General features: G+C 34.5%; 4 protein-coding genes across 7 annotated transcripts in view; all 4 read right to left on the bottom strand.

The window, feature by feature from the left end:
• LOC142636113 (uncharacterized) overlaps positions 1-1,594 on the bottom strand; it is a 6,049-nt gene extending 4,455 nt beyond the window's left edge. For 2 of the 3 annotated variants that reach the window (XM_075810194.1, XM_075810192.1), the window contains exons 1-2: positions 1,371-1,509; positions 1,157-1,270 (exon numbers count right to left, since the gene is read on the bottom strand). Coding sequence is in view for 2 of the 3 variants with exons in the window: in XM_075810192.1 (XP_075666307.1) it covers positions 1,157-1,161 (5 nt within the window). In the remaining variant the exon portion in view is untranslated. Of the gene's footprint in view, positions 1-1,156; positions 1,271-1,370 lie in introns of all 3 variants that reach the window. The other variant, XM_075810193.1, reaches the window with a different exon arrangement.
• Positions 1,595-20,889: 19,295 nt separating this feature from the next.
• Positions 20,890-21,827, bottom strand: LOC142634270 (uncharacterized). The gene is made up of 2 exons (XM_075808564.1): positions 21,426-21,827; positions 20,890-21,329 (listed from the first exon to the last, which is right to left on the bottom strand). Exons 1-2 carry the CDS (start codon positions 21,589-21,591, stop codon positions 21,085-21,087), a joined length of 411 nt encoding a protein of 136 aa, XP_075664679.1. The 5' UTR covers positions 21,592-21,827; the 3' UTR covers positions 20,890-21,084.
• Positions 21,828-48,802: 26,975 nt separating this feature from the next.
• On the bottom strand, positions 48,803-53,443 carry LOC142636879 (phospholipase D alpha 1). Of its 2 annotated transcripts, XM_075811169.1 has the most exons (5): positions 53,308-53,443; positions 53,071-53,170; positions 49,775-51,668; positions 49,082-49,517; positions 48,803-48,972 (listed from the first exon to the last, which is right to left on the bottom strand). In XM_075811169.1, exons 2-4 carry the CDS (start codon positions 53,164-53,166, stop codon positions 49,084-49,086), a joined length of 2,424 nt encoding a protein of 807 aa, XP_075667284.1. In that variant the 5' UTR covers positions 53,167-53,170; positions 53,308-53,443; the 3' UTR covers positions 48,803-48,972; positions 49,082-49,083. The 2 variants fall into 2 exon arrangements, with proteins under 2 accessions (XP_075667284.1, XP_075667283.1); XM_075811168.1 differs by having other exon boundaries at positions 48,803-49,517; positions 53,251-53,358.
• A 17,925-nt stretch (positions 53,444-71,368) lies between these two features.
• The window catches only part of LOC142634993 (uncharacterized), a 4,789-nt gene continuing 4,068 nt past the window's right edge, over positions 71,369-72,089 (bottom strand). The window contains exons 6-7 of the mRNA XM_075809217.1: positions 71,988-72,089; positions 71,369-71,725 (exon numbers count right to left, since the gene is read on the bottom strand). The exon at positions 71,988-72,089 is cut by the window's right edge and continues 345 nt beyond it. Coding sequence (XP_075665332.1) covers positions 71,369-71,725; positions 71,988-72,089 — 459 coding nt within the window. The remainder of the gene's footprint in view (positions 71,726-71,987) is intronic.

Below are 72,089 nucleotides of genomic sequence, written 5' to 3'. Positions count from 1 at the left end.
TATCCTTACCAAGGAAACTGCATAGGCCAATAATCAGAGGTTTGAACTTCGTTGATTCAGGACATTTGAATTAAAAAAAAATTCCAAATGTTATTAAGAAATTATGCAAATTTTCTTTATTGGTAACTTATGCACCTGGTGGGTATTGAGCCCAGAACCTCACCATCCACTTTACTTTTATAAGGAAGGAAATAACATTTGAGCAAGATATCATTGGCTCCAATAAAAAAAAAAGGTTAAATAACCAAACTAACTACCTCAATTATCCTAACTTATCATCATTAAGGTTTGATAAGTGACAGTGAAGTGCTTCCCTATCAGCTAGCAATGATCAAGATGTATTCATACATAGAAAAAAGATTTAATCACTTCAACTCTATTTACACATTTGAAGCCACCAGGGAGTTTTACTGCTTTGAGGACAGAAAGAAATATATGCAGGACACAAGGATACTATTAATTATGTGTCACATTCTTATTTGAATCTGGAAATCTAAGACATTAGCAGAAAAGTTACACCAACTCAAAAATCAGGTCATACGAGCAAATTGAACAATAACAATAACATGATGTAGAGGGAAAATAAAATCATATCATGAGATAACCAAAGACTTCTATTTATCCATTTCATTGCCTAGCAAATGTCAAACTTCTTTTTTTTTTTTTAAGTAATATCTTTGAGACAGCATACATCAAGCTCTATTTCATTTAAACATGGAAAAACATAAATCTCTGCTCAATGGAGGCTCATCAAGGCATCTCATATAGTTAAATTGAAAGTTTCAATTTCTTTAATAAAGTTTTATCTAACAGAATACCCCCAACCCCAAAAAAATTAATAAAATATTAATATTTCGGAATATTACTGAGCTAAATTGACTTTGCCAATTTCTGAATGAACCAAACTACATGATGTATTAATACACAAATACAATGCCCCCTTAAAACCCTCTATTGAAATTCACACAACTCTTCTCTTTTTACTGGTTTTCTCTTTATCCAAACAACAAAAGTCACAAGTCCGAACAGATTCCAATTCAAACATAATTTTTTTTTTTTTTAAAAACCCACGAATATTACAAGCTTGAAATCTCATTCAACCGCAAAATCCCCATGGAAGAATTCGAAAACTGTAATGGGAATCAGAAAAACATACCCCATATCGCAATATATAAAGAAACGCCCACAAACCCTTATCAGATCTGCTTTCCAGCAAAAATCAAAGCTTGATGGGAAAATGATTCCAGGAAAGAAACATCAGAGAGCCCTCCTGAGTCCCACAAAAATAATGGGTATCAAATAAAAATTCAAACAAAAATATAATTTTTTAAAAATAAAAAAAAATCTTTATTCAAGGAAAAGAAGTAAACCTGTGAGATTGTGTAACATGTAAACACACACTCTCTCTCTTTCCTGGAAGGGATGCCCTCTTGGATTTCTGCTGTTTCTTCTTCTTCTTCCTCTCTGGCAATTATTGACAAAAAGGAAGGAAGAAGAAAGAAGTTGGGCAGACCTGAAAAAGGATATATATAGAGTGAAGTTTTAACTTCCCCTAAGTTTTTTAACCTCTAGTGGTTCTTTTTATGTTAGCATTAATTTGTTTGCCGCACATATCTGTTTGGTTTTCTTCTTAGGACCAGGGTTATGGATAACATATGATCAAAACAAAATTTCCCTTTTTAGGTTTTTTTTTCTTCCTTTTTTGATAATATCCTTTGAGTCTTACTATTAATACTCGATGTTTGTTTGAGAAGAGCTTATTAAATCTTTTATTGTAAATTTTTTGCTAAAAGTATGTTATAATATACTTGTACTTTAAGAAAAAGTGAGGTCTAAAAAAAATTCTGTACATAAAAGTAAAAAACTAAAAACTGATCAAATAAACTCAAGTCAAACGAACACTTTTATTAGTGTCAATTTGGTACCCTTAGCTTATTTGTATGGTTTTTATTAAAAAAATCATTTTTAGTAACTTTTAGTTTAAATGTGACAAAAAGCTAACGATTATATAACATTCAAAAGAAAAAACTAAAAAATAAATCATTTGCAAAAAAAGATGAGACAAAAAGCAAAAAGTTACATTTTACCAAATGGCCTTCTTATGATGATTTTTTTTTTTAATTTTAAATTTTGTAAGTTGTTAAGCTTTTAGTCTTTTAATTAAACTATTAATTTTGGTCAAGAGTTTTGTAACTAAGTGATATTGATAAAACGATCACCCTTAATTTTTTTTTCAAATTAAAAAGGAAAAGAAAATTTATGGATGTTCTTGAATCTCATTTATCCTTCATGTTATGATATATATATATATATATATATATATATATATATATATATATTATTTAGAAGAAGCTATTTATATTTGTAGGGACACAATTTTGTGCCTAAGCCCAAAGGAAGAAAGGGAATAGGTCCAAAGAGCCCAATACAATGAATTTATAGAGAGTGGATTGGAAAACTAGGTTCTAATAAGTTTAAACAACAATCATAGTGAGCCAAAATCACAATAGAATAAAGATGAACTAAATTTGGCTAAAGAAAATCGTCCTCAGACACAATCTGAGGTGGATGGTTCTTATATTTTTCTCTTTTGGGACTGATTACAAATATTCTTCTTCACACCACAGTGTTTTTCTCTCTTTTTTCTTCGATCCCTTCTTCTTTGGATCTTTCCTCTATTTTATACTATCTTCCCCCTCTATCTCTACCCTCCACGTGTAGATCAGATTGCTGGTGTTAATCCTTATTCCATCAGCACTTTCTTGAAGTCTTTGGGAGTAGCTGTAAGGCTGAAAAATCACTGTTCATGTATCACTTCCTCATTAATGCGGTCAGAAAGTTAGCTACAGAGTATTCAATGCGGTGGTAGTAGCTTTCTTTTAGATATTTCATAACTTTCTTTTAGATATTTCATAACTTTCTTTTGTCCTGTATTCTCACGATACATATCCTTATTAACATAATTTCCTGGAATGTTGCTTTTGGGTGTCAGACCGTACCTTCTGGCCTCTGCTTCGTTCAGCCGAGGAGATATCTCTCCTCAAACCCCCTCCTCCAACCATCGTAACTTGAACTCTATCTTCATTCATCAATGCTAACCTTCCTAACAATATTTACCCCGTCCTCAAACAATTAAGCATCCTCGGATCAAGCCTCCGACCCAATATACACTACTGGGCTTATTCTCCCTACAATAGCCCCTCGAAATCCTCCGTTTTAGCCCCTCATGAAGAAAATGGGGATTTCGATACTACCCTAAATATTATGTTCTCATCGTATATTAGTCCTGTCTGCATAGGTACCTTTTTAACTTCCCAACGCACACTCTTGATGCTTCGGCATCCGAGACGTGTCTTCATTAAATTTTTTTGACTCCCTGCTCCCCACGATCTACGGTGCGATACAGATCCAACGGCTAGGGATTTTCTTGGACTTCGGGTGGGAATTTTCCCACTTATCTCCCTCCCTGATACAAATATCACTTAAACCCTTCCTTTCCTTCATTTTTGCACTCATAAATATCAAAAGCTAGTCCAAGGAGAGTTTCTTTGCACTCGTAAGTCTTTTCCTCCCTTTCTACTTACTTTTATTTCTACTTTTCTTTATATAGTCCTCTTTTCTCCTCGGCACCCTCAATTTCTCTCCACCATCCTAGTTTGTTCATCCTTCTTTCTCCTATGGGTAGATTTGCTTACTTGGTAGACTCTGCGGAGAATATAGAGAGTTTGAAAGCTCAATATAGAATCCTGCCAAGAGTTTCCATTAGGTATTGTAAGCAAAGGGATTAACTCAATTAAAGGCAAGAGGGAGGAGTGATAATCCCGATGATTGCCTTTATAGAAGGAGGGATGAGAATCCCTATGGGCACGGTCACTAAGGATTACCTTAGGGCTCACAGATTAGCTCCTACCCAATGTGCTTCAAATATGTTTAGAATTTTGGGTAGCGTGGATGCCTTTAATGAGAAAATGGGCTTAGGTCTTACCTATCACGATGTCAATTGGGTCTATAACCTCCACCACTTAAAAGAGCAGGGATATTACCTAAAAACTAGGTACCTCGAGTTTTGACTCATTTCTTGCCTCCCTGAATCCAACAAAATGATGAATAAAAACTTTCTAATCGTCTCCAAGGAGTGGCACGATGGCCTCCCCTGTCTGACGAGAGAAGGGAAACCAGGTGAGGGTGTAGGTTTAGGTTTACTACTTCTAATTTGTCTTTTGTTTTTTCTTTTCCATACTTTGTATCCATCTTTCCTTGTCTGTGCTGTCCTATTACTAAAACATTTTGTTTTCTTAATGGTTTCGCAGATAAGCACGCCGCTGAACCGAACCTAAGCCTTGTCAACAAGTAAAGTCTAGACCGAATATTTCAAGCCAAGGTGTTTGTCCACACAGATGGTTAACTACAAGCGGTGTACTTGATCCTCGGCTACACTTTGCTCTCATTTAGCTTCCAAGCACCAAAGAACGTGATAAAGGTAAAGGACCTACGCCTGCCCTTAATCCACGTTGCCATGCTTGGTTTCCTAAACCCAGGTCCGGGACCACAGGGTGTATTGTAGGTAGAACCACTCTTTCAGTACAAGGCTAAGGACGAAGCAACTCCTTCCCAGCCAGCCACCCAAGCAGAGGAGGAAATAGTCGAATTTTCTGATTCCAAGGACGAATTCAAGGTATTCAATCGACCTGAATCCCCGGAGGTTCCCAACGATGACTTTAGCAATCTCCCATTGGCACAAGTAAGTCATACACAAGAAGAAGACTCTTCCAATCCTGAAGCCATGGGAATACAACGAAGGGTAAGAACGAGTCTTAACGACTTGCTGGAGTTTCAGGCTGGAGGGAACATTCCTGAGAAGATAGTCCAACCACAATCTTCAACCCTTTCCTCCACTCAGGTCTCCCAAATCAACTTGGCTGATAAAAAGAGAAAAAGATATCCTAAAGGAAAGGAAGTAATAGAGGAGAGAATGACAGCTCAACCAAAGGAGTCTGAGCACCAGAGAGGGGGCAAGCAAGCCAGGGTCGTGCAGATGAGGTTGTCTAGCGAGGGAGCTGTCATAGAAAGGAGGGCCGACCACCAGGTTGAAGTCTTAGCCTAGGCCCTTTCCTTGATATTAGATGGAAGTCCCCTCCTCAGCGATGCCTTGATCAGGGACTTTCAATAAGGAAAGGCGGGTACATTGCTAATGCTGTAGAGCAGGCCTTACTACTGCCTGTTGACATGACAGAACTCCGAGGGATGAGGCATCATGAAGTGTTCCTCACCTTAAAGAAGGACCTTGCCTTGGTAAGCCTTCCAACCAAAAAGGCCTTCTTTCTTCGCTCTTCTTCTTCTTCTTCTTTTTTTTTTTTTTTTTTTTTTACACTTAGAGTTATAACTATGTTTGTACTTTTTATTATTATTATTATTATTATTATTATTATTATTATTATTATTATTTTACTGTTACACTTTACGCTCCTTTTTCTAGCAGGCTGTCCAAGCCAAGGTTGAGGAGATAGCCCGATCTGCTCATAGGACAATGAAGAACAAGGAGAGTCGGTGCATTGCAGCCGTGGACGCATTCAATGTAGTCGACCAGAAAATTAAAGAACCGATTGAAAAGCTGAATGAGTCAGATTGGGACAGGAAAAATGCTAAGGCTGCCCTAGAGGGAGCTGAGAGACAGGCGGAGACCTAGCGCAAGCAGCTCTGCCAAACCGAGGACCAGCTGTCCACAGCCAAGGAACAAATCTTGAGCCTGAAAAAGAAACTGATAAAGGCCGAGAAGGTTAAGGACCAAGCCAAGCAGGACGGCTATAAGGTGGGGGTATCTAAGATTGAGGAAGCCCTCAGGGCTAAGGTTACGGGGGTATGTAGGGCTTACTGCCCCTAGGTGTGGAACGAGGCCTTTGACCAAGCTAGGGTTAAGGCCTCTTCTGCTCTCAAGAGAGTAGTAAACGTTTACTTACCCCCAGCAATTCAAGTGTCAAGCCCTCCCACCTCCAAGGATTCCAAAGCCAACCTTGTCTCTAAAAAATCAGATGAGGTCAAGGATACATAGATCCAAGCTCCTCCTACTTCTACCAGCTCGGCCGTGGATGTGGAATCGGAAAGGGTCGTCGAGGAAGGCAAAAGGACTTCAAAAGGGGGGGGGGGTTACTGAAACTGAAACCATCAAGCCCCCACCTGCGCCTAAGGATGTTTCTAAGGGTGGAGTTGCCTCTCATGACATGGAGATAGTTCTGGCTTCAATCCCCCTTCTTTCCAAGGAAGATCCTAAAGGCAAAGGTCTTGCCTCTACAATTGCTGAAGTGTTCAAACCCACCAAAGGCACAGGGAAGGTTAATCCCCCTTAAAGATCAACTAGGACCTAGACCAGAGCTTCTTAAGCTTAATTTCCAGTTTGTTTTGTTGTTTTTCTTTTATTTGACTTGTAATTTAAACTTCTACTCCTTGTAATCATTTTGTCTTTTGCAAGGTTTAATTCAATAACAGTCACAAAGTTTTATATACATGTTTTATGCCAGTTTTGCTGTTCTTTATTTATATATATATATATATATATATATATACTTTACGTTTAATTGGCATAGGAATAAAGTATAACAGCATCTGAAGTAAAACTTGTTTACACATTAAGCTTGAGAGATTATTTATGTAAAAGATGACATCATTTTCTACATTCCAAGCCCACACTATTTAAACAAGGAATGACTTTCATCTGAAAAAGCATACTATTTACCTCTAATTAACCTACAAACAAATCATAGCTTAATTCAATTGCCTGTGTAGATGAAAGCTCAGTAGCCACATTCCAAGCAATCCATGATAGGTTTGGCCCAGCCATCCAAGTTCATGATATTAATGAGTTACGCTATCCATTTGAAATATATACCTTAGGCACAATCAACTTAAAGAATTCAGTATACCACTAAATGTTTTATCAGTTTTAGAGGGTGGTGGAGCATTTCTAAATTTTCAAATTTTTTCAATTAAAAAAAATTCAATTAATGATTGAAAAATATTTTGCAAGTTTTTTTTAAAAAAATTTTAACAAAATTTAACGTAAAGGCATTAATTAAATAAATTTAAAACTTAAAGGACTGAAATGAACGAAAGTAAAGTTAAAAGACTAAAATAAAATTTGAAGAAACTTAAAAAGTCAGTTTTGCATTTTAGCAAAAATAATATGAAAAAAATTTAAACAATAAGGATAAAAAAAAAATGCTGCATAGTGCCAACAATCCTATGTCTCAATTCTAAACAAATCCTAAAATGTTTTGGGAATCTGTCAACTATAACCCCAAAATAAGTAGAGATGTTGCTTTGCTTTAGATTTTTTTTTTTCACCTAATTAATTATTTCAAAAAAAGATATTTTTATTAGGATGACACACATACATGGATGTAACTAAAATTTAAAGGCTAAAATGTAAAACCGACCCTCTAAATTTATTCAATTTTTATTTCAATCCTCTAACTTTGCTTTAGTTTAGTTCAATTCTCTAATTTCTAAGTTTATTCAATTAAGGTTTTTCCATTAAATTTTGTTATATGTTATGGTTAATTTTTCAATTTTTCTTCAAATTTTTTAAATTAAAAAAATTCAATTAATGGTTGAAAAATATTTTCTAGATTTTTTTTTCAAAAGCTTTTAACAAAAGTTGACAGAAATGCCTTATTTAAATAAATATGAAATTTAGAGGACTGAAATAAACGAAAGAAAAGTTAGAGTACTAAAATAAAATCTGAAAAAATTTAGAAGGTCAATTTTGCATTTTAGTCGAAATTAGATTATCAAAAATTTAAAAAAAAATAAAAATAAAAGTTAGTACTATTAAGTGAAACTTATATGGGATAAAAGTGCAAAGTATACATGATCTAAATCTTTATATATATATATATATATATATATATATATATATATATATATATATATATATAAATCAATCATTTTCATTATATAAAAAAATAAAAAACTTAATCGTGTTTTCTGGGGGGGGGGGGGGGGCGGGGAAGGTAATTGAATCAATGTTTTAACGAAAATGCATTATTGGTTCCATGGCTCTTAATCAAAACCAGAAAATTGGGCCCAAAGCTTATCATAGCCCTAAGGCCTAATTTCCACCCCAAAAGCAGGCTCGGTCCGCGGCTGAGTTGAAAGAGCCTGGTTGGTATTCAGATTCATGGTCAGCCTTCCAAAAGAAAAAAGTTCAAAGTAGACCATAAAGTAGAAAGTCAATCAGAAGGTCTTTTCTTTTTTTTTTTTTAAATAAAAAAAATTATAAATAAAAGATCGTTTATTAACATTATATTTGAGCTGTTTTCCTTGAAATTTACTACGTTGAAATAATTGAAAGGTTGTATCATGGTCAAAAAAATCATCTTGTTAATAGCAATTACACAACCAAAAGCGAAATGGGTGGAGGAAATTCACTTTCATTACTATAGGATTAGTTATTATTCCATTTAGGCAGATTTCCATCCATGTGTTTTTATTATTATTTTAAGCACCGATTATCTTACATTTCCCATAATCAAGCTCCTGCTAGTATACACAAATATATACTTTTTTTTTTAATTTCCAAACATGTAAAACCTTTTTTTTAAGGGTGGATTGAAGAATTTAGTTGTTTTTGTTTAGAGAAATAAAAAAAGTTAGGCATTTAGTATGAGGTACTGTTTTAAAATTCCTAAAAATATTGAAAGATTTTCTAACAATATCTTGTTTGGTTACAAATTACATATAAGAATTATATGCTCAGGGTATCTAAATTCCCTCTCAATCTCATTTTTGAAGGAATGTAGATTTCCTTTTTTTTTTTAAATGCAAGTATTTGCATTCTCATGTCAGGAAAAAGTTACATTTCTTATCAAGTAACAATTTGACCCATTCTTCCTACCCTTTAACCAACAGAAACAATACTAAAAATAATAATAATTATAAATTGACAATTTAAATAATTATATTTGTATTATACATGCCATTTAGAAAATGTTATACTATAGACTATAGGTGTATGTAAATTTTGAGGATTTATAGTTTATACTTTGTTTCTCATGGTTAATTTAGTGAAAGAATTTTTTTTTTTTTTTGAAATTGTGTTTACCAATCAAAGCATATTTTGGAATAAAAAAATTTATAAGATTTGTAGAAATAAAAATAAATAAAGAATATCGTATCTCGTGATTCTTATTAGATTCCTAATCAAACCAAACATAAAAATAATTTTATCTCAAGACATCACATTATCAAGAATCTAGATATTGGGATTTGGGTGTAATGTGAATTCCCTCAAACCAAACGCACCCTTTGTCAAATATGATATCCAATCATATATTAATCTTGCGGACATTTGATTTTGGGTTGACCTTATAATATTGTGTTACAAAAGCTTTTGAGACTTTACAATTTTACACATCATTGCACTAATATATATTTTTAATTCAATTTAAACTATATTCTATATTTAAACCCCTATTAAAACCTTTAGCATACCATATTTTAATTAAATAGTAGAACAAACAAAATCATTATAGCCAAAAGGAAGATGAGGTCTCCCTCCTTAATCTTAATGCCATGGACTAACCCACTGTTGTTTTGGCTATCTCCGCATATGGTGACATTGAGTCCTTATAAGAGCATTAGCATCCAGAGATGCTAAAAAAAAAAAAAAAACTATTTTGCATCCTAAAGCACCATTTTATCTATTTTACCAACCTATTTTACAACTCATCATATATCCCAGTTTTTATTTTTACACACAACCCAATAAAATAATATAAACTACCTAATAAAATAATAGAAGTACTCTCTTCCCACTCTTTTTTTCTCTTCATATACAATCACAAGATTAAAATTTTTTTTTTCTTTACAACTTGATGATGTACAAAAATCATCAGTGAGTTGATCATCCACACATGTGACAATGGGTGCACTTGAAAAAAAAAAAAAAAAAAAGAAGAAGAACCAATCGAAGGGCACTAGTGGGGTATCAGCCAAAGACCCTCCAAAGGTTAAGTCAGAAGAGAGCTCTAACAATAATGAGAGTATAAGTTTTAGAGAAATTGTGCGTACCTTGATTTGTGAGGGGCTTTGGGGTTTTTATAGTAATGTAGAATTGATCTCTGTTTCTTGATGGAGAATGTATTTTCTTGTAGAGAAGATCCTCATTAATGCTCGTATTTTGTGGGATTCTTTCCTTGTAGGGATTCCTCTAACTATGGTTTGGCGTAGAACACAAGTCATTTCCATATTAGGCTCCTTGGAGACCACTTAGGCCACGTAGGTGCCACGTGGCTTTCAACAAACCGTCTCCCTTGGATCTGTCCACTCTAAAGAGTCCATCCATCTCCTTGCCCTTCCGTCCAAGTTATGAATCCGTCTACCAGTTCTTTGACTGTCAGACCAACCAGGCCGTCTCCTTTGAAGACCCCGTCGCTTATGTTTGACTCCATTAATTGGATCCGTCTACTTTAGGATTTATCTCTATCACAACCTATGACTAGTAAGGTTACATATATGAAACTTTATTGTTCATAGGTTGCAAATTTTTTTTATGTTTACAAACTTGGATGGAGTGGGTTTATGACATCTTGGGTTGTAAAATAGCAATTGGAGGACGTTTTCACCCCCCCCCCCACCCCCCCAATACTAGTGCTCTAAGGAAATTAGACCTTCTCATAAAGAGAGGATCGTACGACCCCAGTGAAATGGATCCAAAGGTGGGATAATAGCAAGTTGAAGCATGCAAAGATATCCATAAATTGGAATTCTGCTTTTAGGGGGCGTTTGGTTCGCCATGATGTTACATTATGCTGTAATATTATGTTATTGTAATCTTACATTAATGTAATATCAATACAAGAATACAATATTAAATTTTTTAGAAAGGTGATGAGATTAAGATGATGTGATATATTTTGTAATTTTAAATTATAGTTGTAAGTGCACAATTGTACCTGGCCCCAAGAACAGTTACGGGCTCAGGCCCAATGAGCCTTAAACAATATGATTTGTAGAGCGTGGGCTTGAAACCCAGGTTAGAAGTGTTTGAGGATTAAATGACAAGCCAAAGATGGTAAACACTTGAAAACAACAATGAATACTGTAAATCAACCTGCTCGGACGTAAGCCGAGAACTGTTCTTATATTATTTCTCTCTCTTTTTTCTCTTTCTTTTAGGTTACAAAAAAAAAGGGATCCCCCTTTCTGTTCTAAGTTGCTCCTTAAATACTCCTCTTTTTGATACTTTGTACACGTGTTGCCCCAACTCCCCCTTAGCCTAGATATTTCTTTTCTCAGTGCCTTTGAATAGTAACCAGAAGTTTCCCTTCCACTGTTCAGGTGTGACTTTCCCATTAATGCGGCCAGGGTGGTAGGTGCAGGGTCTTTAATGTGGAGGTGACAGCCTTTATCCTTGGTGTTTCTCTAACATCGGTGCTTCTAGGACATTCAAGGGTTTACCCCTTTTATCCATTGGTTTTGACCATGTCATTGCCTAACGTTTATCATGAAGTCCCGGGTTCTCCAGTGTCCGTCCGAAGAGAAATTCACCCTTGGCTGGATCCTCGGATCCTCGGCGTATGGGCCGACCCGTAGTACTAACAAGTTCTAAACTCAAGAGCAGGTCGGCCTTCCTTAGCACGGCCCAAAGGCCCATATCTCCATCAGGGTCTTTTTACTCCCCACAATAGTAATGTTAGAAAAAATAAAATAAACCAAAAACTTTAATGTCTCATCATCGTAATGTGCATCACATCAAGGGCACATCACAGCGAACCAAACTCCCCCTTAAAGCATTCACATCAAGGATGATAAAAATGCTAAAAAGCCAATTTAACAACCAACACACAAAAATACCTACTACATCAAAGCTCTCAAATGCTAAAAAGTTTAACACATAGCAAAAGTGAGTTTTCATTTCTAGCAGCTCATTGTAATTGAATGTTATAATCAAATAATACCAATTTATTTGTCCCGCGCATGCCTCTTTCTTTCTGTTAGATTTGCTTCTCTCTCTCTTGTTCTCATCTTCTCCCTCTCTCCCTCTCATTTTCTCTCTATCTTCCCTGTATAATGCTCCCTATTGTCCTTCCTTTATTCTTTTTTTTTCTTCTTTTACTATGGCTGAAAGGTTTGATTAGGGTTTGGCTGAAAGTGTGGGTCTAGGTTGGGTTGATTTCATAGGTCTGCAGCTTCATGTAAGCAAAGCATTCTTGTTATTGAACTTCATTCCTAATTTAAACTGAGTAGAATAACAACTCACACGAACTGGATGCCAAAAGGACAACTCCTGGTATTGAGGCACTTCCTCCATCTAAGTCATCAGTGCCTACAATTCCTTCAAGCTAGGTGGGTTTCGATTCGTGTCGTGTGTGGTGGCTATGGTAGTTTGGCTGTGGTGGGCAGTGGCTATGTAGTGGGTGGGTTTTGTTTTTTCTAGGATGTGTAGTGGGTGGTGGCTGTGCAGTGGTTGGTGGCTGTGCAGTGGATAGGTGGTTGTGATGTGGGGGTTGTGGCTTGTGGGTGGTAGTGATGGTATGGTGGTGGTCGTAAGTTGTGAGTGGTGGGTTTATTGTTGTTTTTGCTTTTGCTTGGGAGAGGAGAGACGCAAAGAAAGAGAGAAAGAGATGCAGATTTTTAACATAAAAGAATTTAAAAAATAATATTTTTAATGAAGTGCTAAAAAAAATAGAACATTTGATGTTGGGTATATCGAAAAGTAATGTGTTAAAATAGATAAAATAGTGTTTTGAGTTGTCAAAAGCTAAAAATTTTAACATTCTTGATGTGAATGCTCTTAGAATTGTTGGCTCAATCGTTAGATCAAGGGTCACATTCCCAAGAACTTCTCGACTTGTGTTGTCATAGGCCTAAACATATTGGCAAGATGGCACAAAATCTTCTATCCCAAAAGCCTAAACAACTTGTACTTCTTAGAGGACACCTATTCAATGCACTCCTATCACCAATATTTGTATTTATATTTTCAAGCACCTTGAATCAACTGAGTAGAAAACCTGCCAATTTAAGAATAAATGGCTAAGAGTATTGGTGGCTGATATCATATTTTGTCTAATATCGATTAGCATGCTAAAATACTTGCTTAAGATCTAAAATGCCAAAACTCGTACTTTTGGATGTAAGAAAAAAAGGGGGGGGGGGGAGATTACATGGAAAAATTCTATTTACCCTGATTGTACATTGGATAAATTATCCAAGATTCACTGTCGACTAACCCTAACTAGTATTAGTAAAAAAAGTTAACCTAAGATCCAATCGTTCAATCAAGATAAAGTTTTGTCCATCTTATAGATTATGAAATTCTCTTCAATACGATAGTTCACAGGCCAAAAATAGAGTTGAAACAGATGAAATATCAAGAAAATACCAAAATCTTGATTAAAGGTACTTTGGAAGGTAGAAGAGTTATTTTTATAGAGTTTTCGTACAAAAAACTATACCGATCCAACCATAATGGATGCTAACAGCCGAGACCCTATTGAAGTATGATGGGTTAGCTACCTTCCATAAAAAGTGTTCGATGATATCTTTTCTTCTCCGGATTAAGAGAAGCTACTTTTCCAAGAAAAGTGCTACAAATTGTTTTTACATTGCATCACATGTTGGTTAGGATTTGAGCACATGTAGTTCATTTAATACATGGCTTAATTCGTAAAGCACATGTCAAATTAATTAGTCAATTATCTTAATCCATATGGGCCAATGAGATTAGAGCTAGTCTCCTATAAATACATAATTGTAATTTAACATTAAATATCATTGAAAAATAAACCAATTAATTGCTTAGTGCATTCTCTCTCTCTCTCTCTCTCTTAATATTTCTCTATGGAGGATAACTACCTCAAATTAAGTCGATTTCCTTACAATTTTCATACATTCCCCTACAATTCCCATTCATCCCTATTAGAAACCACTAGGTTCCTAACACGACCCAGCAACCCTGCCTCTGACCCACCAATGATTAACCTAGCTCGTAACACACCACCGTTACAAAAAATCAACCAATTGCAAAAACCAACACTGAACCCATAACCACTGCAAAAACCACCAATCTCAATGCCTTGGTATCAATGTTGTGACCCACAATCCACCAACCATACCACATATTGATCTTGACTTTCACAACCACCACTTCCATACCCATACCCACACAATTACAAACCACAAAACCAGCACCCAACCAAAACCACAAGCTCTGCTGAGATAGCACAAGACAGCCCAGCCACAACAAAACCAACACAAACCTCACTCATAGAAAATCAAAACAATCCCATATTGATAGCAATGACAAAACCTAACTATTACGTCCATATTTTTTTAGAATCATCAACCTATGCCAAATGATTTATCTTTTGTTGAGTTTTATATGTCTTAAAGTGGTAATTGAATATCAGGTTAAAAACATAAAGTTTACTTAAGAACAATTCAAGAAAAAGTGCATTTTCAGAGTATGTCTCAATACCTCTCAATCTATCGAGGCTTTTTAGGTCACTTTATATTTGATCGATACTTCCTCGATACCTAGTCGATAGCACCTCAATATCTCTCGACCTATCAAGATGCGTGAATTAGCAAAAAATCAATAATGCTAAAAAACTCATAACTTTTCTGTTTCAAGCTCAATTTGAGATTTGTTTGTTGTGATATTTAAAGGATGTTATAAGCCATCCAGAGAAAGGCTTTTTAGAGAGAGAGAGAGAGAGCATCGTTTGTGCAAATAGGGTTTGTGTAACCAAGTTTTCTCAATTTCCACCATATTGAAAAGTTTTAAGTAAATTTAAAATTCGATTGGTGAAGAAGGTAAAGTCATAGTAGCCACCATAAACTTGCTTTTGTGAAAAAAAAAAACCTTCAAAAGGTTTTTGGGGTCGGTTGGAAATTCTAGTCCTGATTACAAGTGCACCATTCGTGGAGGCATTTCATATGATTGAAGAGTCCAAAAGTTCCAGTGTAATGAAAGGTTTTCTCTATAAATTTTCAACACGTTATAGAGTTAAGGTAAATGTTTTACTTGTATTGTTATCAAACTCTTTTTTTTTTATTTTTATTTTTTATTTTTTATTTTTATCATTTTGGATTTGCTTCTTAGGAAAGTTTCTCCACAGTAGTTTTTACTTCGGGACAAGTCGTTTCTTTGGTTTCCCTTAAGTTACCATATTGTGTGTTTTGTTTATTCTATTGCTTTTACTATTGATTAGAAAATATTCGTATTGATTGCTTAAACATGGATTGTTCTTAATTTGATTATTTAATCACTACTATTCATAATTTGATTAATTTGATCACTTGGCTTAAAACTTGTTTATCCCACCCAGAGAGAGAGAGAGAGAGAGAGAGAGAGAGAGAGAGAGAGAGAGAGAGAGAGAGAGAGAGAGACCTAATAATGAATAAAATAGGAACAAAGTTTCTTTCCAAACTAGTTTGGAGAGAAACTTTTCAAACTTCTCATATATTTCTTTTTTGGGTGTGAATTTTGAGAATCTAACTGTTGAATTTCATGTTTCTTATGTTCTTAATATACATATCAAATTTCGTTCAAATTGGATATTATTTATTATTTGATCAATTAACTTATTTTTTATATACAACTTTAAATCACAAAAACTTGAAATTATAACATTTATTTGATGATATAGCAATTGATCTTTGATCTTCTTGAAATTTTGTAAGCATTAAGAATGTAATAAGAACATGCAATCTAACGGTTAAATTTTTAAAATTCACACTCAATATAAAGATATATGATGAATTTGTAGGGTTTCTCTTCAAACTAGTTTGGAGAGAAATTTTGTTTATAAAATAGGAGGCATTGTTCATAAAATGAATCTTGCAAGCGAAATAGGCAAGTTGATGGGGAAGCTTTTTGAATAATTATAAATAAAAAAAAACTAATTGAATATAATAAATTATATAAGCTTCCCATCAGGAAGTGCAATCCAGTAATAATACGATACTATAATGATGAACTATCAACAATTAATGTCGACAAAGCTAACAGTCGAAACTTTGTTCATAAAATAGGGGGCATTGTTCATAAAATGAATCTTGCAAGCGAAATAGGCAAGTTGATGCGGGAGCTTTTTGAATAATTATAAAAAAAAAACTAAGTGAATATAATAAATTATATAAACTTCACATCAGGAAGTGCAATCCAGTAATAATACGATACTATAATGATGAACTATCAACAATTAATGTCGACAAAGCTAACAGTCAAATCCTAAATCCAACACTCTTTACAGCTGACAAGACACAACCTTTGTCCGCTTCAACCTTGCGTTTGTTTGGGCATTAGCTGAGGCAATGGAAATGGACTTAGATTTTTTTTCAATTATAGCGTCCGTACACTGAAGTTTGTACCTTGTTGTTTTCGGTGTCTCTCTCCCTCACACGTAGACCAATCCTTTACTTGCCAAATTGCCAATTCATAAATTCTTCCATTACTCTCTGAGTTGCCACATGTTGAGTTTCTTAATGCTTGTACGTATAAAACAATCAAAGATGCCTGAGAGATCATAAAATTAACCTCCATCGATGTAATCTATTATAAAACTTATCGGATGTCCCCGAAGGTACATTAAAAAAACTTATTGTACATATAAAAAGTCCCAAATGAATGTGATACCACAATAAGTCTTTTCCAATTGAAAGTTATAAATTTATAGTATTTTAACTTTTCATTTATGCATTTTAGAGATCAATAAATTCAATTTGTGTAGTAAAACCCAACAACGTTTTTCAACCAATTTAGAAATCTTATTAATTGAAGAAGCCACCTGACTTAAGTGATAAATTAACTTGTTATGCTCTTTGACACTTTAAAACCATTTTCATGCTAAATAATTAATATCGACCATCAAAATGAAAAAAAGAAAAAGAAAAAAGATATCAATAGTCACCTTGGCTCAAATTTGTATCTTTTTAATTGAAAAAAAAAATTTAGTTACAATATTTTAGGTGTAATATATTACATTTTTCAATTAAATTTAAATATATAGTTGCATTACGTTTAATTATTATTTGAAATGATAATATTGTTTGTATTTAATTGATGAATGCAATCAGGTGTTTAAACTTAATTGAAAAACCTAACCTATTGAACTTAGGTACTGTATTTAAATTTATCTTTTTAAAAGAAACTTTTATTTGTCTTGCATGTAATTATTTTTTTCTCTCTTTTTTCATCACGGGCTTGATTTGTTGCCTAGGAAAAAGAAGAAAAAATACTTAAAACTTTTACATTAATTAATACTACATCAGTATTCCTCAAAAAAAAAAAAAAATACTACATCAGAAAATCCTTTTTATTTTTTTTCCGATGAAATGTTCTCATTTTTTCACTGTGTTTTTAACCATCAAATAATTAATACAATTTTGAACAGGAAAAAGCTTTAGATTCTTGTCAAGGTGGAAAAGAAAAGAGAAATATGATTAAATGAACATATGAAATGATGTGCAGATATGAGCACCGACGTTCATCAATTTAATAATGTATTAGTCAAAGAAGAAATAATTGAAGATCACCAAAAGTTAATAATCAATTTATTATGGATGACCACTTTGTTTATATTAATGTTAATAATTCTACGATATATGTTATTAAACTACATAAATTTATTAAATATTTTAAGCTTCTGGTCCAAAACATAAAGCATTACGTTCCAATTTTTTCTGTAGGCCATAGTGGTCCTTACTCAAAGCCTTCCAATTGGATACTACTGGTTCCTATTGTCTGCCACCATACGCCTAATTGCCACTTATCAACCATTCAATTTACTAAATTGACTAGTTGCCTTTTCAGTTTCCAAATACCTCTTTCTCAAATGTAAATCTTCTATTATAAATTTACAATTGGTTCGGTCAATTTTTAGTTTTTTTGCTTTGGCATCTTTATTCCGCACCAATAATGCCAGTAATAACGTACCCTACATCTTTAATGTACCATACAAGTTCGCATGTTATTCATTACGACTGTTTTATATGACAGATTGTAATTTGTTGTATATTATTACCATATAGATTTATTAATTTTTTTAAACTCCTCACAATTTATCACATACAACAATTGTGACAAGATACGTGTAAAAATGTGTGATCCTTGCGTTATTGTCTTTGCAATCAATAATTGAAGAGGACTACAAATCTGCAACCCTTGTCTTCTCTGCTTCAACCATCTCCATCCTCACATTAATTCAATCACGCAACATGATTGACTTGACCATGTCATGGTTTTTTTTAATCAATTTGGCTATTGTGGCTCAAATTAGCAATTGGTTAACTCAACTAGTAAGAGTTGGGAAAAGTCATTTTAATTAGCAACTCAAGACCTTGAGAAATGCCTTAGATTTTCTTGTGACAAAGAATTCTAATTAGCACAAACTTGAATTAATGGTTGAATTATGTGAAAATTAACCATCAAAGTGCAAAGTAATGTTGCACATGGGAATTATATCCCAATATATTTTGGCTCCACCTTTAGTCATGTTTGAGTGGTAGTATTACCAATCACCAATAGTCCCAATGCCACTTTATGCCGACTGACGACTACTGACTGCCGACTGCCGACTGCCGACACTAAACCCATATGTATATTCTTATCTATGTTATCTAAAGTCTAAACTCTAATGAGACTTTTTCGAAGTCGCTGCAGAAGTTAAAACTATATTGTCTTGCTACATGCTTTTGGAGTTTTTTGAGTCCTTTACGTCAAACATTCTCCTCGGCATCGTTAATGCACGTTGGCTTGATATCATTGTCATATTCCCATAAAATAAATTTTGTGTTATATATAATGTGGTTGTAAAACCTAAAAAGTCCTAATTTTTATATTTAATTTTTCTTCTTTATAATTTTTAATTAGACCTTGTATCGTATTGATATACCATTACTCTTATTTTTAAAATAAAATTGATCAACAGGTATACTACTGCCTACTGGAGTTAATTAAAAGAATATTACAAATATGCATCGGTGATACTCAAAGAAAATTTTGCATTTTAAAAGAGAAAAGAAAGAAAGAAAGAAAGAAATTTGCATTACTAGACAAGAAAATACTATTTACTCAAAAGACCAAACAAAACGGAAAGAAACTAAAGGGTTTGGAAGGGAAAAATTTATCAACTTAGGAGGAAAATTCTTCTAAATCATTATATGGTGATTGATAAAATTATTCATGTATATTTAAATATTTTAAAAAAACACACACAAAAAGAAAGTAGGATTGTAATTCTAACACAAAAGAATATCACATTTCACTAAAAAATTATGGTAACTTACATATACTTTTAGTTATATGACTTTTTTTTTAAAAGAGTCATTTGACTTATTTAATAATTCATGTGACTTGTTTAAAGAATACACATTAATAATTTTATAAGCCGCTATGTAATAGGTTGGAAAAGATCTTCCAAACTAGAATGTAGAAAAATTTTGTCAAGTTTAAAGGCTCACGCCTCAATTATTTTATCTTTATCTCTTTATTCTTTCTTTCTATTTTGTTTTAATGTTTTGTTTTGTTTTATTTTGTTTTTTCTTTAAGATCTCCCCCTCTATTTCCCACCCCAAAGGCTCTTATTGGGACATGTTTGTCCATTGTCCCCTCCAATTGCCCCTACCACTTCTACCATAAAGCTGATCCATGTGGCTGTGATTGAATTCTAAATTTTCACTTTAATAAATCTCACTTGACCATCAGGTTTTTATTTGCTTTCTTTAAAAATAAGAATATATATATATATATATATATATATATGTTTGAGTTTAAACTTTAAACTAGAGGTTTGGGTTTGAGATACCAAATTTATTGGCTTATTTGACTTAGAAAATAAATTGAGTAAAAGTTAAAGGGTAAAAAATTAGATACATTTTAACTAGACTGATCGATTAAACTTAAACACATAAATGCATTGAGTTTGACTTGAAAAAAATAACATTATTAATACTTTATTTATCAATGTAGTTTTCAAATTTTAAGTACAAGCATTTGAATGTAATTGGGGAATTGTATATAAGAACTTTATTTAAGTTTAAAAAGGCTTAAATGGCTTTAAAGAATGAATTATGCTATGAAAAGAAAAAATTTCATAAAAAAATTCACATTCTTAATGGAGACGGCATCTCATGCATTAGGTGCATAAGATATTTGTCTCACTAACACATGAGCCCCACAGATGTGGGGCTCATTTATGGAACCCATGTGTTAGTGAGACACATGTCTCAAGTGCTTAGAGCATATGAAAGTTTTTTCACTCAATGACACCGCCATTGGGCTTGCTACAATACAAAAAGATTTAATGGCCACAATTAATTCCACGTCCGTTTTTACAAGTATATGATGTGACTAACGGTGAGTGATGAAAAAAAAGTTATTGGATGTATATGAAAGTAACAGGAAATTAGTCACAATTTACCATATAAAATAATTGTGAAAATTAGTGTAAAATTAGTTATGATTCCTAAAATGACTTAGAAAGAAAATGAATATGAATATTCGTTGTAAAATTCTGTGACTCTAGACCTTTAATTAAAAAATAAGCCAATTTATAAGTTTAAACAAATGGATTCCATATAAAATATGCCATAAGAGTAAAACTTCCTCTAGAATCTTGGTACATCAATTTTATTTTAGGCTTGTAATGGATTTGAATGAGGCAAAATAAAATTATAACACATTTACAGCTACAAGGGAATATGAATGTTAACCATGGATCATGTTGTCTGTCAATCTTTTATAAAAGATGAATTTTAGGTGTTAAAATTGAATTGATAGTATATGTGACCATGAAATTTTTTTTTTTTTTAAATGGTTTTAAACATGAGTCTCAAGGAACTAATTGAGATTCTTCTCCAAAAAGAAAAAAAAAACAATAATAAAGAGATTAGAAACTAATCTTTGCCCAATATGTCTCATTAAACAAAAAAAAAACAAAAAAAAAAAACCATGAGTTGGACAAAGACCAAGCATTTACAATTTACAACTATTTCTCTAAAAAAAAAAAAAGAAGTTATTTACAACCACAAAAACTCAAAAGATTTTTGTTGCTCGGCAGCCAAAGATTTGTACACAGGTCGTTAACATGAGCACTGCATCCTTTGCACACGGACACGGTCCTTGAGAATTCCATTATACAAAGCAATCCGATTCTCTTGTATTCCACTAATTGTTGGGGTTTTGTTTCTGCAATTCCCTTCAATAAATTTGTTCAACTTCATCTTCATCTGCCCCTTCCTGTACTCCTCACCATTCCCACTTGGTTCCTTCACATTCTCAGCAAATTGTACCTTCTTCTTCTTCTTTCTCTCCCTTTTCTTTTCCCCTACAATCACAACAACTGTGAGAAAAAGAATATAATAGTATATATCAAAGAAAAAGAAAAAAGAAAAAGAAAAAAAAGAAGCAACCCCATATGTACCTGAATGTAGACAAGAACGTAGAATTAGCTTTTGAGGCTGCTGGGAATTTTGATTCCGGGAAAGATGGGATAGTGGGAAAGATCTTTGCCTACAAGAAAGATAGAGTACTGTGCTAGAGACAACCATGGCTGTGGCCAAGACTAAACCATGTGATATGGAAGACATGGTGGGACACAAACTCAAAACAATACCGAGAAAGAAAGTTGAGAGACTCAACTCAACAGGGGAACAAGTTCTATGATGACTCAACAGAGAATTGCTATGATTATTTTACAATGAGACGTGTAAGCCAATCCTACAATATATATACGGAGAGAGAGAGAGAGAGAGAGAGAGAGAGAGAGTCTTGTTTTATCAGGAGTGTGAAATAGGAATCTGCAATATAAAGAAAAAGTAAAAAGAAAAAAGAAAAAAGAAAAAAGGAAAAATTGATGTGTGGGAAAGGTGTGAAAGAAAAAGGATAAATAGGCGGTGTATTGGGCATCTGGATTTCTCTTTCTCTTTAGATTGATGGCAAAGGAAACGAGGAGAGAGTTTTTTGGAGTTTTGGGTTGGCTTTTGTTGCATTTGTTTTGTTTAGTGCTATTTTGGATGGCTATTTTGGAGGGCTTTTGGGTGTGAGAGGTCAGCAGTCAACCTTTTAGGGGACTTCTCTCTCCGCGTTTGGTCAAATTTGGGGTTTGGATAAGTGTTTATGAGAACCGATGCAAGTATTGATTTTTGAACCAGTTGTCACTGTTGAGAAAGTATTGGCAATGACTTGTATGTATTTCTATTTCCGTTGAATTTGTCACAGAAAGTATTGGCAATGATTTGTGGATTCTATTTCCATTGAAATAGGAAGCTTCGAACAGACTATTGATTTGCAAGTTGCTACTTGCAATTGATATTTTTAGCTAACAAGTTTTAGTACTAAATGAAGCACTTTATTTTTTCCTTAAGTAATAGTGACTTTTCTTTCTTGTAACGATACCAAGTTGCAATAATAGTTGCGTAATTATTAAGCCATTAATATAAATAAACACAAAAAAAAAAAAGGTTTTCAAACTTAACTCTCTTGTGGGTCTTTTATATTTATGGAATCATGGATTTGGTCAAAGAAATGGAATATGTTTGATGTCCATCAGATTCAATCAATTTTTTATTTTATTTTTTACTTTTTTTGAGTGAGATTCAATCAATTTCGAGGTTTGTGTAATGAAATTAGTATCATTAAATTATTCACATTATTATAAGGTTTGAACTTGTACTACTTTGTCATGCATGATTGTTTGATCATCCATTGTTATATGGCACATATATGTCTACTTACTCCTAACATTCCCCCTTTTTAATCCAACATTCATTGTATTTGATATTTTGATTAAAATCACATATGGAAATGGTCAAGTTCACTTGGGTGCACTTAGAAGCTTCTCTTACTAATAAGTTGGATACTGTTATTACTAATTACTATGATAAATAATAATATAAAATCCTTTGAATGAGAGTATAGATGTGAAGATGTCAGAAATTGTGAACGATGAAATTATAGACATGAAGATAAATTTTTTTTTTATTATTATCAAAATAAAATATGTCAAATAGAAAATCCAAGGTAAATTATGTTCTCTTGGAGGAAGAAGAGATTTGAACTTGATATTTCTCAAAATCACCTATATAAAGATGTTAATAGGACAAAATCAATGTTATCCACACTTTCTAGTAGATTTTGAGGAAGGGAATAAGCTGAGTTGAATTTTAATGTCCTATATAGGACAATCAAAGAATTAATTTATATTAATTTTCCAGAATATGTAGAAAAAATTACATTATTGAATGTTAAGTGCCTACTTTATTTAAATTAGCATTGGATAAAAAAGGTAGAAATATGTTTAATTTATTCAAATAAATTAGTTTAAATTAGGTTTAGCCTATAAAGGTGTTTTTTTTCCTCCTCTTTTTGCTCTCTTAAATTTTGTCGCTATGTGGGCGGGTAATATATATAAAACTCATATGACACAAAGTTTTAAAATAATTATTGGAAGCCTTGAATTAATTAACATTAGCAGCTGGGTACCCTATGGGGTTAGAGTGGTAATTTGTACTCGCGTGTCGGGTTTGTGACGTGTCAAGTTACGAGTATTAGACTATATGGGTCAACTCTAATCCGACATGTTTATTAAGTGGGTTAGGACTTCTCAACCCTAACACAATCCATTTATTAAACTGATCAATTATGTTGACTTGTTTATTAGATTTTATCAAAAAGAAAATAATTAACAATAATTTTAGTATTAACAAATTGATATGAATTATGAAAAACCAAAGAAATAAATATTTTAATATAAAATTTAGAACTAATAAGTAACTATATCATAAGTAATAATTCAAAATAAAGCATATCTCAATATTACATATAATCAATCATAATATGTTAAAGAAAATAAATTGCAACAATTAACAAATTTATATACCTAGGGTTTGAGGATATATTGATAAAATATCATTTAATTAAACGGGTTCTATAGGATGAATATTAACCCAACCTATTTATTAAACGGGTCAGTCGTATCAACCCAAATATGACATGAACTTATTAAATATCAATCCATAACCTACTGATTTTATATGGTATCTAATTTTGTCACCCTCACTTGGGTATCACAACATAAAACTTGTGAATGCGTGGAAGCTTCCTGGTTCATAACACCTACTTTAGATACCACGAACCGAGCCCCACGTGTCCAAATCAATCATGTGAATGCTAATGCAATGTTCAATTTATCAAAACCAAACTAACATGATTAATGATTTCACACTTTTATTCAGCAAAAAAAAAAAAGATTCCACACTTTTGAGACACGTTATTCATGAAGATGCATACACGTGTATTTCCCAGTTCTACAACAAATTTTTTTACCAATTAACCTTATTAACAGTTAACACTCTACCTTACCTCACATATACATATTCCAAATACAAATAGAACGCAATGTTTTAGGCCCAAAATCCACAAACTTCAAGGGTTTGGGCTTCTAGAATCTAAAACCTCTATAAACAAGCACGTGTATGCATCTTTTCTTCTTCTTTTTTAAAAATACACGTGTATGCATCTTCATGAATAACGTGTCTCAAAAGTGTGGAATCTTTTTCTTTCTTTTTTTTTTTTGCTGAATAAAAGTGTGAAATCATTAATCATGTCAAATTTGGTTTTGATAATTGCATAGCATTCACATGATTCATTTGGAAACGTGGGCCTCGGTTCGTGGTATCTAAAGTAGGTGTTATGACTTATGAACTAGGAAGCTTCCACGAATTCACGAGTTTTATGTTGTGATATCCCATGGGGTCAGGGGCGGCTCTACATAGAGTCTAAGACCAACCTCACCTGAAAAAAAAATATTAATTATTATGTATAAATTTTAAAAAATTATGACTTTTTCTATCTTTAGAAATACTTTGTGACCACATTAATATTTTTCAAGTCTAACATAATTTAATTTTAGACAAAAATTGACAACAAACTTGATTGTAGACTAAAACTACAACTTCAATTAATATTTTTTATTGAATTTGAATTTTAAAAAATCCACCATTTAAATATATTTTCTCATTATATCTTTCATACTTGCAAAATTTCAAGAAGAGAAAAGTATCAATCAAATGTTTAAATTTAGAGTTTTTGTAGTTTAAAATTATATATAAAAAAAAAAGTTTAGGTACCGAATTGTAAATATCATTCGATTGGAATGAAATTTGACACGTGTTTTAAGAACACAGAATATGCAATTCAACTATTAGATTTTCAAAATATATAACAATGTTAATTTGTTTAGTGAGAATTGTAGACTTAGGCTACAACTAAGTTTGTAACCAAACTTTGACCTTAAGCTTTGGCCCCTTAACAATATATTAGGTCGTTACAAATAAAAATAAAAAAGTCCAAGAAAATTTTATTTAACTAAACTTTTGAAAAGATGTAGATTGCAACATTGATAATGAGACTATCATGTAACGATTTCAAAATAAGAAAATTTGTAGAAGAAATTTGTAAAGCTTTATGTGTTTGCATGTGTGTGTGTTTTTTTAGTATATCAAGGTCTTTTTTTTATATTAGATTTTGTATAATTTAAATTTCTTAATGACCACCTTCAAAAATCTTTCTGGAGCCACCACTGCATAGGGTACTCAACTCCTAATGTTAATTAATCTAAAACTTCCAATAATTATTTTAAAACTTTGTGTCATATGAGTTATATATATATATATATATTTATCCTATTGATTTGCAATTATTTTTAGTCAAGTGTTCGCAAGTTGCAATTATACTTTATAGTCAATTGATATTTGTAATTAAATTATTAAACACTTCATGTTCAAAAGAATATTATATTTCGAGTGTATATACCAAATTCTCTCACAATACGTGGTACGTCTTATGTGTTATGAGAGAGCTAGGTGTATATACCCCGTCGATACCATATTTTGTCTGGTCTTGATTCATACGTTAAAACAATTGCCAAAAAAAAAAAAAAATGTGCAAAAATATAAATTTAAAGGCTAAAAAGGGTAAAAATAAATGCAACATGATTAAATAGTAGATCAAAGGGTTACAACATTTAAAAACCCTTTTTATAGCAACCAAGGCCAAACCCTAACCAGGTATGGTCAAGAAGTTGACTTGTTGATCCAACCGTCGGATCGGGTTGGAATTTGGACCATCTCGTAGAACATATTTTTCTCTTTAAAATGATAGTTTACGGGCCAAAATTGGAGATATAACCAAAATAGCAAAAACCCTAATAAAAATCTTATTTTATTTAAAGGAAAAACAGGCAGTTTTTTAACCGATTTCATGCAATAAACTATATTGATTAGGCAAGAATTGGAGCAATTTGGCTTAACTGTCTTGAAGAACAAGGTCTTTGCCACTTTTCATAGAAAGGGCTCGATGATATCTGCCCCGGATTGGAAGATGCAAATTTTTTAAGGAAAAATGTCACATAGTTTTTCAGCATTGCGCCATCCTCCTCACGAGCACAATAACTTGATGGCTGTAGCTTCAAATTGTGCAAGACCAGGACCAATTGGAAACTAGACAACCAGAGCTTTCTAGGCATGTAAATTTTGAAGAAAACGGAGCTCGGAAAGACCTCCAAACAGCTGCACAAAGATCGGACTAGAAAACAAGAAAAAGACTAAATAGGCTCGATAAGGTGGCAAAAGTGGGAGGCTAGCTAGGTGTAACATGTTACACCTGATCTAGCCGATGTTACACCTGATCTAGCCGCCCTTACCTTGGGTTAAAACTTATTATTCCATTTATAGAGGAGCACAAATCCTACATAAGGTCTCTTAACGAGCCATTTAAGGGTTAAAACTTACTATTCCATTTATTATTCAAACATTATACACAAATTGACACGTACAAATAATAGAGGAACACAAATTGGCACATACAAATTATAGTTTGACACGTGCCATGATTTGTTCATATAAAACCAAATAGTTGAACAAATTTGCCACATGTCAAGTTTTGGGTGCACCAATATTGATAAATGGTAGAGTCTCAAGAGGGGCTTCTCCTTTAGTATATTAGTAGTTGCTAATTTGTGCAAACCTCAAAGAATATCTATAAAATCTAATCTGTCCCTTATTGAATTATCAAATTATATAAAAAAAAATTAAAATAAACATGAATAAAAAAAATGTTGGATCAAAGAGGATTTGTATAGTAGTGGTGGTACTAACCATTCTTCCAAATGTTAACAAAAGTTTACTTACAAAAAAAAATAAAAAATTATACACTTTAGAAACATATTGTTAGTTTTTCTAACAACATATTCAAACTACATACAAAAATAATAAATCATACAATCCATTGTCCATCATAATTAACCCTCCAAATTTCCATCAAGATTTTTCCAAAATGCATATTATTCATAGGTTGCAAGGACAAAAGCTAAACAAAAGAGAGACCACCACACATTGATGGGTGGTAGTTGGACTGATTTCCCAAAACAATCTTAAGTAACAGGCTGCAATTAAGGATAGTTTGTCAATAGATCAAGGAAATCTTAATCTTGGCATAGAGGCAGCAATGTGCTTATTCTACTTTAGTGCAAACTGGTAACTGAGAGCAGAGACCATATTTTTGTGATTACAGCTAAAATAACATATTTCAAATATATAGAGGGAAAATTGGAATTATGCAATAAAGAGACTTCTTAGCTTCTAAAATGATGTTTTTAGTTGGGATTAAATATATGTAAAATGGCCAAATTTGGTTGCTTGCTTCTCAACTTGCCAGAGCTGATCTAATCTATCACATATGAGATCATGTTCTCTTCACCACAGGTACTGTCTTTAAGATATTGACCTACACCCAAAATCGCATTTTGCAACAATTATAGTAGGCTAGGCATGTAGTTTACATGAATTAAATCAAGAATAAGAATATCCTTTCTTCTTTTTGGGGGCTACTAAAGACTACTGTAACAATAATGCATGGTTTGTAATCAGGTGTTCCAACTTACAAACCCAAACGTGTGCCAATATTCATGGTTTCCTACTAGTGCCACATATTGCTTCTTCTTCTTTTTTTGTTATGTTGCAATTTGAGAATAGAACAACAAAAAAAACCAATAAATCAGCGTATCTACACAAAATCCCAAAAGTTTACACACAAATTTGGACTTAAACCTTCCAAAATCATCTGACCCACAAAAACCAAGTGTTGTATGCCCCAAATGAAATCCATTTCATCCAGAGAACAAACTAATAAAATCAAAATGGCCTATTCACTATTAGAGGAATGGCAATACAGAGTCAAGAGCTTTTGCACTTCTATATATAATAATCTCTAAACAACTTTTTTTTTATGATTATTCTCTGACCAACTTCCTTAATATACTAATGGATGAAATCATGAAACCCCATTGACTCATTCTATAACCCACTGCCAGATACGTTATAAGTAGAAAATCAATTAGACATATAGATCATGATAGCATATTTCAATGTCATAGTTATAAAATCAAACGGTCCCAAAATATTTTCACCAACCAACCCAGATAAATAAAAAAACAATACAAATTCCATTAGGTTCAAACAATAATATAACAAACAAAAATTTACTAACATCTTACATGAAAGATGGTAGAAGACATCTCAATTGAATTCAATTGAGTTTAGGTTGATAGATGAGAAATCTGCGAGGGGAAAGAGATAACTAAATTAAACATCTTCAATAAACAAACAAAGGCTTACATAGAACAAAACCCACATAGAAAATTGCTCCCAAAAAGAAAAAGGAAGCTTACCTACTTCACGCCAATGTCTTTGTAATTCTGTTTGGGTCAATGTGGTTGATACTGTATTGGTACATATACCGGTATCAAAATACCAACGTTTCGTACCGGTTTATATACCAGTTGTACCGGCTATATATCGGCTAATTTCGGGCAATACCAGCCAGCATATAAAAAAAGTTTTTATTTTTTTTTAGTTTTTTAATTTTGAATTTTTGTAAGAACAGCATAGTAACTTACTTACATTACTTATTAGTATTATTTTTTTTCTTAGTATTATTTTTTTTCTTAGTATGCAATGAACAATTAAGCTTTCGAGTTTTTATATTATGTTTTTTTTTTCCTTTTAATTAATGTTAAAGTCTAAAATCATGAATAATTTGTTTTGAATTGAGGTAATGTTTTATGACAAACTTTTATATTTATTAATATATATATGTACTCACACACACACACACAAACATATATATATATATATATATATATATATATATATATATTTATACTTATTAATATAAAGAATAACAGTAAACCCGAAACGGTACAACTGGTATTGAAATATATCGTTCCACTAATCAAAGCGGTACAGTCTCCGATATGAGATTGACTCCCTTGGTTTTGGTGTGTAATCTTCATATTTAGAAATTATAGATGGGACTCATGAGAGGTTTGAAGTGGGTCATGAAAGCATGGGTTAAAGAGATTGGAGGTTTATGTTTGTTGCTCATTGTTGATGTAAGAGAGAGAGAGTGAGCCGAAGAGAGAGGGGGAATTAGGAGGATGGTGGTGGTGGTGGTGAGTTTTTTAATGGTTTTAGGATTTTATTAGAATAAAACGAAGAAGAATTAGAAGAGTTTCACAAATAGAGGTATCAGATTTTGTTTTTGGGGGGAGAAATAGGGTTGGTTTTTTTTTTTTTTTAATACTGATGTATAAAAATGTGGGAGCTCTAAAAAAAAGTTAAATGTTGGTAAGAATCTTCGGTTTTCTGTTTTATAGTATATATAGATTATTATATTCTATTATATTATGTTGGAATGGAATTACCAAAAAGCTTTCAAGAGTTGTATTTATATCACCGCCATTTTGCTTCATCCATTATGACAAGTCCAATTGACCGCTTGCCTTATACTCATAATATTCTTTTATCATAGTTAACTTCTTCAAGTTAGGCTTCATACACATACTAAGATACTTTATAAAGGTATGCTGCGTATGCAGGTTCATTTTCTTTGTTTCTAGTTTGCTTGTGTTTTGGTCTATTTCGAGAGTAACTTTTTATCTTGTTTTCCACACTTTGTTATTGTTTTATTTTTTTAAAATTTATTTTCAATAGCTTGATCATGAGAATTTGACCTAACGAGATATTTGGTCTAAAGTAATTGATGTGTGCAATACAAAGAAAATGTGATAATCATCACGGGAGAAAGTAGAACTGAGCATGTCAAAACTATCTGTCTTTCTAACTAATTGTTATTAGGTAGAATGCGTTGACTGATGGTTTGTTTGGATACCGCTTATTTTGCTGAAACTGAAAACTTATTACTGAAAGTACTGTAGATAAAAGTAAAAGTTAGCTGAAATAGTACAATGAAACCTATGAATAGTATCAAAAAGTGCAGTGGGCTCATGAATAGTAGCAAAAATAAGCTAAATAGTGAAATAATTTTTATTTTTCATTGGTATTCAAACGGAGGCTCAGACAAAATGCAAGTTTCGGAGGGACTTGACATTGTCACCAGCAAAGCCACTAAGGAAGAGCAACATGGTGTACCAAATCATGTGCTGGGGATATTTGATCCCTATGCAGAGTTTACAATAGATCATTTTTGTGACATAACCTTTGTGCCATAGAGTCAATTGTGTGGCAGGGCCACCTTCTAGTCATTTTTGTGAAATGTTTTTTATTTTTCATTAGTAATCAAACGAAGGTTCTGACAAAATGCAAGTTTCGGAGGGACTTGACATTGTCACCAGCAAAGCCACCAAGGAAGAGCAACATGGCGTACCAAATCATGTGCTGGGGATATTTGATCCCTATGCAGAGTTTACAATAGATCATTTTTGTGACATAACCTTTGTGCCATAGAGTCAATTGTGTGGCAGGGCCACCTTCTAGTCATTTTTGGAGGGTTTAATATCTATGTTGAGGCCCTAATTGATGATGAAGATAATAAGTTTAAATCAAAGTAGGATTGTTGCTTCCTTTGGGCGGATGTGCCCATATTTATGCTTGACACATTTTTATCAAAGCGGGAAGATTAAATGATTGAAAATGGTATGGTAGATGAGTTGAGAAAAATGTCATTTCCTTTCTCCATTCCGCCTTCTTCTTTGCTTTGGCAGAAATAAGAAAGATATTATTCGCTGAGAGCTTGTTCAATACTACCAGTACCAGAAATGCATCTTTTGCAATTGCCTTTTCTTCCCCAAAAATAAAAATAAAAATAAAATATCAAGAAAATAAATGATTTTAACCCTTATAAAAAGAAAACGGATTCTTGATCCCAAAGTGGATCATTCATTATTCACAAGGGTATTGAGTTCAAATATTTGAAATCAAAACCACCCTACTAAAAGAAAAAATGGGATTAAACATTTAGGTCAGGTACCCTCCCTACAAAACCTAATTGATGAAATTGATAAGAAAATGAACAACAATTGTCACACTTGGCCTAGCCACGAGCTTTTTCCAAGCCTCATTAACTTCTTTGCCATTTCACTTAAAACACTTTTGCAACATCAAGTTGGTGAAACTTCCATCCCTTTACATCAAGAAGCTAATGAAATTTTTATAATTGGCGACATTCTAATTTGTATGTATTTTCCTTCACTTTGCTTCAAGCTTTTTGGAGTAACAACACGAGCTTCTTTGTATAAAAAAGGTTCATTTCTAAATATTGGTCAAATTCAAGAACCCCAATTGATCTAACAATCCCATGTTAATAATCTTAGGATAAAAGTTTTTTTTACCAACTCACATACAACGCCATTTTCAATAATTTGATAGACATGTTTTGATAAAAATGTGTCAAGAACTATTGTGGGCACATCCACCCAAAGAAATCAACATTCATACTTTGATCTAAGCTTCTTGTCTTCATCATCAATTAGGGCCTCAACATAGGTATTAGACCCTCTAACAATGATTTGAATGTGTCCCTAACTCTGAATTTATTTAAATGCAGAAAGGTCATGTGATGAAAATGGTCTACTGTAAACTCTACATAGGGATCAAATACTCTTAGCAAATGGTGTGGTATCCCACATTGCTCTTCTTTAGTGAATTTGTTGGACAATGCAAGTTCCCCTTAAATTTTTCCCGAGTTTATGATTTCTTAGCTAGATAAGACAATTTTGACTTACCAATTCCAGTTGCTCCTATGACGATTGCCACTTTTTGTTTGTGTAGCAGAGTATTATTGTTGACATTACTTTCTTCATACCAAATATCTTGTAGGGTCACAATCACAGAATTTTTGTGACCAAACTATTCAAAATAAATAAAACAATAACAAAGTGTGGAAAACAGGAAGGTTACCTCAAAATTGACCAAAACACAAGCAAAACTAGAAACAAAGAAAAGAAATATGCATATGCAGTAGATCTTACGAGTCTTCAAAACATCTTGCTACGTATGTGAAGCATATCCTCCCAAACGAGGGCTAACTTGAAGAGAACTGTGATCAAAGAATATAACTAGGATAAGGCAAGCGGCCAATTGGGCTTGTTAGTGTGGAGGATGCAAAATGATGGTGGTATTAATACAACTTTTGAAAGCTTTTTGGTAATTAATACACTATATAATCTAATCTCGGAGCACCCAAAACTTGACATGTGGAAAATTTCTTCAACTATTTGGTATTCCCTCCGTCCCATTTAATTTGTCCGGTTTGAAAAGTCAAACTTTTTAAGGGAACATTATTTATTGTCTTGTCTAACTTTTAAAAATGTATTAATTTCTAAAACTACCCTTAAATAAATTTGTTGATTTTCTTTTCAAATGGAGTAGTTTTGAAAATTAAATAGGGGTATAATAGGAACATTAGTAAATTAATGACTTTTATTATTAAAAACAGGACAATATTTTGGGACATCTCAAAATAGAATAGAGGACAAACTAAGTGGGACGAAGGGAGTATTATATAGACAAATCATGCTATGGCTGAGTTTGGATAGGGTGGCTGCGTCTGGCGTTCGCGTTTTTGACCTTTTTTTTTTTTTTTTTTTCTTCCCTGTGCACATCTTCCAACAGGGGACAGGTGCACTGTGCACCACTGTGCGTGAACAGTAACCACACAGTGGTGCACTGTTCATGTACTTTTCAGATTTTTTAAAATTAAAAATGGGACCCGCATCACTATTCACCCATTTAAAAATTATTTTGCTACAGTGTTTTCAGTTTTCAGTTTTCAGTTTTCAGCTGTATCCAAACAGACCCATATGTGTCAAACTATAATTAATACGTCTCAATTTTTATGCCACTATTATTTGTATATATCAATTTGTGTGCCATATTCAATTGTAATTGTAAGTTATAACCTTAAGATTGGTGGAATTTTTGCCTATAAGATTGTAAACATATCCCACAATCTCGTGACTTGAATTTTAATCCTCCAATCATCTTTATTAACATAGAGCTAATGAAGGAGGTTATATCCATGTTTCATTTTTTTTTTTTTTTTTCATGTTGTAGGCTTGTAGCTATACAACATTTAGTTAAAATACTGATAAGAGTTTATTCTAAGAAAAAAACATAACTTCATAAACGAAAATAATTTCGGAAAAATACTTAAAAGGAAATTATTCAAAGAAAAAAAAAATGACAAAGAAGGAGAAGTCAGCAAAGGAAGAGAAGTTTCCAAACCTTTGTAAGATTTGAGATTACTTTTGTTGCAAATAGAATTTGTAATGTAATTTGCTATTATATAGACTTTGACCTCCAGCTGTCATTTGTTAATGAAAATGTGATGGTCTTATTTTGTTTTGTTTTGTAGAATCCAAAATTGATGTCCTTCAAGTGTCTACAAAAGTATTTGTAGCTATGATTTAATAATTTTAAATATCCGATTTGAATTGTTTTTTAACAATCAGTATTTTTTTTCCCTCTTTGTTAGCTCACTTGTACTACAAAAGTAAATGAATAGTTGACAAATGATCATTGCATAGAGCCCGTTTGGTGATGTTATTCTCGTTAACGTTGTTTGTATATTTTGGAAATATGTATGGGTGAAAAAGTATGTAGAAATTCGTGTAATATTATTTAAATACTAAAAACTGTTGTTCAAAGTACACATATTTTCACTCGTACTATCTTTATTATTATTTTTTTAACCAAAAAAATTTAGGGGTATATATATGTAAGGACTAGATTTAGCACTTGAGTCCAAATGAGTGAAGGACTCAGGCCCAAATAGCCATACACAATGAATTTGTTAAAGAGTGGGCTCCTAAACTAGGCTTTTATGGATAAGATAGCGTTTACCACGGGCCAGGAATAACAATGAGACGAGGAAAAGTAGAAGGCTATCACCAAATTGAGAGGGATAATTCTCCTCGGATAAGTCCGAGGAGGTTCTGTTCTTGAATTTATTACTATCAGACTTGTTTACAATTTGCCTTCTTTGTGCTACAATATGTTTTTCTGGCCCCCCTTTCCTCCGAGGGCCTTCTATCTTATATAGGCCATTTTGGATGATTCTATCCTTCCATTTGTTGATTGTGCAGGCCACCACTCAAGTGCCAGTCCCATCAGCCACCTTCTCTATACTCCTGTGAGATGCGGCAACCAAGACAACACTGTTTAAGGGTCTTCTCCACATAAATGCGGCCAAGAGATTTGGTATAATGCATTGAATGTGGTGGCGGCCTCCAGCTCTTCAGTCACGTCAGTGCTAACTCCCTTCCCAAGGCTCTTGTCGCAAAGTAAGGCCTTCTCTGATGACGTGTTGATGACGCGATCATAGAATCTGAGGACGTGGACTTCTCCGCGAGGTAGCTGACCTTCTCGGCCATGTCATGACACGTGGCGTGATTGCCTTACTCGGAATTCTAGTACCCCACAATATATATATATATATAATCATCATAACATTTATACTTAGGTTTCCTACTTAGTGACATTTCCATGTTAATTGTCAATTTTATTTATTTATTTAAACAACCAAAATAATTTATGCTCAGTACATACTTCCATGTTGATTGTCATTCCTTTGCACGGGTTTTATAAATTTATAATATTATAAATATGGAATAATATCAAATTTTTAATAATAAACATACCTTTTTTTTTTTATAGAGAACTTTAACCTATGACGTCCGCTTTTGATGAGTGCTCTTTGTCATCAAACTAAGACACCAATCGATTTTTGGTGTAGGCGGGGATTGAACTCCAAATCTCTTATTCAATCATCAGAGACTTTACCAGTTGAGCTAACTGGAATCCAAAAAATAAACATACATATGTTTTCATTGTATATATTTTTTATACTTGGACTAACAAAAACGTTTAAGGGGGTAGTTTATATGGAACTATAAACATACTTTATAGTTTATACAGCATATATCTTCACGTTTATTATGCCAAGAGTTTTATAACTTTTTTTTTTTTTTAGAATACTAAGTATTTTAGCACACATACATGGGAAGAGGGAAGAAAGTCTTAAAGAAATTAATAATGATGTATATCCAAAGTTTAATATTTGAGTTATTGGCTTCCAGCTAGCTCAACTGGTAAAGTTTTTTATGGTTGAATAAAAGATTTGGGATTCAATCTCAGCCTATACCAAAAACTGATTGATGTCTTGGTCTAATGATAAAGAACTATCATCAAGAGAAGATGCCATATATAGGTCGAAACTCTCTCTCTCTCAAAAAAAAAATTGAGTTATTAGATTAGCAACATATTGTAATTATCTATAAATAAAAAAAAATGTTCATTATCATTTTTTTTTACATCAATTACCAAAATTTTGGCATGAAACAATATTTTATTTTATGCTAGTATATTTTTCCTTTACCTATAAAGTGGCTGAAAAGACCATTACCTATAAAAATTTTTAATTTGGAAGACACCGTGATGCTATTATATATTGCTGGTTTTTTTTTTCTTAAATTAGTGTTTTAATAGCTATTCTATCCTTTTGGATTTTTTTTTTAAATTATTGATTAGTCAAAGGATGTTTTTGGTAATTTTTTTAAAAAGATAGACACATATAAACACACATTATACATACATACATATAATATATATATATATATATATAAATTAATTTTTTTTGAGAATATATATAAATTAATTAGATGTTGTTTTAGTGTCCATTTAACTGATTTTTTGTCAACTTGTAATTGATTTTTATAATAATACTATTATCTACCGTCAGTAATCTTTTAATAGAAGAGTAATAGGTGATAACTAAAAGGAATTAGTCTATTAGACGGGTGGATGAGATGTCATTTTAACACTCTTATTAGATATGGATCTTAAGTTTTACAAAAGATAACATGACAACGATAAAAGGACACAAATCATCATTTTGTGCATCTGCCACTTGTGGGATCTAATGTATATATTAGTCATATGAGTGCATAGCACTGGTTTTATAATTATAATTTTTTAAAATATCATCATCATCATCGTTGTTGTTGTTGTTGTGTTGCGTGAGAAGTGAGAACTTGTATGCAAGTCTTGTTATTAAAAATTTCAATTAGAAATAATAAATTGAAAATAACTAAAACAATTACAAATTAATAAATAAACATTAGCAGTGAAAAAAGATAAGATTTTATCTCTATTATTTGAGTAAATAAGATTGTGTAAAAGTCCACAAAATCTCCCTGTACATAATATAATATCATTTATATTACAAAACAAATCCTTTAATAAACAAGACTTGTTGCCGTATGGCCCGTATGCAAGTTTTGTTATTTAAAATTTTAAAGTCGAAGTAAAATATTGTAAATAGCTAAAACAATTACAGATTTTATAAATATACATTTTTTTTAGAAGAGTATAAATATACATTAATAGTGAAACAATGATAAGATTTGATTTTTATTTTTTATTTTTCAAGAAGAATCTCTATTGTTTGAGTAATTAAGAGTGCGTAAAAGTCCACGGAAATACATAATAAAATAACATTATGGCTAAAATGCAAAACACACCCTCTGTGTTTTACCAAAATTTATTTTAGTCCTTTAACTCTGCTTTCGTTTATTTAAGTCCTTTAACTTTCAAATTTATTCAATTAAAGTTTTTCTATCAAATTTTGTTATATGTTGTGGTTAATTTTTCAATTTTTTAAATTTTATTCAATTTTTTTTATTAAAAAAGTTCAATTAATGATTCAAAAGTATTTTCTAGATTTTTTTTTTCAAAAAATTTTAGCAAAATTTGACAGAAATGCTTTAATTGAATAAATATGAAATTTAGTGGATTGAAATGAACGAAAACAAAATTAGATTACTGAAATGAATTTTGAAGAAACCTAAAGGATGAGTTTTGCATTTTCTCCTAACATTATTTATATAACAAAGCAAAACACATGAATCAAAAATCATATCCTCAGCAACCATTTGGATGAACTTTCCTTCGTAATTAAGGGTTGATGATGCCAATTTTCTTTAAGGTATCATAACAGGTTCTATGGTTTCCATCTAGAAACAAAACTTCAAACATATGGGGAGCAAATCACCATGTAGCCTTAATGTTTAAACCAAATATATTAACCATTTGAAATATAATCAAAAATTGAATTGCAATCTAAATTAAGTGAGATTTACCTCTTGCATTTTGCATTCAAAATTGCTGGGCACTGATTCAAAGAATTTCGTGGAAAAAAGTGTTTGAATTTAAAGTGAATAGGAAGAAAAAGAAACGTTTGTTATAATTTTGAGAACTGCTGAAAGATGATTTATAGAGCGATTAATGAGTTAAGATCATAATCTTGCATTTTGTTTGATCATTTGCTGGGCACTAAGCCACTAACTCAAAAAAGAATTTAAAAGAGAAAAAAGAGTTTGAATCTCTTCAACTGGATAGAGGACTTTGCTCTGGTGATTAAAAGTGCGCATTAAAGGATATTTATTTGTAGATGATTTTCATAAATTTTGTGAGTTTTTTTTTTTTTTTTAAATGGTGGAATTTATGGTGCGCATTTAAGAGCATTTTTTTAATTATCATTTATTATTGACATATGGCAGAAATATTAACATGTATAAATAATTGTATGTAATGTAGTGTTATTTTTTTCCTATCATGCCAAATAGATGAAGGAAGTTACAAAAAAAAGACACGTATCATTGCTATTTGCATTAATGGCCATGTGCTATCATTTTGTGCATCCTTCAATTTTGAGATTCAACTCAAGATTTTTTTTAATTTTTGTTTTTGTTTTTTTTTTTTTTGAGAAGAAGATTCAACTCAAGATTGAATTGCAATAGATTCTAATAGGTTTGTCATAAGATAAATGGATATCCACAATAAACAATATGAGAGTTTAATTATAAAAAAAAAAAAAAATATATATATATATATATTCTATAGATGAACAAAAATATTCTCTAAATTCAATAACTAATAGCCATACAAATTTCTGAACATTTAAATAATAATAATAATAATAATAATAATAATAATAATAATAATAAAGAAGAGTTATAAAGAAAGAGAGACTTACATGATAATTAGATCGGTGGATTTAACTTGAGTAGTCCTCATGAGTCAAGTTGACATTTAATTTTACTTTGCATTGACACTTTGAGTTGGAATTTCTCATCTCGCCCTGAAAGAATCAATTCAAATATTTTTTTACTCAAAAAAAAAAAATCAAATATTTTAGGTATGAGTTATGACTCTATTTCTCATGTTTCTCGTACCATACTGCACTAACCAACAAAATATAAGGCTTAAAATCAAATTAGTGAGTCCCATTTATTATAGAGTCCCCAACACTATTCCCCCCCCCCCCCCCCTTTTTTTTTTCTCTGGTAAGTATTCCTATATTATTCCTAATCCAAATTTATGTGTTTCAACTTTCAATGAATACAGACTTTTTGATGTACATTTTGTTATTTTATTTTATTTTTTAAGAAGGAGTTTCAACTTATGGTATCTGCTTCTGATAATAGTTCTTTATTATTAGACTAAAACATCAATCAATTTTTGGTGTAGGCAGGAATTAAACCATTTTTTATTCAATCATTAATGACTTTACTAATTAAGTTAACTGGAACCCACTACATTTTGTTATCTTATATCTACTTTTAAGAAATCCATTAAAAAAAAAAAGGGAATGTTGATAAGAATAAAAGACCTCACCCCATATGAAAGATTTTGATAAAAATAATTCAATAAATAAATAAATAAATAGTGTCATTAATTGTAAAACTATTCTTAGTTTTTTTCCCCTGGTTAGCGTTGTAAATATTTTGCTCAAGCCTTAAACATTAAAAAATAAAAAAATAAAAAAAGTTGATATAAGTAACAAAAGTTTAAAATCAAAGACAATAGAATTACAAAAAAAAAAAAAAAGTCGATATGAATAATAAAACTTGTGTCTATTCAAAAAATTTGATAAAGTTCCTTGTGTTGCACAATTTTGGTCATAAACTTAACTTATATGATAAATAATTTATTGAGAAACTATAATTAAATAAATGATTATTATATAATTTAATTTTGAAAATAACTATAATTTATTTACTCATATATCATGTTTACATAATTATTATACGACAAGGTTTCTTTTCAAACTACTTTTCTCTTCAAAGTAGTTTGGAGAGAAATCCTCCAAACTTTCTATATTTTTTTATTGGATGTAAATTTTAAAGATCTAACCATTAGATTGCATGTTCTTTATATTTTTAAGATTTCAAAGACTAGATAATACTAAGAATAACAAGTGAAATAGTTTTTCTTGTTTCTCTTCAAATTGATAATACCACATATTTGCAATCTTGTAGCAATATTAGAATTTAAGTAGGTCAGTTTGTATTTGAAATAAAAAAATTATTATGAAAGAAATTTAAATAGTTGAGTTTGAAGTTGATAAAAAAATGTTGTATTTTTTTATAAGAGTTAAAACTCTCTCTTTTTCTCTTTTTAAATTACTAAGTTAGAGGTAAGAGTCCAACCTAGAATCAATCTTTGGAAAGATTGTATTTCCGATAAACTGATAATTAATCCCAAATTTAATTAAATCTCCATAATATTTTAAAAATTAAAAATTAACGTAAAAAAAAAACCAAACATAAAACTTACGTTAATAAAGAAAATGTAAGTTGTGTAAAGAAGTTGATATAAAAAAGGAAAAGGTAAAAAAAAAACTAATTTGGTACAGCCACTTGACACAATCACGATTTTAGAAATAATAGCATGTTTCGAATAATAGATAGTTTTATCATAGTTATAATTAGAAAACATATACAACATATTGGGTTAACTATAATTTCTCTCCTCTAATTATTATGATGTAATTGCAATATTTTTCTAAAATTTAAAACTTAACTTCTAATTAGCTTAATTAGCTATTGGTAAAAGGTTTTTGATTAGTGCATTTGGATGCAAGTTAATTTTTTTATTTATTAAAAGTCGGTTAAAGTATAATCTCATTTTTAAAAGTTGAGTTTTAAAAAAGATATATAAGTAAATACGTTAAAATGTCAAAAGAAAAATTGCAAATAAATGGACTCACTTGCGAAGGGCATTTTTGTTGAAAGTAAGTATATATAGAACTAAAAAAAGTGAAACTTAAAAAATGTACATAAACAAATAACTAAAAAAGTTTAAGGAAAAAGCTTAGTTGAACACAATTTGAATTGGGCACTAAGAATTGGAATTCATTACTACGATTTACACTTAGAAGCATTCTTAGCAAATCTTGTAAAATCCAATTTCAAAAGTTGCTAATGCCTAAGAACATGTTGTGTGACCTTAGTCTTGATCAAGTAGATATAAACTTAACAACGTTATTACTTATTGAAGAAGGACAATGAAGGATAAGGGGGGATCACTCTCATAAAGATAACATGCAATTTGAAAAGCAATTAGAAACTGAAACCTCCCTAAAATACTATAATTTTGGTTTGGAAGCTTTTACCTACATAAAGCCCGACACATTTTGCATCTTATGCAATCGGGAAGTGAAAACAATGTAACTTTTATTCTTGAATTGCTCTTCTGATGACTCATATTGTAGAAGAACTCATATTGTTTAATTGACTTCATATAATTGGCTTAAGAAACCCAAAAAAAATAAGAATACTCACTTATCCGTATATATGTTTTCTGAGTAACACAATTGGGCAAATACCAAAAAGATCTTCTAATTGCACGCCTTCGCCCACCTCCTATCTACTGCAATTACCAATTGTACAAATTAAAATTTCAACAAAGATTTGCACTTTCTTCGTTTCTAAACAGACGAGGAAAATACTTGTAACAAATTCATAACCCACAGCACATTATTTAATAAAAATGGCAATGCAAACAATCAAATGAGAAATGTGAGTGTAATTATTGTCTTTTGTGTTAAAAAATAGGGGTTCGCTAGGTTACGCTAGCCCCTAGGCAGGGCGCTAGAGTTAAAGCCCTCAGGCCAACTTGTGTGGATGCCCACCAACGGACTCCTACTGGCAGCGGAACTCAAACTTAGGTGGGTTAAACGAAGTGTCCAAGCCTTACCAACTAAGCCAAGCCCCCGTTGGCGTGAGTGTAATTATTGTCAATAATTGATGTTATTGACAAATGACAATAATTAGCTGGCTTATCTAAAATGAATCAAAAATGAGTCTAAATGTCTAATTGAAGAATTGAGAGAAGAAAGACCTTCGAGGATGTAAGCTTGTAATCTGTTGAAATCTCACACAAGCTCAAGGTTCTACAATGGCGGATTGACATTCACATGGAGAGAGAGAGAGAGAGAGAGAGAGAGAGAGAGAGAGAGAGAGAGAGAGAGAGAGAGAGAGAGAGAGAGAGAGAGAGAGAGAGAGAGAGAGAGAGAGAGAGAGAGAATGTATGAGAGAGTGATTGAGAATGATTCAGTATGTATTGATAAATATCTGCCCCTGTTCTTTATATAATGAGAACAGAGGAGCGGGAAAACCTGTAACAGAATAACAAACTACCTAACCAATGAGAAAATGACAAGTGGCAACATTGTACAACTAACAACTAACTACACTGTGCTATTCACTGCATAAATGACATGCCATTTTATGCAATACAAAGAATTTATTACTAAACTGTAGGTAGCTTAATCATAAAATAAACTTGAATTGCTTTGTTTCTTGCTTCATCTCTTATTCTCAGCTTCTAACACCCCCCTTAAGATGAACTATATATATTAATCAAGTTCATCATGGAAAGCAAGTGGAAAAATTGCTTATGCCCAAGAGCTTTTGTGAAGAAATCTGCAATCTGATGCCTTGTAGGAACATGAAATGTTTTAATGACTCCATCTTCAATCTTTTCTCAAATAAAATGGCAATCAATTTTGATATGCTTTGTTCTCTCATGAAACACAGGGTTTGCAGCAATGTAGAAGGCTGCCTTGCTATCATAGTAAAGGAAAGTAGGTTGTGTGTGATTTAAACCAAAAGTCTTGAGCAAAGCAATAAGCCAAACTACCTCACTAGTTATTATTGCTATTGATCTATACTCAGATTCAACAGAAGATCTTGACACTACTTGCTGTTTCTTACATTTCCAAGAAATTAGTGAATCACCCAAAAACACACAAAATTCTAAGATTGATCTTCTAGTGTCAGGGTAGGCTGCCCAGTCAGCATCACAATAGGACTTCAATTGCAATTCTGAGCTTGCAGACAGAAACAAACCTTGTCCTAGTGTCTCCTTCAAGTACTTTAGAATTTTATAAGCAGCTTGAAGATGAGGCACTTTAGGTGAACTCATGAACTAACTGAGTTTGTGGACTGAATAACAAATGTCAGGCCTTGTAAATTTCAGATAAAACAGCTTCCCTATGAGTCTCCTATACAATGAAGGATCTGGAACATCATCCCCAATTGTGCTACTAAACTTAGTTGATTGTTCCATAGGAATGTTTGCTGGCTTACAAGCTAACATACCTGTATCAGATAAAAGCTCTAGAGTATATTTTCTCTGACATGGTGAAATACCTCTTGAAGTTCTTGCTACCTCAAGACATAGGAAATATTTCAAGGTTCCCAAATCTCTAAGTTTAAATTTCCTGTCTAGAAACTGTTTAAGCACATTCATAGCATCTACATCATTGCTTGCAATAAGTATGTCATCAACATACACAAGAATGATGATAATAGAACCTCCCTTAACTCTAGTGAAGACAAAGTAGTCTGATTTGGATTGAATAAAGCCTTGATCCACAATAGTAGAAGACAACTTTTCAAACCATTGTCTACTAGCCTGTTTAAGCCCATAGAGGGACTTAGTGAGTCTGCAAACCTCCCCCTTGCTGCCAAACCCAGGTGGAGGAAGCATATAAACCTCCTCATGTAAGTCTCCATGTAAGAAAGCATTGTTGACATCTAACTGAGTTAAATGCCAACCATGAATGACAGCAAAATCCAAGAGAGTTCTAATTGTGACAAACTTCACCATAGGAGAGAAAGTCTCCTAGAAATCTATACCTTTTGTTTGGGTGAATCCTTTAGCCACTAGTCTTGCCTTATACCTCTCAATAGAACCATCAGCCTTTAACTTGATTTTGTACACCCATTTACACCCTATAGGCACCTTACCAGGAGGAAGCTTGCACATATCAGTTTATTTGTTCATTTTCAGTAGTGGATTAGAACAAATAAACTAATTATTCTTATTTTTAAAAAAAATTGTAATTTGATGCAGTGGTGGCGCCTCGTTAAGACCAAGGTGGTCCCAGGACCACCCTGACCTAAAAAAAATATATTTATATATAATAATTTAAATTTTTTTATTTGTCTACCCTTTAAAAAAAATTTGGGAACACCTTTAGTTTTTTTTTATGCCAATAAAATTAAATTTTGCTCTATTATTTGTTCTACTTTCAAGCAAAAAAAAAAAAGCCCAAAATATTTTTTTTAACTAAAATTTGAAAAAAATAAAAATAAACAGAGCAAGCCCACCCCAAGAAAAAAAAAGCCCAACATCAATCCTAAACAAAACTAACCCAAATGGATTCTCAAAAAAAATTTAGTTAAATTTTTTATTTACTAAATACCCAATCGGGCAAACCTTAATGGATTCTAAAAAAAAAAACCAATACGCGTCTGCCGATTAATCAAAATCATCAAATGGTAAAGCAAAACTGAAAATCAGAACTCCTAACCTAAACCAAAAAAACCTCATCAACAACCAAGCTCCAAGCACATCAGTGCGACAGCGCTTCTGCCTGGACCGCCTCAAACTCGAGCAACAGAGCACATCTGGCCTCAAACTTGAGCAACATCGATGGCCAGATCGTAGATCAGATCAGAGATTGCTTGGCTTGGCCTTGTCGCCTCGACCCTTGAGTCCTTACCTTGATGTGCTGCCACCGTGCCGCGGCGTTGCCCCTCAGGCCTCAAGGTATTTCAGTTCTTTACTTCAGTCTCTTTTTCTCTATCAGTCAATCTCATCTTACATCTTTGGCTTTGCTGTGCTCTGATTTGAGAGTGAGAGCGGAGCTCTCTCTCTCTTTCTCTTTGAACTGAAATGAGATTCTCTTTCTCTCTATGTTTCTCTGTTTCTCTATGTCTAAATGTCTAATTGCCTTTACTTTAATAACTTTATTTGACATTTTGATTTTATTGGTTTGTGAGTTATTCGTTTTGTGTACTATGAGTTTTGTGTGTTGTGAATGTTTTATATGTTTGATATATTGTGGAATGTTGATTGGCTCTTGTGACTTTTGTTTGTTGAGTGGGGGGTGGATAGGGGCCGTAGGGCCGTGGGGTGGGATATTTGAATTAGGGAAGTGGACAGGTAGAGGTAGTAAAGACTGAAGGCATGCAAAGACAGTAAAGGCTAACTAACCAATGCATTATAAAAGATAAAAAAAATTAAATTATGTTAGGCACTAGGTAGTGGGTTGAGCTGTGGATAATGCACATGGGATGTGTGCTATTGCACAGTGAGGTGTGTGCTAATGCATAGTGGGATATTTGCGTGTTTTTTTTTTATTGTTGTTGTTGTCAATATATGAATTTATCTTTTTATTAAATTGTGTAATTTATACTTCTTAAAGAACACCCTGAGAAAAGTTCTTGGAGCCGCCACTGATTTGATGCAGCCATTTTGCACAACCACATTAAAACAAATAAATTGTTTGTTCTTATCTAGAAAATTGTAATTTGATGTAGCCAATTGGTGGCTGGTGCAACTACGGTTTGTAAGCTCAACTTTTATTATAAAGCATAAGCATATAATATATAAAATCATGGTATTTTAATTTAAGCATTGGTTTATTTATTTGTTTTTCTTATTTACCAGTCATTAATTTTTTTATTCTATTTTGAAAAAACCAACCCATTATTTAATTTGAAATTTGAATGAATATATATATATTGAGAAAAGGTTAAAAGAGTCACCTGGATTGTAAAAAAAGAAAAGAAAAAAAGAAAAGAAAAAAGAACAGCCTTTTAACATATGTTGTGCCTATGTGAAGAGGCTAGTATAAATAATTGAGATATTCAGGTAAGTGCACATTAAAGGGCATTTATTTGTAGATGATTTTCATAAATTTTGTGAGATTTTTTTTAGTGGTGAAATTCATAGTGTGCATTTAAGGTTTTTTTATTATTATTAAATTTTCATTTATTACACCACACATATAAAATTTTAAATAAAGAATTATTAAATATTGAACGGACAAGGACCCACTCACATAGACATGCATTAAATGTCCTATGCTTATGTGGGACCAATAGACATTATGAGCCAGAGGTTTGAGTGGCCAAAGTAAGTATTAGAATTATGATTAAATTAAATGTTATTTCCTTACGGTTTAAGTTTTGGGAAGAATTGATAATTTAATTAGTATCAAAGTATATGGTCTTGAGTTTAAACCATGTCTCCACTGCAGCTCCCATTTAAAAATTTAACGTGTTGAGCCTCAATTATGAAGAGGGAGTTTGAACTCATACGTGAAGAGAAGTAAAAAAGTAATAGGACTATGGTTATATGAAATGATTAAAGTCACTAAACTCAGAAACCACACCATATCCTACCAATAAACGGTCTGGGTTTCAAAACCACACCATATCTCCAAGATTCTCTCTATCCCTATAGGCTCTCTTTACAAACACAAATTTATCCTCCCTCTAACAGAAACTAAACGGCAAGAACCAGTGATAATAGAGAAAGATCCAGTGACGGTGAAGCATTTTGGCTAAACAGGATATCAAGCTTTGGCTTCCAGTGAAGAAAAACGAGATAGACCACCGCAGAATTTTTTTCAAAGTATTTGTTATCCAACCGGTAAAACCGTGTCCGGTCTTGCAAACCAGGAGGTTTGACCGTGGTCCAAGCAGTTTGCTACAAATTAAAATTTTTCGGTTTTATACTTTTAAAGAACTGGACTGATGACCGGTTTCCAATTACCGCAATTTGACTAGTCGGTCCAATTTAGATTTCAAAACCATGTTGCATAGTGATTTACTTTGTTTTGTGCTTGGTAGCATAAGCACAAAACCATATAAATGCATGAGATGAGTAGTTCTAGAAGCAAGTGTCATCTTATTAATCCTTCAGCAAAAAAAAAAGTGTCATCTTATTATCCAAAGTCTGTTTCTTTCTCCAAAACTCATCCGTTGTCAGCTACCACCAGCAACCATTGGGTTCACTAAATGCAAGACAATACTCCATCTCTTCATGATATAATGAAGTGGGTTGCTCAAGTGACAACCCACCAAAAGTAGACAATTTGGGCCACAGTCCTAAGCCCATCTTGAAGACCAAGCGTTTATTTATGTATTTATTTTATGGAGGCCTTGGTGTAATGCCCAAACAGATAACCAGACCACAAGCAAATGGTTCTGACTAAAAAAACGAAAAGGAGTTCGGCTGTTGAAAAATTAAAATTTGAGCCACAAACAAGGTTGCCCATATTCTAAGCCTAATAATGAGCTGCAGATTTGGATCGAGTCCATTCTCTTTTAACCTTAACTTTGGTTTTTTGGGTTCAAAGATAATAATAATAATAATAATAATAATAATAATAATAATAATAATAAAAAGACCCACAATCTACTAAGGCCCCTGTGATTTTGTTGAGCGTTTAATATCAAGAGACATTATGTAATGCATATGAGATGTGGTGGAAAATGTTTTTACAACCCATCCGGATAGAATATCTTATATACTATTAAAGTCTTATTACATTATATAGAACATTAAACCTTATCTCCCTATTTTACAAAGCATTGTAAACATATTCTTCCACATACTTAAAAAAAAAAAAAAAAAAGCATTGGACTCTCTTTAATAAAGTGAGAACTCAGAAGACTATCACACTATCATCATCACCATTATCAAACATCCACTTCTAGGTTTACTTCCCCTTCAACCACCGCAGCAAGTGATGACTACTAGGCCATCGCTTCCAAAAGAGAGAGACAGAGAAAGAAATACAACTTAATTGACTTAAACACTTCCAAGGATCTTAACTTCAAAACTCATATATATATATATATATATATATATATATATATACCAATCTTGGGCTTCTCATTAACAGTTTTTCACTCTCTATCTCTCTCCAGCTTCAATCAAGTTTGAATGAAATCTAATTTTGATTCTAAACCGTTTCACTCTCTATGAACTTTATTTATTTACTTTTGTTTCAGTAATTTTTTCCTGTGCCTCCCTCTTCAATCTCTTTAGATTTTAGGTATAATGACAAATTATTCCCTGTAACTCAAACCAACAATCATTAGAGTTTAAAATAAGAAAAATTTAGTGAATTCCAGTTAGACAAAATGATAAAGTCTCTGATTGTTGAATAAGAAAGTTAAGGTTCAATTCCCACCTACACTAAAAACCAATTGATGTTTTGGTAATCCTGGCTACACTCTTAGTTAGTTGGAACAAAAGCATTAGTATTAGATTGAAAAAAGTCATCCAAAAAATTTATCCAATTATTTCTTGAGGGCAGGGATTTTCTTAGGTCAATCCTATATTTTTTATTGATCTGTTCGTCACCATAGGGAAGTACCATATTCTCTACCTACCATATAAGTTATTTTAGGTTCAGAAGTTTGCCTTTAGATTCGATTGACAAAAGTAATATTTTGGTCATTATATGCATGGTGGTTATTCACGCTTGTAAACTTGTTCAAACAAATTGTATGGACAAATCGTTTTTATTCCTTCTCTCTAGTACTATTTCTTTATCTAAATGTACTGACAACTAGCTGACCACCATCAGAGCCCACTCAAATAACATGTCCTCCAAATTAGTCATTCACTAACTGTCTTGTGAATTCTTAAATATTTTCGAAGCCCAAAAAATGATACTCCTTACTCTTATATTCATAGCAAAATCTGCTCATTAAATACATAGTTAGATCTACCAAGAATGTTGACAGAACATCATTTCTCCCAACTCCAGGAGCATTAGAATTTTCGTGTAAAGTCTCCCATACTCACAAACTGCCAGTCATGGTTGGCTATGAAGACTGGGACTTATTTTGTAAATCAGTCTTTTCGTTTTGAGATTTTTTGCTTGGTTGTATTTTCAAGGAATTTATGCCCATTATTGGAGATTTCGCAAATGGTTTGGTTGGAGATCTGGAAAGCTTTGCTATTTGTGAACATTGAGAGTGAGCGAGCTTAGCTGTGAATTGGGATTTTGCAGATATTGGGTATTTTGTGAAGATATTGGGTATTTTGTGTATGTTCCAAAGCATAAAAACATGAGCGGAGCAATTATGCCAAAGTAGTGAAGTTTGAGAATTTGAAAATATTTGAATACTTAACTATGATCAGTTATGTTAAACATTGTCGATAATTAATATCCACACCCTGTTCACAATTTTAGTGAGCTAAGAGGAAACCTGGCGATGAATTTAATGAACTAATGAAGGAACATAGGTAGGTTCAAATTGTTATAAGCCAATCTCAAATAGAGTTGCAAGAACAGAAAATATTCAATATTAATATGATAAAAAAACATAAGAAAAACATTCTTAAGCCAGATAAACAGTACTCATAAGTTATAATCGTCAGAATCAGAATCACACAGCATTACCACGTCCCTATAAGCACTGCTATGAACATCCTGACAGAAAAATGATCTCTCTGCAGGTTCACACATAAAAAAGATTTATTGCTCAACCATAAAAACTAAAATTATAAAAGTATATGCAAAGCGAAAGGCTGTTATTATCATAAACCAAGCAGAAAATACCACTAAGTAGTAAGGATTGGAGGCATGTAGTCAGATTTGGCACCCAGAACACGAGCCTTGGTGTCAGGGAAGAACTCAAATCCAGGCAGCTGTGTGACGTTTCCTTCACTATCAACCCCGACAGGGTAACGCAGCAAGTGTCCTGGCAGGTCACGTTCAAGTGTCTCACTTGAATACAGATCCCAATATTTGTCAGAAATCTGGTTCAACTTACTGATACACTCCTCGCTTTCAGGGTGAAAGAATGAATCATCCAGCATGCCAAGGTGCTCATACCATAGTGACAGACGGAAACCATGGATCTGACCACGTGCTGGCTGCCTGTTAGCCAGATGATATGGTTGGTAAGCTCCCATTGCTATCTCAGAGTCCCTAGCTCCATCCATTGATCTCTGGTTGATGTTGGCAGATCCAATTATTATATATTCATCATCAACTGCAAAAAGGCATAGGTCAGTTCCAGACTTGACACAAAATATTTACATTAAGACGAGAAATGTCATATAAGTCGATAAATTCTTTTGAGATTGACTGGGTTCTGGGGTTCAAATATGCTAGCATGTTGTACAAGTTTCAAATTTGGGTAAAAGATTTAAATTAAAAACAAAAACAAAAACAAAAAGCGAAAAATGAAAAATGAAAAAACAAAAAACAAAAAACTAGGGTTCAAACAGTGTAGGTGGCATATCTTACCAATCATCATCTTAGCATGAACATAGATCATGAAGCGCCGGGACTCCTGAGCTCGACTGTAATCTGAATCAGGTGGTGGTTTTTCTGATGGTTCATATTCACCCTGCTTTTTCACCTCCCGATTTCCAAGGCAGAAAAATGTCAAATAATTCCGAGGATCCTCATCAATACCCTTGGCTTTCAGAGCCTGAATAATATCTTTATACATCATCTCCATTGTCCTCCTCTGCCAATCTAATATGGCCTGAACTGATCCACTCTCTGGCATACCCTCTGGCCACATCGGGACAACAACATAGACAGTAAACCTCTCCCCTGCTTCAATCTTGCTGACAATCTTAAGTGAAAGCTCCTTTGGAATCAGATGCAGAGCACCAATTTCCTCAGGCTTGATATCATCAGCACTCCAGCAAAAAGAACTTCCCAGGAAATACTGATTCTCAATGTAAATGAAATCCTTTGCACGTCGAATAGCATTAATGTAAGCATCCTGAATGCTTCGGTCAATGATATTATCCTTCCCACTGACAAGCCCAGCTCTGGCTGCATCTTCAGGTGTCTCTGGGAAGCCAAAAGCAGCCCCACCATCAATGGATCTAAACAACTGCACATTCCATGTCTCATTGTCATCTGGAAACATAACTGGAGATGGAGGGATGATGATTTCATCAAGCTCTCTAAGCTGAACAAGTAAATCCTTACCACCTTGCTTTCTCCACCTCTGCTCAAAATTAAATAAGACATCCCAAGCAATTGGTCCTTCAAGCCGGGAGTGGATATCATGCCACGGTTCCCTTGGACCACCTTTTGTAATTGAAGCACCCTCAAAATTTGGCTGATGAAAATCATCATGATGTGCAGTGTCCAATGTCCTGAAGAGTGAATGAAAGGGGGTATCATATCTCCCATCACAAAGATCAATACCCCCAACGAAACTCACAATTCTCCTCTTTTGTGACCCTCCACCAGGCATTTCACTGTCCACCACCACAATCTTCTGGTGATGAGTGAACATGGTTGAAATCGATAAGTCCTGAACAATGCTTCCACCATCATCAGGATTTCGGGGACACAAGACACAGTGCACATCAGTATTCTGGAAGTAATGTTCAGTTTCTTCATCGTGAGTGGCCATCAATCCATCCTTTTTCAGTAACCCAACAGAAGTCCTGTCATCCCAAACAAGCATAAGAACCCTAACACCTTCACTTGCCTTTTTCTTAAGCAGATCACCAAGGAAGATGTCTCCTCCAGACTTTGGCCTCCTTGAGTCCCTCACCAAGGAAATTTCTGTATAGACAGACCATCCAGTAATGTAGATCAAGTGTTTTGCATTAGTTATTGCATCAAAAATGTCTTCCCAACATCTGTGGGGCTCATAATGTGTGCCTCCAGCAAGAGGGATTTTAGGAACAAATTTGTCTGGGACATGAGCATCTTGGTACAGAGAAATCCTACATCCTTGTCTCTGTGAGAAGAATGTGTATGGCACTCCAGGAAATTTAAGACTTCTAATACCCCGAGCCCAATTATGGTCTTTTGCAACATCAAAATATTGTAGCTTCACATGGATCTTCGAACCTACAGGATTTTTCTCTTTATCCAAGATATCAACCCATCTATCCACTTCCTCCCCATTTAAGAGTTCTTCAACAGGTACATATGCTCTTCCAATTAAGGTTGCCCCAATAGGATTATCGTCTTTGACAGTGAAAATAACATTTGAAGCCAAATGAGCACAGTAGATATGAAAAGACTCGTACCACCTGGGATTGTTAGGCTCATTTTCTAGTATCCTGGTCCTCCCAACTCTCGCCTTTTCTAGATCAATGGTTGCGTAGACTTTAGGAACTCCTTTACCAATACCAACTGTCTCTTCAATGTTTGCCAGAATCTACAAAATATAAATTCAGCAGTAAGATTTTGGGAAAGAAGAAGAAAGGAAAAGCAAATGTATTACTTGAAAACCTACACTCCAACAAGAAGCATCATATTATCAGAGTAACTAAAAATAATTAGAGAGTGGAAATTATAAAAATGATTATATACTTTGTAGTGTATAAAATGAACAGGGGAAGGATTATTCATACGATGAAGATGATGCTAACAATCCACCAAAAATACATTGATAAATGAAAGAACAAATAAAAAAGGAAAAGCCCACACACAATCTTTAACAAATCTTGCTGCCATAAAAATACTCAAAAGAATATGGGGGAGACAGCAGCCCATGATTTAAAGCACTGCACTGGTCACTGCTATTTGTGATCTGGATAAAGCTTAGTTTCATAAAAATAAGTATTGAAGTAGTTTAGTAAGACAAGAAACACCAAAATCAGTTTCTTATTCTTAAATGTTAAAACAATTATATGGTTTTCATCTAGCATCAAGCTCTCGCCTTGTTGGCATTATGACCAAGAACTAACATACTTTTGAGATAACCTCAAGGGGTTGGCCTAGTGATTCCCAAGCCCTCATTAAATCCATTAGGTTTTAGGTTCAAAACTCCTAAACAACATTTTTGGACCAGCCCAAAGGATTATTTCTAGAGTTTCAACATCCACCTTAAAACAGTTTTGTAACTATCTCATATCGCATACAAGTCTATCTTGAAAGTAGGAGTTTTAACACCCACCTTAGCCAAAAAAAAACTCCTACTTTCAAGATAGACATGTATGCGATATGAGATAGTTTGGAAACTGTTTTAAGATTACAAAATTACCCATCCGCTAAGCAATAAGTGAAAGAGAGCAAACAGAGCTTCTTCACAACATTGCTTAGTAAGTTATTACAAATGCATGATTGTAAAACCATGATCATAAGGATCTGAAATGAAGAATTGAATTTCCTAGAAAAATAACAAAAAATATAGTTATTAACCATATTTCTAAATATCATTTTAATTTTTCAATATCTTTAATTACTTTGATCACTAAAAAAAGGCTATCCACATAAAATAACAACCACCCCACCAACATCATAAATGTTGTGGTCCATCACTTTTAATATATTCTAATATAACACAATCAGCTGGGAAATCACTCCTCATAATTAACAAAACATTTGATATTATACAAAAATCCATAAGGATAATTTCAAAACAGACAAACACAAAATATTTTTTTTTCCCAACAAACATTACTATATACTTGATTTTTCGTATGTTTTAACTATAAAAACCAAATGGGTATCAAAATATAAAGACAAAAAACGATGATCCAAGCTTTAAAAAGCAGAGATCAAATATTGGGTCAGATCCAAATTTATTGAATTGTAAAAAAGGGTGACAGAAGAACCTTGCGGAAGATCTTAGGGCCGCCACCACCACTGTGGAGCTTGTCGACCTCATAGACAGTAACGTGAAGTGTACCATGTAGCAGAATATGCGCCATTTCTCTGCACCCATTAACCAGAATTATTATAAAGAAGAAGAAAAAGAAATATCAGTCAAAACAGAGTAATCAGAAGCATACAAAGAAGAAGAAGAAGAAGAAGTTGATCGGATGAGAGAGAGAGAGTGAGATCTGAGAAACCTGAGAGATGGTAATTCTAGTGGATTGTGAATTCTGTGATCCGCTTTTGGTTCTGGTTGTGTACTATTATTATGTGGATGATGGATATTTATACTATACAACAGCACACTGAAAGTGAAGGTGAAACGGAGAGAGAATAAGTGAAATAGATCCACAAAAGCAGCAGGCAATCAGGAGCGCTATATTTAAAAGACAGAATATGATTTGGATATATGGGGACAGTATGGGGAAAAACGAAAAAGGTTCTCTTTTTTTATTTTCTTTTTCCTTTTCCTATTCTTTTCCATTTTCTATTTATCTGATTTTGCACTTTTCAATATTTTCATAAGTGAAGCAATAAATCAAATTTTACTTTTTTTGCTATCAAAATTTTTTTTTGTTATAAAAAAATCAAATTTTTTCCTATTCTATGTGCGCACACACACATATATAGGGAATATTGAGCTTTTGTCCTTATTTTGTAAAAAATTTAACACAAATCCTTATTTGGAAACTATTTAGGTTTGTGTCCTTATTTTAGTACTCAATTAAAAAAAAAAACGAGTTATAAGTTTCTATGCATATTTTGCCACTTAATTTTTAAAAAAAATTTAAGTGAAACTTGACTTTGCTAATGTCAAGTTTCAATTAAAAAATTTACATATAACTCGATATTTATACCAAACTCGATTTTGTTAAAATCGAATTTCAAAAATAAAGACACAAACATAAATAGTTTCGAAACAATAATATCTTGCTGTTATTTTTGCAAAATAATGGCAAAATTTCAATATCCCCCATATATATATATATATTGGTATTGTTCACTTCCTCACGTGTTGATTAATGTTCTCCTTGGAGTATTGAAAATTAGCAGCTTACTCCTTGTAGTACTAATTTCCATTAACGTTCTACTTATTTCGGCAATAATAATTTTTAGAAAATGAGTTATTTTCTAAAAAGTATTTTCTATAAAAGTATTTTATTTTTCTATGTTTGATAGCAACCTTAAATAAGTTGAAAAATAATTTTCAAACTTCCCTTATTTAGCTTGCTATGAGATAGAGTTGTTTTCAAAAAAAAAAAAAAAAAAGTAGAAAACAATTTCTAAAGATAGTTTTCCTTTGACTATTTTTTTTATGTTATCAAACACTGAAAAACACGAAAAACTATCTTTACACAAGATTTTGTTTAGCAGCTGCGGTTGTGGGTTTTTTGCTAATTTTCAATATTTAAGGGGGTACATTTTCTTGATTTTAAAGTTTAGGAGGGGGTTAAATTGTAGTGTTTCCTAATTAATTAAGGATAAAGTTTAGCTACAAAATTGATTGTAGCCTAAGGCTACAACCTTACTTAATATCTTTTTATTGAAGGAGAATTTTGACAAATTCATCATGAGATTACATTTTTTTTCATATATTCTCCATGCATGTAAAATTTCTAGAAAATTAAAGATCAATAACTATGTCATCAATAAATTATTTAAATTGCAAATTTTTGTAGTTTAAAATTATGCATAAAATATAAACTTATAGATTATATAATAAATAATATCCGATTAACACAAAATTTGAAATTTGTATTAAGAGCGTAAAGAATATGCAATTCAACAGTATGATTTTCAAAATATGTAGTATTATTTATTTTTAATTAAATAAGGTTGTAGTCTTGGGTTATAACTAACTAGATTGCAACTCCATGTATATGCATGGATACATTTAAAGATATACAATAAGATGCTATAATATAATTCATATTGTCTCCCTTAACTATCAGTTTCGTTAAGCCAGTATCTGTAGCAAACTCCGTCGCCTTATGACAAGCAAGCAATTCTGCCTCCTCGCTGCACTGGACTGCAGGGCCCTTAACTATCATCGCTGCCATAACTTCTCCCCTTGAGTTTTTTATCACAGCATCGAACCTAGAATTGTTGTTATTCGAGAAAACTGCTACACCATCTAAAATTTTTATTAAAAATATCACAAATTTTTTGTTGAATTATAAGATTATGATCCTATTAGATTACGTTTTCAAAAAGTTTTAAATAGTTGAAAACGAAAGCCACACATGATGTGTGTGGCTCTCAAAAGTATTTTAGACATCTTTTTGTTTTCTCTCCTTTATTATTTGGTTGCTTTCTTCTTTGTCAAGTTTTCTTCTTGATTGAACAATAATTATGAACAAATCGAATGAGATGAAAGAAAGGAAAAAAAAAAAAAGGTTTAAAATGCCAACAAGATCATAATTAAAAAATATGGCAACATTGTGGATTCCAGTTAACTCAGTTGGTAAAGTCTCTGATGGTTATATAAGAGATCTGGAGTTTAATCTCCGCCTACACCAAAAACTGATTGGTGTCTTGGTCTGATAATAAAGAGCTATTATCAAAAGCGGATGCCATATAGATTGAAACTCTAAAAAAAAAAAAGTGGCAACATTGAATTAATTGTAAAGTTAGATATATTACCATTAAAAAGCACCTTAACTAGATTGTAACTCTATACATATGCATGGATACATTTAAAGATATACAATAAGATGCATAATATAATTCATATTGTCTCCCTTAACTATCAGTTTCGTTAAGTCGGTATCTGTTGCAAACTCCGTCGCCTTACGACAAGCAAGCAATTCTGCCTCCTCGCTGCACTGGACTGCAGGGCCCTTAACTATCATCGCTGCCATAACTTCTCCCCTTGAGTTTTTTATCACAGCATCGAACCTAGAGCTGTTGTTATCTGAGAAAACTGCTACACCATCTAAAATTTTTATTAAAAACATCACAAATTTTTTGTTGAATTATAAGATTATGATCCTATTAGATTACGTTTTCAAAAAGTTTTAAATAGTTGAAAACAAAGCCACACATGATGTGTGTGGCTCTCAAAAGTATTTTAGACATCTTTTTGTTTTCTCTCCTTTATTATTTGGTTGCTTTCTTCTTTGTCAAGTTTTCTTCTTGATTGAACAATAATTATGAACAAATGAGATGAAAGAAACGAAAAAAAAGGGTTTAAAATGGCAACAAGATCATAATTAAAAAATATGGCAACATTGTGGATTCCAGTTAACTCAGCTGATAAAGTCTCTGATGGTTGTATAAGAAATCTGGAGTTTAATCTCCGCCTACACCAAAAACTGATTGATGTCTTGATCTGATAATAAAGAGTTATTATCAAAAGCGGACGCCATATAAGTTGAAACTCTGAAGAAAAAAAAAATGGCAACATTGAATTAGTTGTAAAGTTAGATATATTACCATCAAAAAGCACCTTAGCCCACCCCCCAAAAAAAAAGAATTGCTGTATATTTTACATTAAAATCAAATGATTTTATTTCCCTCTTTCCATGAACTGATCACAAAAGATTAAAGAAGATTTTTAGCCTTGCAGTCACAGTTTTTTTTTTTTTTTTTTTTCAAGAAACACGATTACCTTTTTTTAGAAGAATAAACAAAATTATTTTGATTAGCGTGAATACTATCAAATTATAAGAATCGACAAAATTTTTACTTTTATCAAAGAAAATCTGAAGATGTAACTCATTCCGTAATTTAGCCTCATCCATTATTTTTATAAGCTTTAAGAACTTTATGACTTTCAAAGTAAATTATTTACCAATTTTTAATAAAAGAAGAGAGTGAGGCTGAGTTTGGATACAGCGTCTGCGTCTGCGGGAGTGCTGCGTCTGAGTTTTCTGTTTTTTTTTTTTTTTTTTTTTTTTCTTCTGCTGCTGCTGCAGCACGGGTCAGGGGACAAGGCTACTGTTCATGTGAACAGTAACCGCATTTTGTTGACTTTCAACACATTTGTGGGTCCCATGTACTGTTTATGGAACCCACAAACTTCACTTTACAAAATTTTTTTTATTAAAAATAGGTCATACGGTACTATTCACACATTTAAAAATTATTTTGCTACAGTGTTTTCAGTTTTCAGTTTTCAATTTTCAGCAATAAGCTCTATTCAAACGGACCCTAAAATATCATAATTAAAACAGACGGTCAGTGATAAAAAGAAATTATTTATTTATTTATTTATTTTTCATATTCTACGAATGCCTTGGATCACCCCTTCATACATCTCTAGAAGAAATGGTAGAAATTTTCAACTTCTGCTGCACACTCATTATTTTCTTATTTTTCTTATTTTCTTTCGTTAAACTAATTGGTACACTGTTGGTGTCGGGACGGCATTCTTATTTTTCTTATTTTCATTCATAGCATGCCCAATCTCTTACTTTTTTCTATAATAAAATAATCGGACTTTCATTCCTTTTTGTTTTTTGATTATATATTTATATTATTTATATACGGATTATATCGTTAATCTTTGTTTGAAGAGTTTGTTTGGAATAGTTTAATGTTAGATAGTTTATTTACAAACATATTTATTTTAATAAATAATACTCTAAACTTGAATTAATAAACCATGACAAATAGCAACTAATATGACCAAGAAATTCATTCATAATAAGTAATCATATTTTTTGCTACTGTAATGAAAGTGAAACCTAAGCTGACTTTGGATAAAGCTGAATTATTATAAATATTTTGTAATAATAGTTATTTATTATTAAATAAAAGTAACAATTAATTTTTAGTACTGACCAAAATAAAATTAAATCGTAGTTGAACTAATTAGAATGGACTTTGCAAATGGACGTAATTGTTGCTATAATCGATATAATTCTATTTAACCAAAAATAAAAATTCATATCCATAACTTGCTTAGCTTTTACGGTGGGTTTGGGACCTAATTAATTAATGGTGGGGTCCTTGGCCCGGACTCTTTAATGCGAATTGACTGACAAGCTTTTAATAGATATCTATTGGTGATTGTCAGTATCCATAATTCTGCTCCGTCGATCTTCACGCGGAGTTTACACGTAGCATCTGAAGCACAAGCTGGTTTGCACGAAGTCGACGAGAGAGATGAGATGTGACAGACATACTCACCTAACAGCCATTGGTGCATACCTCTAGTTTCAACTTGTGTTGACCTGTGTATCAAAAAAAAAAACTTGTGTTGACCTTAACTCAAAAATTTGAGGTTAATTTGGCCTCTACTTGAAAATAGAGTATTTGTTGAACCAAAAGTGACGAAAGTAAACATTAAAGAGGGAAGAAGACGTTCAAATCTATATTTGAAAAATGAGCCACAAGACTTTTTACCTAATTTGAAATAGTTGGTTTAAATTACTATTAAACTTAATAACATATAGACTGAATTTATCTCTAATCAGTTTGGATCAAAATTCCTTCGACTATTCATGTGTACTTTCTACCTTGGTACCTTACACTTTCTAATTTTGATCGTTTTTCAAAATTTTTTTTTTGAAAAAAAAAAATTACCTATGAAGTCAATTCCTTTAACTCACTATATGGTAATTCAAACAACTATTCATGTGTACTTTTAGTCATATGACATTTTACACTCCCTAATTTTGATCCATTCTCGATTTATTTTTATTATTTCTAAAAAAAAAGAATTCTTCCATTAAGTTAATTCCTCCAACTCATGGCAATTTAAACAATTATTTATAAATACTAGTAGTCATTTGACACCCTACATTTTCTAATTTCTCAATTTAATTTTATTATTTATTTAAAAATAAATAAATCATCTACGAACTTTTCTTTTTTAATAATAAGATCGTAACTATATTAAGAAGAAAATAAAAACAATACATCATGAGCTAATGCGTACTCAATCACATTAGGATTTTCTCTATCCAAGTTACTTAACCATCAATATTTTTTGGCATATTGAACCAAAAGATGAACTAGATGATTGTTGTTTCGCTTAACATTGGATATACTCATGCATTTAAAATCCTGCAGTTTATTTCTAATCCCCACAACAATAATTTCAATAGAAACTAAAGCTTCACTTATTCCATTTAATGCATCAACGACGATCTTGGAGTCACTCTAAAAAACCACATCGTGTACTCCCACATCCCAAGCATAATAAAACCCCTCCTTCAAAACCTTAACTTTGGTCTCCAAAGGTCTAAGTGGTATTGGTAATTTCTTGCTTAAAGCTGTTGTTGGAAAATTTAGACCCCGATTGATAGAATTAACAAGTTTTAAACCCGAGTTGTTAATTAGGTTTATTATGAAAAAAACTTGTTAAAATAAACAAACATCAATATTGATAGGGTACTGATTTTGCCTATCTCCAAGTCGTCCATACAGGTCGTCCGTAACCCGGCTGGAATTGTAAACACCCTCTGGAACCTACCTGCAACTACCTCGTCCAAGGAAGAAGAGCTCTGGACGAGATAAGCACCACCAGATAATAGGCGCTCGTCCAGAGCGCGGACAACCTCGTCTTAAAGGAGTTTGTCTGTTAGACGAGATAGCCCCTGCGCATGTGCCAAAGTACACTCAACTAAGGAATTCCAGGACGAGGGTATCATACTTAGGAAAATCTCCGAATATAATGTGATAATTCCTTATCCCACGCATAACTGTCAGGTATCCGTTGTGAAATAGAAGCAATAACTCCTAAACGGTTGTGGGAGTTACGTTTAATCCTTGCGCCTCCTTGAATCCAAGGGAGGTTCCAATTTCGATAACCGTCTATGAGAGCACTATATAAAGACTGATTCAGACAAGGCAAAGGTACGTTGATTTTACTCCAAAAAAGTTGAAACTCCAAAAATATAGAGAGAAAAACTAACTTTGCCATCGGAGGGTTTTTGGCCGGCAGCTTCGGTCACCTTTGATTCGCTTTTCTTTTTTTCTTCAGGCCGCAGAGAGAGCAAGTGGTCCTTTCAAGTCCGAAGCATCCAGCCTACTGATCTTCTTTGCATCATCAGTTGGCGCCGTCTGTGGGAATAAGACTAACAAGAGCAGAGCATACAAACACTACTCACTGTCCTTTTTGGTTCAATCGTGTTTTTGTTGTAAAGGTTACTCTATCCCAGACAAAAGGCTGAATGGTTCAAACAAGATCAAAGGCTACCAGCCCAGGCCACCAGGAGAGTAGGGATGCATCTAGTAATCCCCTTCGCAATCGCAGATCAGCACCTGTAATGCAACTGCCTTCTATTCAACACATACAATCCATGGCTGCCGCTATGGAGGAACTGACACTTCAGAACCAGGAGTTGAATAGAGAGATCAACCTCAGGAGGCAGCGCCAAGAAGGGCACATGGAGGGACGGGCCCCGAGTCAGGAAGGAGGAGGGAAAAATGTCGAGTCCGAGAATCAGACAAGGGGTACCACTTCAAGAAGGATGCCGCACTTGGAGAGAGAGATGGACCAGATGAGAAAAGCCATGGATGAGATGAGGGAGAATATGAGGAGGGCAAACCCAGTAGACGATATGGTCCTCCGAACGGACTCCCCTTTCACAGCTTCCATCAACAGTCATCCTCTACTCCCGAAATTCAAAATGCCTTCTTTAGACTCGTACGATGGAAATCGTGACCCTTGCGATCACATTGCAACTTTCAAGACGACCATGCACCTGCAGGGGGTCCCGGACGAGATCATGTGCAGAGCTTTTATCACCACACTTAAGGGACCAGCGCGAGTGTGGTTCAGTAAGATTCTCCCAAACTCGGTGGGATCATTTGAAGAGTTGAGTAAGCTGTTTGTCAACAATTTCATTGGAGGACAGCGTCACAAACGTTCCTCCTCTAGTCTACTGACTATAGAGCAAGGGGAAAATGAGAGTTTGCGATCCTTTATCACCCGGTTTAATAGAGAAGCCTTGACGGTGGACGAGATGGATGACAAGTTATTGCTGGCCGCTTTCCACAATAGGGTCAATTCTGACTTGTTCATTCATAAGCTCTACGAGCAGGAACCACAGACTATGGCCGAGCTCGTCCATTTGGCCCAGAATTTTATGAATTCTGAAGACGCTATCATAGCCAAGAAAAGAAAAATGGCAGAACGCTCGGAAGTGGGTCACCATCGTTATCCGGATCAGGGACCTCGTCCAAAGAAAGCTAGGGTAGACGAGAGGAAGGATAAGGATAGTAAAAAGGTGAGTTCCTCCGCGAGAAATCAGCAATACACCCCCTTGACTATGCCGCTAGAGCAAGTTCTTATGCAGATCAAGGACGATCCGTCCTTGAAGTGGCCGGATAAAATGAAGGGAGACCCCAACAAGCGTAATAGGAGCAAATACTGTCGCTTTCACAGAGACCACAGGCATGACACGGACGAGTGCTTTGACTTGAAGCAGTAGATAGAAAATCTCATTAAACTAGGAAAACTGAGGAACTTCCTCGGACGAGACCAAAGAGATGAGAAAATGAAAGCCAAGGTGGAAGAATCATCACGTCCCCCACTAGGATAAATAAGGGTAATTATAGGAGGAAACTTGACGGCCCAGTCATCCAAGTCAAGGAAGACATATCTGAAGGTGGTGCAGAACATCCAGTTGTCCGGACGACCTAGGACCAGGGAAGTAGACCAGCATGTCGTTACGTTCACGGACAAGGAAGCAAGACGACTTCATCACCCACATGATGACGCGATAGTCATCACCCTACTCATCTCTGACTACATGACCAGAAGGGTGTTGATAGACAATGGCAGCTCTGCGGACATCCTTTACTACCCCGCATTCCAACAAATGAGGCTAGGAAGAGATCAACTTTGACCAGTGAACTCGCCGTTGGTAGGATTTGGAGGAATGAAGGTGCAACCGGTGGGTACCATTACATTACCGGTGGTCGTTGGAACATATCCACAGTAGATAACCAAGGAGGTAAATTTTCTTGTTGTCGATTGTGCGTCGTCATATAATGCAATTATTGGGAAACCAACTTTGAATAGCTGGAAGGCGGTAACCTCTACTTACCACCTGTCCATCAAATTTTCAACTGAGCACGGGGTAGGCCACGTACAAGGAGATCAGTTGGTTGCCAGAGAATGCTATTTAGCAATGTTGGCAATGGACAAGCACATGCAGGCAATGAGTATAGACGGGCGGAGAATCGCGTCGGAACCCACTGAAGCACTAGAGGACATCTCTTTGGACGATAACCAGCCTGAGAAGTATACTAGAGTTGGGGCGAGCATGGAAGAGGGGGCAAAGTGTGCTTTGGTCCGGTTTTTGAAGAAAAACCCCGATGTCTTTGCATGGAGTCATGAGGACATGCCTGGCATTGATCCGAGTGTCATTACCCATAGCCTGAGTGTGTGTCCCTATTCGAAACCAGTGCGTCAGAAGAAAAGAGTTTTCGCTCCCGAGCGAGACAATGCCATTAAGGAAGAGGTGCAGAAGTTGGTCGCCGCGAAGTTCATCCGAGAAGTTCATTACCCAGATTGGTTGGCGAACGTGGTCATGGTCAAGAAAGCTAATGGCAAGTGGCGAATGTGCGTGGACTTCACTGATCTAAACAAAGCTTGCCCCAAGGATAGCTACCCATTGCCACACATTGACCAGTTAGTGGACTCGATGGCAAGTCACAGGATACTTAGCTTCATGGACGCTTTCTTAGGTTATAACCAGATACAAATGGATGAAGCGGATCAGGAGAAGACCTCATTCATCACGAGCCAAGGGTTGTATTGCTACAAGGTAATGCCCTTCGGTTTGAAGAACGCGGAGGCGACCTACCAAAGGCTGGTTAACCATATGTTCCGTCCTCAAATCGGGCGAAATGTGGAGGTTTATGTAGACGACATGCTGGTGAAGAGCCAGGACGAGGATAAACATCTGGACGACCTTCAAGAGACTTTTGATACGTTGCGATGGTACAACATGAAATTAAATCCAAGCAAGTGTGCTTTCGGAGTTTCATCGGGGAAATTCTTGGGGTTTATGGTGTTGCACCGGGGAATTGAGGCGAATCCAGATAAGATCCAGGCAATACTGAACATGGAGCCACCGAAAAATATCAAGGAAGTCCAGTCTCTTACTGGACGGGTCACCGCCTTCAATAGGTTTGTCTCTAAAGCTACTGATAAGTGTTTGCCTTTCTTTAAAGTTCTGAGGAAGGTATTTGAATGGACGGACGAGTGTTAAAGGGCCTTCCAAGATTTGAAGACATATCTCATGACAGCACTGCTGTTGAGTCCATCTGTGCCTAGAGAAGAGTTGTATTTGTATTTGGCAGTGTCCACGCACGCAGTAAGCTCAGCGTTGGTCAGAGAAGATGGGAGAGTCCAAAAACCGGTCTATTACACAAGCCACGCGATGAGGGGGGCAGAATGACGATACTCAATGATGGAGAAACTAGCCTTCGCATTGATCACGGCTTCCAAGAAGCTAAGACATTATTTCCAGGCACACGTCATCAACGTCCTAACAGACCATCCCATAAAAAAGGCAATGAGCAAGTTGGAAGCCGCTGGATGGCTAGTATAGTGGGCCGTTGAGCTCAGTGAATTCGATGTCAGATACCTCCCAAGGAGTACGATAAAGGCGCAGGCGTTGGTAGATTTCATCGCAGAATTCACCTCCAGCCAAGACGACCTGGACAAGGACGAAGAAAGTGAAATGTGGGTGATTAATGTAGACGGATCATCCACACTGTATGCAGGAGGAATTGGAATTGTAATGAAGTCCCTTGAGGGTGACAGGTTGGAGTATGCGGCCCGTCTGCAGTATCAAACCACCAACAACGAAGCCGAGTACGAGGCTCTACTCAAGGGGTTGGAATTAGCCAAGTCCTTAGGGGTAGAATCGTTAACAATCAGAGGAGATTCTCAACTGGTCATTAATCAAGTAAATGGGATGTGCGATACTAAGGAAGATCGAATGAAGAAATACCTCAACAAAGTGAAACGCCTTGCACGAAAATTTTCAGCCATAAGTTTTGTTCAACTTCCTAGGGAGCAAAATGCGGAAGTAGACGCCTTGGCAAAAGCCGCTTCGGCAGGAGTCACAGACAAGTGCGACAACATCCAATATATGCCGAGCATAGATATCCCTGACATACAACATATAGGAGGAGGAGAAAATTGGATGAGTTCGATAATGATATATCTCAGAGATGGAAGGCTTCTAGAAAACAAGGATGAAGCGAGAAAGTTAAGGGTCAGGTCAGCTAAGTACGTCCTCATAAATGAAGTGTTATACAAGCAAGGTTTTTCCCAACCTTACTTAAGGTGCTTGGCTCCTGACGAGTCAAACTATGTTCTAAGAGAAGTTCATGAGGGATCGTGTGGAAATCATTCAGGAGCAAGGTCGCTTGTCCATAAGATCGTCCGTGCCGGCTACTATTGGCCTACAATGCAAGCAGACGCTAAAGCCTATGTCAAGGTTTGTGACCAATGCCAACGTTATAGCAATGTGCCTAGACAGCCGTTAGAGTACCAGACCCCCATGATGGCCCCATGGCCCTTCGCACAGTGGGGATTGGATATCCTAGGCCCTTTCCCCATGGGAATCCGGCAGATGAAGTTTTTGGTGGTAGGAATAGATTACTTTACCAAGTGGGTAGAAGTCGAGCCTCTTGTAGCAATCACTCAGCAGAACGTGAAAAATTTTGTATGGAAGAATATCCTATGTAGGTTCGGAGTACCCAGGGTATTAGTATCTGACAACGAACGTCAATTTGACAATGCACCCTTCAGGGACTTTTGCAATCATTTTGGGATCAAGAATCACTATTCTTCACCCTCCCATCCACAGGCAAATGGACAAGCAGAAGTAGCAAACTGATCCCTGCTGAAAATCATCAAGACTCGGCTCGAGGGGGCAAAAGGGATATGGCCAGACGAACTACCAGGTGTTCTTTGGGCCTATAGGACGATTGCACGAACTCCGACAGGAGAGACCCCTTTTAAACTAGCCTATGGGAGTGAAGCTGTCATACCAGTGGAGGTCCATATGGCAAGTCACCGAGTTATGGAGTACTAAGAGAAAGACAATGGGGAATAACTTCGCCTTGACCTCGATCTTATTGACGAGGTAAGAATGGATGCGGAGCAAAGGATGGCAAGGTACAAAAATCTCATGGCCAGACAGCATGATGCCATGGTAAAACCCAGACGATTCGGTGTGGGGGACCTTGTCCTCAAAAGGGTCTCCTTAGCGACCAGGAACCCAGCTCATGGAAAACTGGGACCCAATTGGGAAGGACCCTATAGGGTAATCAATTGCAAGAGGCAGGGGTCCTACTACCTGAAAGCTCTGGACGGGCAGAAGTAAGAGCATCCCTGGAACGTGGAACATCTGAGGAGGTACTATCAGTGATGAGCAGGGACGAGGGAAGTCAGTGGCAAAATTACAGCTATGATTTGCATGTTTGCTTATATTTACTGTTGCTTTTACTACTATTATGGTGTGTTATGAATAAAAGTGCACTAGTTCTTAAACTTTTGCACTACTTACAGACCAGCTTATGAAAGACGAAACTATGTACTTTAGTATCATAAGGCACTAGCTTATAAGCATGTGCCGCGTTTGTGAACAATGTTCTTGTAATAATATGGTTTGAATTTCTTATGTATTTGAAGCATAAATCCAGTTTCCATAATAATACCCACGGACGAGGCAAAAGCCTAAGACAAGTAAAATCTTTGGACGAAGGCAAACTCGTCCAAGCTTTCCTTTAAATGAGGATAAAGCAAAGAGAAAGATGCTAAGGCATGCTCGTCCAAGCTTTCCTTTAAAAAAAAGGATAAAGCAAAGAGAAAAATGCTAAGGCATGCTCATCCAAGATTTCCTTTAAATGAATAAAAAAAAAAAGGGAGCCGGGGCCCACTTGTCTAAGAAAGAAAGTAGGCATTAAGGCATGGCATTCCAATGACGAGCATATAGTCAAGACGTATGGCATTCCAACGACGAGCATATAGTCAAGACGTTGTGAACTCGCGAAAATACGAGTAATAATTGCCTAAAGGGTAAGCAAAATGATCATCATCGTCCTAAGCGAGTCGTCCATAAGGGAATCGTGTAAACGATCATCCAACACTTGGGAACATTGCTTAAAAGGAAATTGAATAAAAAATAAAAATGCGTAAACTCGTCCATGGAACAACAATGATAAGCGAAAATAAACATTCATTAGACATTAAAGTGTGGACGACCATCGTCCAAAAACCCTTAAGAAATAAGCCTTGAAGGGCAATTGTTCATAAACTCGTCAAAAGTACTCCAGACGAGGTAAGTGTACTCTTATACATTTTAAAAGAAAGAAAAAAAAAAAGAAGAGAAGAAAACACTTGAGCAGGCTTGGTCGAGGCATCGTCTTCAACATTGACATCTTCAGAGCTAGTATGAAGAAAAGAGCTAGCAGCACCTTCTAGTTGAAGGACGATAGGGCTGAAATCAACTTCTGGAAACTTTTCTTTCGCCTCCATGCGAAAGTTTTCAAATCCAGCCGCATAGTTGGCGTCCAGAAGGTCAGTTAATTGCTTCGAGGCCTTGAATTCCTCTACAGCATCGTCCTTAGCCCTCACAAGGGAGTTGCTTAGCTCGTCGATCTTTTGAAAGTGGTCAAGACGAGAATCTTTTTCCACTATGTCAGCCTTTAGCTCCTCGATGAGGTTCAGCAAACCCTTGGCCTCGTCCTTAGCCTTAGCAGCCGTCTCAGCCCAGCCCAGCCCTTACAATCGTCCCTGACTTCCTGGATCCTCCTTTCCAATAGCAGCCTCGTCCTGTCCAGCTTAGTAGCCTGCCTGGACGCAGCTATAAACTTGGACATGGCCTGCATAAACAAATAAGAATTTTCGTATTAAACAAAGTAAAAAAGCGTAAAAAAAAAAAAAAAAAAAAACTAATGACAAGAATAAGTTCATATCAATTACCTTGAAAATATCGTGGATGCCTGAGTGTTCAAAATCTCTCAAGGACATGTTATAGCATGCAGCCACGTCCTCGTCAAACACTGCCTTTTGAAACCTCTCCCAGGCCAAGCGCTAACTCTCAAGAAGGTTAGGCGCAACGTCAACAGGAGGCTGGGACGAGGTGGGAACACTAGTTTTGGACGGAGGAGGGTGAATAGGCTCAGACGACTCCACGTCGAGGATCTGGACGGACGACGATTGAGGAGGAGGAACAGGGACAGTGGGAGAGACGACCCCAGGCTTGGACGACCTCCTGTGCTTCGCTCTCCGGCTGGGGAGGTTTTCAAGATTGATGGCCTTTGACAGGCTTCTCTTGTCGCCAGCAGCAGGACGAGCCCTAGTCTCGGCGTCTTGCCTAGCATGCTCGTCCGCGATTCCTTTGCCTTTGTTCTCCTTCATGGTAGCCATCCCTAAAATAAATAAATAATAATAATAATAATAGATGTAGATGAATAAATCAACAAACGTGTCTAAGACGACGTGATTTAAAAAAAAAAAAGAAGAAGAGGGAAATGCAAGACGAGAACTTACGTCGACGAACTATAATCTTGTGGGCTAAGGCTTCTGGAGAGGGCTCTGGGCCAAGTCCCCAAGTCGCAAGACATTGAAGGGTGACCAAAGAATGGAAGTCCCTCTCTGGGTGAAGACGAGCCTTCTGGACGCGTCCCAGATAGAACTTGTTCAACGATGGCCTTCTAACACCTGCAATAAATACAAGGAGTTTAACATAGAAAGATATGTAATAAAGGTAATGTTATGGTAGTGGTAAGCATACCTTTAGGACGAAGGTTCCCTATGTCTCCTGTATAGGGGGGAAACGAATCCCTGCTCAACTCAATAGGGCGTCCTGCCCAAAAACCGGAGACAAAGAAGAACTCCGTCTTCCAACTCCTATCTGAAGTAACCAAAGATTTTATAATCCTACAATCTTTTCTCCTGGCCGTAAACTGATAGAAGCCACGAGATTGACTAATTTCAGAGGGTTTATAGCAAAAAAGGAATTCGTCCACGGTAAGAGGACAATCCCCTTCAAAAACCTCTCTCCACAAAATTTGCATAGAAACGACTAGTCTCCATGCATTAGGATTTAGCTGACACAAACCTAAACTTAACCTAGTAAGCAACTCCCTAGCAAAAGCGTTGAGAGGCAGCCTAAGACCCCCTAGAAGATAGGCTTCATAAACCCCAATGCCAAAGTGAGGTTGGCAACACCACTCATCACAGACGGCCAATCTAGGATTTAGCTCGTCTGGAATTTGGTACCAGCTTCTAAGGGACGCTAATTTTCTCTCGTCTGTCTTGGCTGGAACCCCTACAGCACAGCTGTATACAGTCTCAACCTTGTTCTTTTGAGTGGACGAGGGCGCACTAGAGGGACCAACCCTAGACCCAGATGTCACTCTCGTCCTAAATTCCTCCTGGAAAACTTCTAAGGGAACCCCAGGAACCCCAGAAACATACTCGTCTGTGGTATTACCACCGCTACTACTGCTATCACTACTAGAACCACTATAGCTAGTTGTGTTGCGATATTCATCTATCTCCCTATCAACACTATTGCTAGACGAAGAAAAAACTTCGGTCATTGTGGAAATGTAAGGGAAGCCTAAAGACGAGCGTAGAGAAAATACCTGGCTCTAGACGAAGGAAACTAGGGACGCTGGAATACTCCTAGACGAGGCGATGGACGAGAGATGCCAAATGAGGAAATTTGAAAAATGGAGAGGGTATGGGAGGAAATCCACTATTTATAGGCGTTGAAAAGTGAAACCCGAAACGAAATGTTCAATCAGGAAGAACCACGTGGCAACTTCCTCAAAAACTCAAATCGACACAACGGTTAACCCAAATAAGTGATGACACGTGGCATAATTTGGGGCCGTTGGAGCCCCACCCTCTACCTTGAGACTCGTGGGATGATATGTTGAAGCGTGTCCAAAAACCAAAGAGCTTTGGACAACCCTTAAACAGGGGGCAACTGATAGGGTACTGATTTTGCCTATCTCCAAGTCGTCCATACAGGTCGTCCGTAACTCGGCTGAAATTGTAAACACCCTCTGGAACCTACCTGCAACTACCTCGTCCAAGGAAGAATAGCTCTGGACGAGATAAGCACCACCAGAGAATAGGCGCTCGTCCAGAGTGCGGACAACCTCGTCTTGAAGGAGTTTGTCTGTTAGACGAGACAACCCCTGCGCATGTGCCAAAGTACACTCAACTAAGGAATTCCAGGACGAGGGTATCATACTTAGGAAAATCTTCGAATATAATGTGATAATTTCTTATCCCACGCATAACTGCTAGGTATCCGTTGTGAAATAGAAGCAATAACTCCTAAACGGTTATGGGAGTTACGTTTGATCCTTGCGCCTCCTTGAATCCAAGGGAGGTTCCAATTTCGATAACCGTCTATGAGAGTACTATATAAAGACTGATTCAGACAAGGCAAAGATACGTTGATTTTACTCCAAAAAGTTGGAACTCCAAAAATATAGAGAGAAAAACTAACTTTGCCATCGGAGGGTTTTTGGCCGGCAGCCCTGGTCACCTTTGATTCGCTTTTCTTTTTTTCTTTAGGCCGCAGAGAGAGCAAGTGGTCCTTTCAAGTCCGAAACATCCAGCCTACTGATCTTCTTTGCATCATCAAATATTATGTCAAAATCATGCACAACGGAAAAGTAAATAAGACAAGATATGATGACCTTGGAAAACTAATGAAATAAACTAGCTTTACAGTAAAAAATCTGGGGGGAAACCTTTCCAAAAAGCAATTCACTATAGTAAAGAGAAGTTTCAGATCTAGTACAAAATTGTTGTCCCTAGACTCTACAATCCCGGTAGATTAATTTACAGGAAAAACCTTTTACCGCTTCAGAACCTCTGAACTCTTCAATATATGAGCGCCACCCTTTGCACGGATCCCAGTACATGACTAACTCATTTCACGAATCTCAGTATGTGACTCACTCACCAACTTGAGGCAGAAGAATGCTGGCTGGAAAGTTCTTCACTTCATCAACAATGAAGATCAAGAAGCACTTGGTTACAAAACCCTAAGACGCAAAGACGCAATAGCTTCTTTCAGAGAGAATAAGCACTCGATCACTTTTTGCATATGTTCTCTATGTATTCTCTTATGTGATTACCTTTAAAATAAACCTTATATATGTTTAGGGTTGTGAGAAAAGAAACCTTACATATACATGCCAACATGGGCCAAAAATCAGATCTAAAAATTCTGATTTCGTAATTGTTAATAGATAGTATCTGTCGAGCAGCTGTCGAGTCTCGATAGATAGTATCTGTCGAGCAGCTGTCAAGCCTCGATAGATAGTATCTGTTAAGCAGCTGTTGAGTTTTAATGAATCAGCACTTCTTCACTTGTTTCTTGAACAGATTGCATGGCTTCAATAGTAGACTTGAACTCTTCTTCCTTGAAGTATTAAACATATCCTAGATCTACCCAGTTACAAGTAAAGTGCATTTTGTCATAGAATTACCCAATTCTAAATGGCATATGTTCCTAACATCATTCACATATATCCTAACAGCTGCCTTTACCTGTCCCATGTGGTCCTTAATGTTGATTTTGTACCATGACATTATTGGAGGTGTCCATAGCACTATATAGCTGATTATAGGTTGAGCCAGCTTGAAGTTAGCCATTTGAAATTCCTCCATTAAGTACATTGCCCTTTGTAAAATCGCAACATTTTGCTGTCTTGCTTTGCCTTGTCTCACTACATTCCTATTGAACCACATACACCATGCCCCTGTGATGACTAGCTCCAATATCTCATCATCCATATGTTGCCTGACCTTTAAATGCCAGAGAAAGTCTCTGAACTTGCGATAATCACCACCTTAACTATCAAATGAAATGCCATATAGACATCAAACTTTGTAAGCTTTAGTACATTCTAAGAAATAATGCCTACTGCTCTTTGCTTCCTCTTTGCATGCTTCACAGGTTAGGTTGTGTAAAAGAATGAAGTTTCTGGAATTGAGAGAAACTGAGAGAATTCTTATTGATTCACAAAAATGAAAATGAAAAGTGTACAAAATAATTAATCTCTGCATCTATATATACAAAAAATAGAGGCGGGAAAAATGCTTATACAATTCAAACTAACTTCCTAATCTAACTAACTTTTAACTACACCGTTGGATGTGCGACATCTGTGCTTCCCTCTAATAGACTTTTGCTTACATCCACGCACATGATTTTCACTTGCCTTCATTAAACAATACATTGCCGTTTTCTGTGTACTCTTATCCCTTTCATTACAACTATCTAATGTCATTTTTCCTTTTGTTTATTGCTCCTCTTTATCGTTTAAGTTGCATTTTTGTGTAGCTGAATTAGTTTCAACACTCTCCCTCAAGTCCTGAACTTTAAGTCCTGAGACTTGAATTGAGGATTGTTTCTTTAATTCCCTTGGACTAAAAATATCCTTAAACCCCAACTTTCCAAAAAGTCTTGCAAAAGCTGGAAAACCCAAAGCCTTAGTAAATATGTCTGCTACCTGAGAATTAGTAGCTACATGAAATGTTTTAATCATACCCTCGATGTGCTTTGTTCTTTCATGAAAGACTGGATTTGCAGCTATATGCAGGGCTGCTTGGTTGTCACAAAACAACCTAGCTGGCCTGGCATGATCTATCCTTAAGTCCTTAAGTAATTATAACACCCAAGCAATCTCACAGGCCACACTTGCCATTGCTCTATGCTCATTTTCAGCTAAGGACGTTGAAACAACCCCTTGCTTCTTAGATCGCCAAGAAATTAATGATTCCCCCAAGAAAACAACATAGCCAGTTAATGGCCTCCTAGTGTCAGGGCATCCAACCCAGTTTGCATCACAAAAGGACTTTATGTGTATATCAGAATTACTAGGAAAGAAAATGTCTCTTCCTGGTGAACCTTTGATGTACTGAAGCACACTTGTTGGTAGCAAGCAAATCAGGCTCTCTTGGCTGTGACACAAATTGGCTTAACCTATGCACAACATAGGTAATATCTGGCCTTGTCAAGGT

The sequence above is a fragment of the Castanea sativa genome, chromosome 5 (genome assembly GCF_040712315.1).
Source record: "Castanea sativa cultivar Marrone di Chiusa Pesio chromosome 5, ASM4071231v1".
NCBI classification, from domain to species: Eukaryota; Viridiplantae; Streptophyta; class Magnoliopsida; order Fagales; family Fagaceae; genus Castanea; species Castanea sativa.
Note: the sequence above shows the minus strand (reverse complement) of the source record. Positions and strands in the feature narration are given on the sequence as shown.

Bases quoted from the DNA above. Each gene is read 5' to 3' on its own strand.
- LOC142634270 (XM_075808564.1), bottom strand. From the start codon at position 21,591: ATGTCTTCCATATCACATGGTTTAGTCTTGGCCACAGCCATGGTTGTC. The intron at 21,330-21,425 runs GTACATATGGGG...TTGTGATTGTAG, and splicing joins ACGTTCTTGTCTACATTCAG to GGGAAAAGAAAAGGGAGAGA.
- LOC142636879 (XM_075811169.1), bottom strand. From the start codon at position 53,166: ATGGCGCATATTCTGCTACATGGTACACTTCACGTTACTGTCTATGAG. The intron at 51,669-53,070 runs GTTCTTCTGTCA...TATATTTTGTAG, and splicing joins GCCCTAAGATCTTCCGCAAG to ATTCTGGCAAACATTGAAGA. The intron at 49,518-49,774 runs GTAAGATATGCC...GCCTTTTTGCAG, and splicing joins TCATGCTAAGATGATGATTG to TTGATGATGAATATATAATA.